Here is a 72,089-nt window from a genome sequence, read left to right as displayed (position 1 = left end):
GCTTTTCACAGAGTGTCTCATTTTCTTCTCTGTACACTTCCACTTGGCATTCTAGGTCATCTAATTTATTTTTTTCTACCATGTTTTCTAATTTTTCATACACTTTATCATTCTCTTCCTGTAGAACTTCCACTGTACATTCTAATTCCTCATTTTTAGAATGTTTTGTTTCCAGTTGTTTGGTTACTGTGTCAATCTCCTCTTGTAAACCGTCTGTTCTACATTTTGACTCCTCCAGCTGTTTACTTAATGAATCACTTTCAGACTGAGCTTCTGTTTTTAAAGTTTCTATTTCATGAAGTAAAGTGTCAATTCTGTGTTGCAAATTTTGTGTTGACAAAGAATTTGACTCTTCTGTCTCAGTAGTTTCCTGCAGTTTTTTGGACAAACTTTTATTTTCTTCTTCAAGAGTCTCAATTTTGTTCATAAGCTCCTGTAACTTTAATGTACCCATTTCTATTTTTTCAGTTAAAGTCTGCTTTTGTTCTTTAAGAACCTCAACTTCTTTTTCTAAGTTTTCTAGGTCTTCAACTTTAACATTGTTATTTGCAGACTTTTCTTTTAAATTATCATTCTCCTCTGAAAGAAACGTTATCTTGCCTTCCAGTTCTTGGCAGTTTACATTATGAAGTTCTAATTTTTCTAACAAGGACATTTTTTCATCTTCCAGAATTTGAATCTTGTTTTCTAAGTCTTCACCTAATTGATTATTTGCTAACTGTGCTACCAGAGATTGGTTTTCCTCTTGCAGGTATTTTATTTTGTCATTGAGTACTTGTTGATCTGAAGAAACACTACCTTCTAACTGTTCAATCTTACTAATCAAACTTTTATTTTCTTCTTCGTAAACTTCTACCTTGCACTCTAGTTCTAAAAACATTATTTCTTTTGCATCTAATCTTTCAAGCATACTTTTATTTTCCTCTTCAAGTACTTCAATTTTACCTTCTTGTTCTTGATTTTTTGAGACGTCATTTTCTTGTAACTTTTCACACAAAGCCTTGTTTTTCTCTTCAATCTGTTTAATTTTACTTTCTTGTTCTTGATTTTTTGAAATGTCATTCACCTCCAACTTCTCACACAAAGCCTTGTTTTCCTCTTTAAGAACTATAATTTCACTTTGAAGTTCTTGAATTTGTGATGCTATGGGATGAGATTCAACCAACCTTTCAGACAGGCATTTATTCTCTTTGGTTAAAGATTCTATTTTTACCCATAATTCCTCATTGTCAGAGGGCTTACTTTCATTCAACCGGTTCTTCAAACCGCTATTCTCATCCTCAAGAGCCTCAATTTTGCATTGTAATTCTTCTGCTTCGAAAGAATTTGTTCCATCCAATTTATTGGTAAAAGAGTCATTTTCCTTTTCCAAAACTGTGATTCTGCTTTTAAGTTCACAACATTTGGCAACCTCTGATTCTAATTTTTCCAATGTGCATTGATTTTCATTTACTAAAAGTTTAACATTAGTTTCTAAATTTTCAATTTCAGATGTGTCGTTTGAATGCAACTTCTCTAACAAAACATTATTTTCATCTTCAAGAATCTTAACTCTACTTTCTAGATTTTCCATGTGAGAAGTGTTACCAGATTCTACTTTTTGACATTTCAACTCTTCTAATTTTTCAGACAAACACATTTTCTCAGCCTCAAGTTCCTGTATTTGTTTAACTAAATCTTTCATTCTTATTTCATCTTCTTCAAGTTTTTCTAATTGTTCTTTATATTTTAGTCTTATGTCATCATGATCGTAGAAAACGTCAGATGAACATGAATTTTCTATATTATCCCCGTTTGACTTCTCTAAACTACAGTCCATGCTAATATCCATTTTTTCCTCTTGACAATAATTTGTTTCTTTTACCTCCGTTTCCAACTCCTGTTGTTCACCATTTGGTTGCTCATTTACCATTTCAGCCTTTTCAGACAGTTGCAACTTAAGTGTTCCGATCTCTGTTTGAAGTTCCTTTATTTGACTGTCGGAATTTCCTTTTGAATCAGCCAAGATGTCTTTGAGTTGCTGCAGCTCTTTTTCAAGTTCTGGAAGTCTGGAAATATCTGTTCCACCGATGATATCCTGTTCTGAACTAACACATGACAGTTCATCAGCTAGGCTTCCCTTGATTCCCCCTCCTATCATAATAGCGTCTATTTTCTCTTGTTCCAATATTTCAAGTTTAGTTTTCAGTTCTTTGTGCTGTTCTTCCAATGTACCGTGAGCATTTGTCAGCTGATCAATCTTGCCGAATAACTCAGAATTCTCCATTTGTAACTCCTCCATTCGTGCTTCAAGATCTTGACAATGTTCCTTGTAAACATCCGTCAATTCTACTTCAACACTTCTGCGATTGCATTCAGAAATAGAACCTGCTCGAATCTTTTCTCCAAATGTAACTAATTCTGTTTGCAGATGTTTTATTTTTTCTTGGTCTAGTCTACTTAACTCATGTGCTTTCATTAATTCTTTTCTTATTTCCATCTTCTCAGAAGCTAAAAGTTCAACATGATTTCTTTCATGTTCTGGTAACTGTGCTGTATATTTTGAAACTCTTTCTTTCAGTTCTTCATTTTCTATTTCAATTTCTCTAAACCTGATCTCCAGATGGGTAAATTCCTCATCTGTATTTTTACTGTCTGTCTCCGAAGAATGATCGCTCGATAGCTTTTCTGTCAACATTGCAATCTTTTCTATTTGAGAAGCAGACAGATTTTTCAACTCCTCATTCTCAATTTGCAAAGCCATTATATGTTCTTTCATACCAGAAATGTCAATATTAATATCTGTTTCACCCATAGATGTCATCTTTTCTTTCAACTCATTATTTTCTCTCTCAAGTTCTTCAAGTTTGTTTTCTACATCCTCATGACCATCTATAAATACATCATTGACCTCATTTTGGGTTCTGCTTTGTTCTTTCATTTCCATTGCACAGCTGACAGTTCTCAGTTTTTCTTTTAATTCAGTATTTTGATTTTCAATTTCCATTAATTGTTTTTCCAAACTATCACAATATCCCTTCAAATCGGTGCTGTGGTCATCTGCCATGACTGAAACACTTGTTCTGGATACATCATGTTTGTCATTCACTTCTGATGAACTTTGAACTCTTTGTTTCAACTCAGTATTTTTATTTTCTATTTCAGCCAATCTATTTTTCAACTCTTCATAAGTTTCCTTTGAAGAATAATTTGTTTCATTTTCTTCCACTTGACTTGCATTTTGAGAATTTTTAAGTTTTAAAGATTCAAGTTCTTCCTTCAAAACTGTATTTTCAGTTTCATACTTCATTAACTTATTTTCCAAATCGTCACAGTGTGCTTTAAGGTCATCACTTAGGTCAACAGCTGTGCTTTGTTTTGATGTATTACTGCCTTGGGTAATGCTTAGATCATTCAGTTTTTCCTTCAAGTCTGTGTTTTCTGTTTCCATCTCTTTTAACCTATTTTCTAAATCATCACAATGTTCTTTAAGAACATCACTCAGTTCATCAGCTGTGCTTCGTCTGGGTTCACCACTTAATTGTTTCATACTAATAAGGTTAAGTTTTTCCTTTAAAACTGTATTTTCAGTTTCAATGTCCTTAAGTCTATTTTCTAAATCAGAATACTGTTCTTTATAAACATCCCCAAGTACATCAGCTGTGATTTGTCTTGACGTATCACAGACCTGTGCCATGCTGAGAACGGTAACTCTATCTTTCAGTTCTGAATTTTCAGTTTCAATCTCTTTTAACCTATTTTCCAAATCAGTGCAATGTTCTTTAAGAACATCACTCAGTTCATCAGCTGTGCTTCTTCTTGGTTCATCACTGAACTGACCACTTGAAAGGTTTACTTTTTCTCTCAGTTCTGTATTTTCAGCTTCAATCTCTTTTAACCTATTTTCCAAATCAGTGCAATGTTCTTTTAGAACAAAACTCAGCTCATCCGCTGTGCTTCGTCTGGTTTCATCACTGGACTGTTTAAGTCTTGAAAGGTTATCTTTTTCTATCAGTTCAGCATTTTCAGTTTCAAGCTCCTTTAACCTATTTTCTAAATCAGTACAATGTTCTTTAAGAACATCAGTCAGTTCATCGGCCGTACTTCGTCTTGGTTCATCGTTCAACTGTTTTATACTTAGAACGTTCAGCTTTTCCTTCAATTCTGAATTATCAGTTTCCATCTCCTTTAACCTATTTTCTAAATCAGTACAATGTTCTTTGAGAACATCACTAAGTTCATCAGCTGTGCTTCTTCTTGGTTCATCACTTAGCTGTTTAATACTTATAACTTTCATTTTTTCCTTCAAATCTAAATTTTCAGTTTCCATCTCCTTTAACCTATTTTCCAAATCAGTACAATGTTCTTTGAGAACATCACTAAGTTCATCAGCTGTGCTTCGTCTGGGTTCACCACTTAATTGTTTAATACTTAAAACGTTCAGTTTTGTTCTCAGTTCAGCATTTTCAGTTTCGAGTTCTTTTAACCTATTTTCTAAATCAGAACAATGTTCTTTGAGAACATCACTCAGTTCATCAGCTGTGCTTCGTCTGGGTTCATCAGTGGACTGTTTCATACTTGAAAGGTTAACTTTTTCTCTCAGTTCTGTATTTTCAGTTTCCATCTCTTTCAGCCTATTTTCTAAATCAGAACAATGTTCTTTGAGAACATCACTAAGCTCACCAGCTGTGCTTTGTCTGGGTTCATCCGTACAACTTTGTTCTTTTAACTTTGTGTATAAATGAAGGATTTCTTTCTCTAACTTTGCTATTTTTTGTTCTTGATCATTTCTCAGAAGTTCAGATTTTGTTAGCTGTGTTGATATTTCAACAAAATTGCTACTTTCTGATGAGTTTACATTATTGTGATCAATTTTCAAATTATCTATTTCTTTCTGTAAACAGTCTTTGTCAGATTTTGTTGAATTTAGTTGTTGTTCGTTTTCTTGAACATTGTGTTTCAGGGATTTAGTTTCTTCTTCTAGGCTTGATATCTTATCCTCTTGACTTTTTAAGCTTTCATCACTGGCTTCAATTTTCTGTAAAAAAAAACCAAAGAAAATAAATAAAATAAGTGTTATGGAAGGACATTTTTACTTAAATTAGAAGTTATTAATGTATATAAAATATCATTTCTATTTACCATCTTAAATGTATTTAGTTTTAATTGTAATGAAAGCATTCAAAAATCTGACTGTCTACATGAGTAATTTGTCATAAAGTACCTTGCATCATTTCATTTAAATGTAGCAATGTGTGAAATCCAGTATACTAAATTTTGTGAGACAATAAAAAAAACTGCCAAATATTTATTCCAAAATGTAAAACCAATGACAATAAAAATCCCCTATTGTTACCTCTTCCAATTCCTGAATTTTCATGATGTACATTTCTAATGATGTCTCATTCTGATGCTGCATCTCTTCATTGATGTTTTTCAAATCAGATAAATCAGCCTCCAATTTCTCTTTTTCAGCTTCCATTTTTTCTTTCTCTGCTGCAAATTTTTCTCTCTCTGCTTCCATTTTCTTCAATTGTTCATTGCCCTCTTGCTGATCTGTTATATTGTTTTGTCTGTCCTCTGTTTGTCTGCTGCGAAGTTCATTTAGTTCATACATGCACTCTTCAACCTTGCGATTCTGAATGGACAATCGATGCTGTAGAAGAACTACTTCATCTACCAAGTCATTCTTTTCCATTTGTATTTTCTTCAGATCAATTCTTAGTTCGTCCACAAGTTTGGCATTATCTGCCTCATGTTTTTCCTATAGAACAGAATTACAAACTTAGATTTATACAAAGAGTTATTTTTAGGTTGTTGTAAACATTAACCTCTGTTAGTTTCTTTATACAACAAAACCAATTCCAAACCATTAAATATGGTTGTGTACTTTATAATAGCCAACAAACAATCTTATATCATATAAACAGACATTTTGGAAATCTTATATTTTTTCATAGCAGTATTTAAAAACGGTTGTCAAGAAACATTTTGAGACAAGTCAAATAGCCGAACTTTGGAAGATATATTTGGTAACATTCAAACTTGACCTGCTTTTCATGTTAAGTGATCATGGTCATATTGCAGAGTTACAGACCAATCTAGAGTGGGTTTTTTTAATGAGTAACCCGGTTGACCTAAGGTCAATTGGCATAAATTAGGCATTAAACAATCGGTTCTATCTGTTGTTACATAGGAAATGTACGGGAAACTCCAAGAAATTGAAAGTTGGCATTAAACTCCAAGGAAACATCATTCAGTAATTAGTTGTGGATAGACAGATGGACAAAGTGGCAACTAATTGCACCCTAAAAATGTTTGCAAGGTTAACAAAAAGCCCATCTTACAAATGTAAAGTACCTTTTCTAGTTCTTCTTTAACAAAGTCAAGTTCATGGATGAGGTAAGAATGGTCTTGTTCTGACTGTTTACATTTATCCTCATACAGATTCAGTAAGTTTTCATAATCATCTTGTCTAAAATACAAAAAAATTCTGTAATGGTATTTGGTGAACATTTCCATTTACATGTGGAACAAAAATATCAGGGGTCACAATGAACTTGTTTGTCTAAATCTTTTTAGTTATAGTGATGAATGAAAGTTTTTCAGCATGATGTTGTCTTTATGTTTATATAATTTTTGTTACACTTTCTACAACTTTTATATACAGGTTTTTTTCAGAGATGGCAATTCTAAGTGAAAAAAGATTAATTTATTACTTTAATCAACATTATCAAATACATTTTAAAAGATAAGAAACTTATCTAATTGGTTTTATCTCTAAAAGTGTATATATTAAGGTTATTTAGCTTGATCTGATAAACTTACAACTGTATGAACTCTTTGGATTGTAAAAATGGTGGGCTGTCACCTGCTTCTGGTGATTTGAAACTAACATGTCGTGATGGTTTCGGTAAGGCATCAAACTTTGGTGGAAATTCCATGAAAAGAGAATCATCTTTTGGTAGAGAGAGGTCAGATAAACTCTGCATCTCAGAAATATCTGAAAAGTAAATTTGTAAAGTGTAAATAAACAACTTTGTGATTCCTGGTTTTAACAATGATTACTTTGCTAACATCGACTGTTTTGAGCTTTAATTAGACTCATGACTTTTCATTGATTGCAATGTTGTAATAGTCTGCACCATTAACCACAAGTCCAATGCCCCAGATTAGTAAAATGACATTCAGACTAGTAAATATATTCAAAACTTCTTTTTGATTTCACCAAAAAAATATTGAAATATCATTTTTCTGACTAGTAGTTGAAAAAGATTTTGGTACAGACTGCTGTAACATAAAGTGAGGTATAAAATATATGAAACAGTCGTCACAAAGCTTGAAACGAGATTTCAAAGTGGTATTTTGTAGTTCATGCAGAAAATTGTGTCAATTATTTCAATTGTGTAAAAGTTCATCCGAAGGTACCAAGACCTTGTTCTTATAACATTACTCTGTACTTTAAAAGATCCTTTGTTATGTTATTGTTCAATTATATGTCATTATGTTATTGTTCTATTATAAATTTGACAAGAGGCTGTCACAACGACAGCAAACCGGATTTATTAACATTTATTTGTGTCCTGGCAATATCACAAGAACCATTACTGATGAATGGTGAAAGTGAAAATCGTCAATATCAAATTTGACCTCCATTTTTTCATCAGTATCAACATATTAAAATTTGAAAAGCTTAGATTGAATGGTTCATGAGTAAATGCAACAACCTGAATGGAAACGCCATTTTTAGATCTTTCAAGAACCATAGCTCCTGAACGGTAAAAGTCAAAATCGTCATTATTGAACTTGACCTCTATTTTGTCATCAGTAACAACATATTAAAATTTCAAAAGCTTTGGTTGAATGGTTCATGCGAAAATGCACGGACACGACGGGAAAAACCATTTTTCAATCTTTCAAGAACCATAACTCCTGAACGGTAAAAGTCAAAATCGTCATTATTGAACTTGACCTCCATTTTGTCATCAGTAACAGCATATTAAAATTTCTGAAGCTTTGGTAGAACAGTTCATGCATAAATGCGCGGACACGACTGGAAACTCAATTTTTCAATCTTTCAAGAACCATAACTCCTGAACGGTAAAAGTCAAATTCGTCATTATTGAACTTGACCTCCATTCTTTCATTAGTAACAACATATAAAAATTTGGGAAGCTTTGGTAGAACAGTTCATGCGTAAATGCACGGACAACTCCATTTTTCAATCTTTCAAGAACCATAACTCCTGAACGGTAAAAGTCAAAATCGCCATTATTGAACTTGACCTTCGTATAGTTGTCAGGAATAACATATTAAAATTTTAAAAGCTTTGGTTGAACGGTTCATGAGTTAATGCACGGACAACATTTGATTGCCGCCCGCCCGCCCGACAGCCCGACCGCCCTACATCCCCAAATCAATAACCGACATTTTTGTCACAAAAATCCGGTTAAAAATACTTTGAAGGACATACAACAAAATTATTTTACTCGCGTAATGGTATAAACAATATGTGGATTCTTAAAAATTCTAAAGAACTTCTGGACAATTTTAAATCTCTGTCTTTTTCTGAAATTAATTCTAACATAGCTTTTGATTTTTAAACCTGTATACCACCATTCCCAATGTGAAATTATAATTATTTTTTAATAAAATTATATGTAAATCTTAACCTTCTGAAAGATACAACAACAAGTGTAGTATGCTGTAATCTTGTCTGAATCAAGTGCTGGATCATGTATGTCTTGTAAAATGTCATAAACTTTTATACAGTGCTTTCTGTATGACAAAATTTCTTTCTTTGTGACGTTTACATTTTCTGACGTCAGACACACGAAGCAATGAATGTGTTTTTTAATTTGATAGATGCTTTTTATGCTTTTATGTAAAAGATTGTTTGTTTTGAGATTGCAGCACAGTGATGACTGCTGTACCCATATTTTGGCTTTTATTTATTATGTCTGTTTTGTTCACGCATCGTTGTAAATATAACGGAATTTGATGTGACTGTCAAACAAGTGAGAGGTTTAGCGCTATAAAACCAGGTTCAATCCACCATTTTCTACATTTGAAAATGCCTGTACCAAGTCAGGGATATGACAGTTGTTGTCCATTCGTTTGATGTGTTTTGTTATTTGATTTTGCCATTTGATTAGGGACTTTACGATTGAATTTTCCTCAGTTCAGTATTTTTGTGATTTTACTTTTTTCATTGACAGATGAACCAGTATACACCCCTTTCTCTGAGCATGGGTGAATTGTAGATTAAGGTCTATAGCATTCTTTAATAGAATGAATCAATTACCTGGAGTATCAGTCTCATCTCTCCTAGATGTGACAAAGGACTTTGGAATAGCTGATCTTTGAAATTCTACATCTATTCTTTGACCATTCAAATCACGTGCAAATTTACCTGCTGAAACAGAATAATGTACAGAATCATACATGTTTAAAGTACATGTGAAAACACAAAAATGGAGAAAAATAGCAAAAAACCAAACACTTGGACTAGTGAAGATGAAAAACATTTTTTTACTTTGATTAAATAGTTTTGGATAACAACAAATACATACTCATTCTGATCTTAGACCTATGTAGATAAGTTAATATACTGATCTTTGACCTATGTAGATTAGTTAATATACTGATCTTTGACCTATGTAGATTAATTAATATACTGATCTTTGACCTATGTAGATTAGTTAATATACTGATCTTTGACCTATGTTGATTAGTTAATATACTGATCTTTGACCTATGTAGATAAGTTAATATACTGATCTTAGACCTATGTAGATAAGTTAATATACTGATCTTTGACCTATGTAGATTAGTTAATATACTGATCTTTGACCTATGTAGATTAATTAATATACTGATCTTTGACCTATGTAGATTAGTTAATATACTGATCTTTGACCTATGTAGATTAGTTAATATACTGATCTTTGACCTATGTTGATTAGTTAATATACTGATCTTTGACCTATGTAGATTAGTTAATATACTGATCTTTGACCTATGTAGATAAGTTAATATACTGATCTTTGACCTATGTAGATTAGTTAATATACTGATCTTTGACTTATGTAGATTAGTTAATATACTGATCTTTGACCTATGTAGATATGTTAATTGCAAATCTTAGGTCTTGTTGTTTATAATGATGGTGAAGAAATAATATCGTTCGTTATGTAGGTAAACTATGAGTAACCAAAGTTTATCAAAAGCAATAAATTACCTCCAGGTAAATCTAGCGCAGATCCTTTTGCTTTTCCAGGACACCAGGTTTCTCGTCTTCTTTTCATTTTCTGAAAAATAACAATATAAATGAGGTTAAAATAAAGCATAAAAAATAATATAATGTTTGTTCAAGGTAGAAATACCCTGATGTAAGAAACTATAAAAAAACAAAAACAGACTATTTTGTGAACATAAAATACATAAATCAACACCATATATGGCCATGATTTTAAAAAAAATTCGTTCTCTGGTTTATTTGGATCATTTTTTGTAAATATCTTCATCTGATGAATAAAAAAGATTTCGGGAAATTATCATATATAAATAAATAACCCACATTGACAGGTCATCCCTTACAACATTTCAGTTATCAATGTGTAAAGCTTGAATTCATCCTGATTCTATCAAATATGTCAGACATCAAATTGCACAACAAGAATGCTAATTAGTCTGAGATGCATGATTTTTTTATCAGTTGTTATTGCCTTTTAACTATCTGTCAGTAACTGCCAGTACTCTTACACAATATACGTATAGTGTCTTGAAATATGAAATTTATTTATATGAGGCTTAGAAACGGGGAAAAATGCGTGGTTCTACCGAGCATTTTCCTGTTTCGTGCCGAATACAAATAAATTTCATATTTCAAGACACTATACATATATTGTTTTTATACTGAAATCGATAAAAAATTAAAAAAAATAAAAAATATTTAACAAATATTGTTAAAAAAAAGTGTTTTGGAATTTCCCTCTTGGGGGTACCATTTTGGGGTATTTCCCTATGAGCGTAGTCCAGGCGGTAAGACATTGAAATTTTAAGAAATAAGAAAGGGAAAATGAACTTAATTAATAACATTTGATACACATGGTATATAAATTAACAATTTGGAGATATAACAAGTTTAAATACATAAAAGTTTGACCATTGTTACTACACGTTGTCATGGTTGTGACGTGACGTTGTTGATGAAATACAGTAGTTCCTGTTAGTAGGTGGGGCTTATAGGTTAGTTGGGGTCATTGACGTATAAAGCTAACGTTTATACATATAGCTTTATCTGTATAGTAAAATAGCTGATTGCAGTATAATATAAGATATTTACTTAAAGCGTCTTTTTGTTGTTGGGATGTACAAGTACCCAGCCACTTTCTCTCTGTGTTTTTGTTATATGTATTTCTACTTGTATCCATCTGATAAGTTAAACATTTTTCAATTGATTTCTGTAGTTTGTTCTAATGTTGTACTGTAACACTACTGTCTCAGGAATAGGAGAGGGTTGAACCCCCTCTAACATGTTTAACCCTGCCACATTCTCAGGAATAGGAGAGGGTTGAACCCCCTCTAACATGTTTAACCCTGCCACATTCTCAGGAATAGGAGAGGGTTGAACCCCCCCTCTAACATGTTTAACCCTGCCACATTCTCAGGAATAGGAGAGGGTTGAACCCCCTCTAACATGTTTAACCCTGCCACATTCTCAGGAATAGGAGAGGGTTGAACCCCCTCTAACATGTTTAACCCTGCCACATTATCAGGAATAGGAGAGGGTTGAACCCCTTCTAACATGTTTAACCCTGCCACATTCTCAGGAATAGGAGAGGGTTGAACCCCCTCTAACATGTTTAACCCTGTCACATTCTATACTGTGGATTCATTATTATTCGTTGCTTTCATGGGTACAGGTGAACAACAAAATTAAATGTTCAACGAATAACAGATTTTCTATGGGCATGTATGCAGACTTCGACAAAACCACAGAATTAAATATCAACAAACATGCAAGTTTTCTGTTATACACGAAAATAAATGAATCCACATTATGTGTCTGTTCTAAGTCAGGAGCCTGTAATTGAGTGTATATATGTACCTTGAAATTTGATTCTTCCTCCTCATCTGATCCTTTGATGATAAACTGTTTTAACTTATTAATAGTTTCCATATATTGATGTTCTGTATTCATTTTATCTTCTAATTTCTTCTCTATCTCTTCTTTCTCCATCAACACATCTACACTCTTCAATTTTGATAGCTGCAAAATATACAACTTCTGTTTAACAAACAATATTTAAAGTGGAATTGTTTCAAGACATAAAGTATCAAATGTAAAATTTGAACAAAACGTGTGATAAAGCAATTTAACTAACAATCAAAACTCAATACTGATAACAAATTCAACAGTGACTTATGTGTATTCAAAGTACAGCTATATCATGTTAATGGATTAGGCAGTACCAGCCAAGAAGTTATTTTAAGAATAAGAAACACTTGTAGTGGTCAGTATGCTACACTTGGTGAATCGACACATTCTTTTTTACATATGGAGTTTAATGAACACAGGAACAGACACTAGAAGAGTTTAACCAGTATAATTTTAGAAGTTTTAAGGATGTAAATACAACAAATTTTAACAAATACTGTGTATGTTTTATAATTGTGTGCAAACAAGCTGTTGGGGTTAAATAAAGGAACTTTTTAAACCATTTCTTATTTCAACATAGGTATCATTTTTATGAATATGAAGACATTCACTCACATCATCTGCATTGAAAATATTTATCACATTGGATAAATTTCATTTTGTAAATATAGAATCATTGACTACTTTCTTCTCATTATAAATATGCATTGAATACATTATACTCGTTGTACATTTTACTTTAAAAAGAAATGTGTTCCCTCTTTATATAAACCAAGAAAATAACAGAACAAAAGTGGACCTGAAGTAAAATAGATTTACCTCATCAATCTGTTGTTGTAGTTTCTTTATTTCTTTCTGACTCCTCTTCAACAAAGCAGCATCAGACAACACTTCATTTGTGTGAGGTTGATTTTTAATTGTCTTGGCACGTGATGCAAACTAGAAAAGTCATCAACAATTACATAATTAAATTTGTGTCATAATTTATACACAAATTGGCAGTTGTTCACAATGCTTCACCTATAAACAGCAAATTATTCTATTGCAATTTTAAGGATATCATAATAATTCTTGATCATCAAATATATATACATCGTAACCTAAAAATATCTTTAGAGTGTCAAGATTCTTTGTGAAGCTACTCAATTTGGAAAAAATGTTTTTATGTGAATCTGACATTTACCTCTATTACAATCGAAGTCATTCAAGAAACAGTCAAATTTATTTTACCATGAGTAAGCCTTTTTCTCATTTAAATGGTAAAATATCCAATAAACATTAATTTTTAAATCCTATTTAGTGTACACATATCTCATACCTAACAAAATATATTCTAAAAAAGCATTTCTTTTTAATATAATCTGTTCTTTCTTACCCTCAAAGTACTGTGCGACTCTTCTATAGAAGCTGGAGTTATTGTAGCTATAATAGCAGTTTTTGAGTTTCCACCGAGTGCATTCTGTAAAATTCTGGTCAACTTGGAATCTCTATACCCTATATGCTGATGACTGAAAAAGACAACAGGGTGTGAATATTTCAATATTTGTCTTCTTTACTTTATATCTTACATGTTTTTTATATTTCTACAAAATTTGTACCCAACATTGTAACTTAAGGTTTAATTTTTGATAATTAAAATCATTACAATGTCCTTTGTCAGATAAATGGTTATTTTTGAGAGAACCCTTTATCAATTGTTTCAAGTAATAATTTTGTAGTTTTCAAATAATGTTCTAAAATATTTCTCCAGTTAAATAGTTTGAAGAAATGACCTCAAACTACAACTCAGATAGAAATGTTTTGCTAATATTATATTGTTAAAAAGGTTTTCTTATAAGCATAGCCGCACTAACAATCCGATAATCTTCTTTTTTAAGGTAAAGTAAAATTGTCTTAAATACATACTTGGTGTGATACAATGCATAAAGTTGGTATGAAAAAAAATAATCCTAAAAAGTCAAATAAGGTTGTATGAATGTATGCTTGGTTTTCATACAGTACATATTGTTTAATCTAAAAGATATCAAATTCCAAGATAATTGTCATACCCAACACCATCACTGAGTTTACTGATGACAGTCCCCAGCATAAATAAGCTTTTGTTAATGGCACATCCTTCTTTGTATCTGTCACCACTATTCTCATGTGCTTTCTCTGATCCTGCCAGGTCCACAAAATTCTGTAATATAACAGTGTGTCCATGTTATAAAATCTGATAAAGACAGTCAAATATTAACTCTAATGAGTTTAGTTTAAACATATTTCATTGTTTAAAATGACAAATGGATCAGACACAAGTTTTACAACTAAGTAACGTCTTCTCCAATGAGTGTTTCCTTTCAAGTCAAGTTCAAGGTACCACACTTTTGTACAATTCAAATTATTTGTTGTCTATAAAAAAAATTACAGTAAAAAATCAAGCGATGGTTCAAAAAATATGTAGCCTTGAGTCCTTGACATTATATTTTTTTTGCAACATCATATTTTCTTAACCAGGTAAAACGGTGAATAAATCTCTCTCAGGTGGACCAAAAGTATACTACATTTGTATTAACAAATAACAATTTTATATGGATATTTATTTATACTTACAAGATGTGAAACCATGACTGCCTCTTCATCTCCTGTTTCTCTGCTTTCTATGATCTGTTTAAAACAATGTCGGTATTATAACATAATTTACAAGTTTTCAAACAACCAAGTGTCAATACTCTTTAATTATATATAAAATATGGGAGTCATCTAATGAAATCAATCAGATAAAAAATCAAAATGCTAGGTGCAAATTTAATGTAATGCAAAAAATCTATGAATGTTTGGAAGAATTCATAAGCAAAATCAGTTCAAGTTTGATTGAATTCTGTAAAACCAGGTTTAAGCAGTTTCAGATTAACAAAATATGACAGAAACTACATGAAGCAAGATGATGTAACACAACAAAAGTGATTGCTATGTGTCCCTTCAGCATTCCAATAATTTTCTTTATTACTACTCAATCCGTATTATCTTATATACGTCTTAATTACAAAACAGGTGTTCAAAATTCACTGTAAAATATTCTTACCATTCTCATAATACAGTGTGACCTTGAACTTCTGTCATTTTGTTTTGTCTCTGCCATGTGCTTTCTCTCTAAAAAATAAATATTTCCTTGTACTAAAAAAATAAATCAACACAGTAAAGCCTGATTATAACCAGGTGTATCCTCACTTGTTATATACTACTGAGATTTTGTTGTATGTTCAAATAACAAAGATATGTACAATGTAATGCTATACATTGCTATTCAACCCTGAAAAAATCCACAATTTACATACCGTTTCCTACATCCATATATGTGATTACATCAGCTTTAGACATAACCAGTTCTTCTGACACTCCTGTTAGCTGTATGTTCCTATCCTGTTAAAAAAAATTGGAATAATTCATTAAGTCCCATAGAACCATGTACTACTGTTGTTTTCTTACATTTTACAGATATAAACTCTTCAAAAGGTTTACAGAAAATGCAAAATTTAAGCCCTATTCAGTCAATTAACAAAATGATGCCAGTAAATATTTAAACACAAAATATGTTGTATCTTCATTCTAAGGCAATTGAAAAAAAAATACAGAAAATTCTAATTTTGAAGATCTGGAAATGTTACAGAGATTAAGCAGAATATTCAGATGGCACGGATCATAGAATTGATGACCAATAACCAAGACAAATAAACAATAGACATTAAGAAAATGTAATATAAATAACTTTTATAAAGTTTATATAAATTAAGATTTCTGAACATACTGATGTAAATTAGATTTTTCTGACATTATAATATGCACTATCTTTATTTCATGAGTAAAAAGAACACAACAGCTATTTGAAATACAGTGAATATGAATTGTTTCTCTATTATCATAGCCCTTACTGTGTCCTCTTGTATTCTAATGGGCTTGTCTTCTGTTGACAAGAGATCTGACACTTTCTCATTGTAAATCTCCATGTACGATATTCTCAACAGAAATTCTTTGTCTGGCGTCTGAAAAAAAAACATCTTATGATTTTAAAATATGAAAATATTAAAAATATAAAGTTAATAGTAGTGAGACAGATTATTTACAGGACAAAAAAAACTAAATTTAAATCTGAACAGACATTAATAGGTCAAAATATAAAACTAAACAAGAGGCTGTCACAACAACAAACCGGATTTATTAACATTTATTTGTGTCCTGGCAATATCACAAGAAACATAACTGATGAACGGTGAAAGTGAAAATCGTCAATATCAAATTTGACCTGCATTTTGTCATCAGTATCAACATATTAAAATTTGAAAGAGCTCAGGTTGAATGGTTCATGAGTAAATGCAACAATGTGAATGGAAACGCCATTTTTTTTATCTTTCATCAAGAACCATAACTCCTGAACAGTAAAAGTCAAAATCGACATTATTAAACTTGACCTCCATTTTGTCATCAGTAACAACATATTAAAATTTGAAAAGCTTTGGTTGAACAGTTCATGAGTAAATGCACGGACATGACTGGAAACGACATTTATCAATCTTTCAAGAACCATAACTCCTGAACAGTAAAAGTCAAAATCGTCATTCTTGAACTTGACCTCCATTTTTTCATCAGTAACAACATATTAAAATTTGGGAAGCTTTGGTTAAACAGTACATGCGTAAATGCACGGACACGATTGGAAACACCATTTTTCAATCTTTCAAGAACCATAACTCCTGAACGGTAAAAGTCAAAATTGTCATTCTTGAACTTGACCTTCATTTTTTTGTCAGTAAAAACATATTAAAATTTTAAAAGCTTTGGATGAACGGTTCATGAGTAAATGCACGGACAACATTTGTTTGCCGTCCACTCGACTGCCCGACTGCCCGCTGTACATCCTCAAATCAATAACCGACATTTTTGTCACAAAAATCCGGTTAATAAAAAACAGATAACTTCCCATAACAGTAGGTTCCATTATTAATTTAAGACATAAACTATCAACACTATGTATTATATCTAGATATCTGAATATAATAACAGTACCTAGCATTTCAACTAGCAATATGGATGATGCAAACATTTCCAACTAATTAAATTCACCAGTGAAGGATTGTTACCAAGAAAAAAGATTTCTTATTCACTGTTGATTGCTTTATTTAAACATTGTGTTGTGAAATATACATTCACTGTATATTGTAAATCTTTTGATAACAAGAATATGTTTCAATAGGATATCCTGCATTTCAAAGGGAGATAAGACAGACAGAAAATATTATATTTAATAGGGGATTATCTCCCATGAAAACTTACTGACATTTTGTAACTTTGTGCATATTTTTTCTGAATGCCCCCTATTTTAATTTATATTTGTGTACGATTCTCTTAAATATAGATGAAATTTTAAAAAGAAATAGTATGAAAACTTAATTTTGGATATTATACACCAATCAAAAGGTATGTATAGAAATTATAAGCAGCATGATCGCAACTATGAAATTTAAATCTAATACGATTGTAGGTAGGCTTTTATTTTTCAAATTGCACTTTTAACACTGATGACTTGGTTCTGGTATTTTACTTCAGTTTGGGAAATTTCTGACCAGATGAACAGTTTGATTGGAAGAAACACATTGCCATTGGTTCCAATTTTGAATGAACTACAATTGGAGGTGAGGAACACTGCCAATCAAATCAAAGATAGAATGACAAACAATGGTTAATCCCATCTTACTTACATTTTTCATCTGTTTAAATATTTCTTCAACAGATAAGGAGATTATTCCAGGTTGCATTGCTGATCCAGACATAGTAAAAGTTTTCCCAGAAGAGCTTTGTCCATATGCAAATATAGTACCTACAGACATAAAATAGAATATTGCTAAATATAACTTTAGTTTAAGGCAATATAAAAGCTACTAATACATGTAATACTATTCAAAATTTATAAAACAATAATTCTCTGTATGCATTATTTTAAAAAGAATGTTGTCATGGTTGTAGATACAATGTATGAAAAACATCAACACTTTTTTGAAGAAGTGAAAATGCTAGTCTGTAAAGGGAGTTATTTAGGTTATTTTCTAAATGTATTTATTGATTGCTAGTTGTTTAAAACAAGCTGCAAACTTAATGTATATATATGCAGTGTTCTCCTCAGGGCCTTTTAGCATCATAGTGATGTGATGCTATCTGAAGTGGTTTTCTTATAGTTTATGTTATGGATGTGATGCTATAATTTTTAGAAACAAGATGGCATTTCAATTTTCCCTGTTTACCATGATGCTAAATGAAATATATGGGGAGAACACTGTATATGATTGTAGCTGCTAAACCATTTATTTTAGTCTTTTATTTAACCTAGATGCAGATTGAACCTTTTTCCCACATGCAAGAGTGAAGAATTTAATGTTAACAGATTAAAAATGATTTTTTATTTAGTACTCAATATATTAATGCTTAATTAGTTATATCAACTTACCATGAAACCCCCTAACAGCCCCTGTAATAACAGGTTTGCATATCTCTTCAAAAATATCCATAGTTGTTTTGTCTTGGTCAAATATTCTATCTGCAAATATGAAAATATTTTCATTTATAAATACACGAGTATATATAAAAAAATTAGCTATGAGACAAAGTAGCTTCCACTTTTTTTTGATAAAAGAACATAAACGAATATGAAAGTAAGATGCATGTGAACTTCATTTTCACAAAAGACTTTTTTTTCAGCAGTAACAAATGTCATCTTTTTAATCTGGGTTCATGGTCATCTTTTTAATCTGGGTTCATGCAAATAACACAATGTTTCTTTAAATTTCACTGCTTTAATAAGATTGCAACCAAACTCTAAGAGATCTTTAAATTTCACTGCTTTAATAAGATTGCCACCAAACTCTAAAAGATCTTTAAATTTAAAATGTAAGGGAGATAATGTTTTAATATAATCTCTACTTTTTAAATGAGCCATGTTCATGATGTTAATGTCACGAATGCACATCTTTCAATTCTGGTCTATTCTAAGAAATATCATAAATTACAGTACAATTCATAAAATAGAGGTTTTAATAACAAACTATAAGTAATAATATTATACATACCAAAGGCATAAGGAGTGCCGACTCTGCCATTTTCCATAGGGGCCATTGTATTATTTTTTATCATCCAGTTACTATGACATCCTAATTTTTGCTCCCTGAAGAGAAAGAAAACAAAATGTAAAACTTTTAATACATATTGGATTTATAATCTTAATGCCATATCAAAAGGCTCTGGTCATTATTTTGTTTGTCTTATGTGTAATACAGTATTGCTTAAAACATTTGTTAAACAGTTATATGTCGTATATCATGAATAAGCTCATCCACCCTAATAAAAAAATCTGTCAAACTGAATCATATACTAATGTCTGTACATAAAAACCCTTATTTCTAAATGTAGGTAATCAAAGAGCAGATTGCTCTGAGGGATACGATTGCCATTGTTTCATTGACACATGTATGCATGTAGCTGGATAATATTATTTTCAAAACTAATTCAAATGACAAACAGACATGTAAAATAGTTACAAAATAGCCAAACCCGGATAAAAGTGTATGAACAATGTAATTAGGTCTATTGTGTTTTATTTTTGTACTATCAATACCAAGTTTACTTTCCACAGCAGTCACTAACTAACTCAGAGTGAGAAATGTCAGAGAAGGTATTTTATTTTATTTAAATAGATTTATATTATTGCAACACTAACTTCACTTTTGGCACGAGTTCAGTTTATTTTTCACTTTACAACGGAAATAAAATGACTTAGGGTTGGCGCTCAAAAATAGGGTAGGTCGGGTAACCGTAAACAGATATATTTTTTTTTTTGGCCTAATGGAAAAATGTAAATTGACTTGAATGGCCCATAAGCCTGAAGCAACAATTTTTTTAATTTATTTTCAATTAGGAAAAAGCATACATTCAACAATCAAAGTTTGTAGTAAATTAATCAGAGCAATCAGCATACTCCTCTAGAAAAGGCTCCTAAATCTGAGTTAAGAGTCCTATAACTCTTGACAAAAATTTGTTATGTTCAAAGAAACAGGATACTTTCAACTTCTAATTTAAATATTCCTTGAATGTTTCGTGAAATTTTACTAGTGCATTTTTCAGCTTTTGCAAGGTGAGAGAATATTCTTTTTAGATTTAGACATAGACACTGATATACATTGTTTTACCAAAACACATCAAGGACCACCAGGGGGAAAAGATTTCAAGAACTCTGACATCCCATACAAAACCAAGATAATCAGCACACATCTAGTTTTTTTGTTATATATATATGTATTTCTATATATATCCATCTAATAAGTTAACCCTTTATCAACTGTCAGATTTTCATAGTGTGTTGTTCTTTTTTTTTAGGGGGTAGAATACAATAATTAAATTACCTTGTTATTATGGGTCGTACCCGAATGGCTACTTTGATATTATCCATATTTCTGAAAACAAAATAAAAGTTAAGTTGTTTTAATCTCAACCGCAGGCACTAGATGTTCTGTCAATAGTAATAAAATATTGGCAATGGGAAGAAAATAGTGTCCATATAATATATAAAAAAAAGAAGGCTCCCAATGTCTCTTTTTTATATGTATGGACACTATTTTCTTCCCATTGCCAATATTTTCTTACTATTGACAGAACGTCTAGTGCCTGTGTCTCAACACATTTTGACAATAGTTTTACACATTAGCATAAATATTTTTGTGTTTTCTAGCAATGTGCAGTTTAACGTGAATATAATAACAAGAGCAACACAACGGGTGCAATATGCGGCACAGGATCTGCCTACCCTTCTGGAACACCGTACATCTGTAATAGATCACCCCCAGTTTTTGGTGGGATTTGTGTTGCTTAGTCTTTAGTTTTCTATGTTGTATACTATTATTTGTCTGATTATCATTTTTCTTTTTTAGCCATGGTGTTGTCAGTTAATTTTCGATCTACATGTATCCTCGTGTGATGTGTTTCCGTACTAAAATTTTTTACTACTTATGGTTTTCACTGTTGAGTTTTTATTGGGTGGATCTTTTCACCACCATGATATTCGTGCTCTCCCGTTACATTGGCTCCCAACTAAAAAACCCACGGTAGTTAGAGAGGAATTCTAGCTAGGGTATGTTTGTGTGAGAGTCATAATGGTATGATGACTCTTGAGGTGGGGGAAGTGTGACGGGATTGCTTCCCTTAGAACATATGGTAGATACTTAGTCAGCCGTAAGCAGTTGAGCTAAGGAAGTACTTCTTTAGCTCAGTCGGTTAGCGCGCTGCCTTGTAACACAGAGGTCCCGGTGGAGACAAGCAATTTTGTAATGAAATTCGTGCTCTCCGGTTACATTGGAATGTTTATAGGTATGTAGATTTTGTGTCATAAGAGGGTTTCTTTTGATGCTTCACAGATAATAAAACTATCCAGAACCATACATAGTCCACAAGTCTACTATTACTATTAGTATTTATTTACACCCAGATAGTGCGACTACATCCATTTCCATATCTTCTGAAAATACACCTTATCCCTATTTGGAAATCTGTCCCGGTTGACGGATTCGTTTACATTTCCCAGAATATTGCAGTAAACTTTCCCAAATCGGGTAAACATTGATAATTTTGAATATTGCTTTTTGGAGTTTTTAAAAACAACAGTGTTTACAGTGTAAAATTTACTGATGTTGGGTTCAAATTTCATGTTTTCCATAAGTTACTCCATCTACTTACACTGATTGAATTTCCTTGTAAGAAAAAGGTCTTAGGCCTAAAATATATTATTATTATTTGATAGATTTCATATTTCCCCCGGCTTTCCTTCGTTCAAACTTTGGCGAAGTTGAATCCACGGAATGTCATTGGTCAAAATTTCATATCCGGTGCGAGAGAAATCAAATCGGAGCAGAAATGTAACCAACCCGTACTTGTAATATCATTGAATGGCTCTTATTTTTTCAATGACGACATAAGAGACCATAAGAGTTTTTTCTTTAGTTGCAACAATAAGGGAGCTACCATTCGATTTTAATGGGGGGGGGGGGGGGAATAGGAAGAAATTTGAAACACAGAGGGCAGGACAGGGTCTTGGCCTGAGGTAAAATAAAAGGCAGGATGAGCAACTTAATTGGCAAAAAAAAAGGCAAGACTGAGATTACAACTACAATAAAATGCAGGACTATTTTTTTTTTCATTCTAGCCCCCTTCATGAATAACAAATGGTAGTTTCCTAAGTTAAAGTAAACCACCATGGTTGTTGGTATAGGGCGCCGAATTGGACTTTTTGTAATCAAAATCCATATCAGTTGTGTACACAAAATTCAATTCTGTAAAAACAAAATCATTTTTGTCTTTCAAAACTATGTGATACATACTTGTTTTATGAAAAATTCAATTTTGTAATGACAAAATTCATTTTTGTCAAATAGGAATGCAAATATAAACTTATTTGCACAAACAATGACTCAGTTTGTTTCCTGATATGGAAATCCAAACAAAATTCAATTTTGTGAAGACAAAATTCAATTTTGTGAAAACAAGATTCACTATTGCGAAGACAAAATTCAATTATGTTAGAAAAAATCAATTTTGTATTTAAACAGAAGTAAAAATAAACATTAAATTGAATTGTGTGACAAAATCTCAGTTTTGTATGCAAATTAGTTCACAGAATCCAAACTAAACTTATTTGCATACAAAATTGACTTCTGTCGCCCAATTTTCAAATCAGGTAACAAAAGTAAAGTCTGTAATCCAAAAATGAACTTTGTCATGACAAAAGTAACTTTTGTCCACTGAAAGACAATTTTGTATGACAACATTTAAATTTGTAATATGCGTAACAAACTTTGTTTAACGAAACCACTTTTGTCCGTAAAAAATTGAATTTCGAAAAACCACAAGAGTCCCGTTCGGCCCCCAGTAGTTGGACTTTATTATTCCTTTGTCCCATGTTGACCTTGGCAACTGCCATACTCCTGACTTGGTAACTGCATTTTCCGAAGAAAATGGGTGGTTTAACCTGGTTTTATAGCTAGCTTAACCCCCACTAACATTATAGCTCTTGGATTATTAAGACCGTCAAACTTTTTGTTAAAATGTAGTCAACTCATCTGTTGTACATATGTAGGACTCAAATCTATGGTGGGTTCCAAATCTATGGCAGATTCCTAATCTATGGAAAATGTGACGTCATGCCATCCCAAATCTATGGCAGATTTTTTATAATCCTAATATATGGCAAGTTTTGTAATTTCCTAATCTATGGCGGATTTATGTTTACGGTTTCCAAATCTATTGCAAATGATGTGCAAATGGAAAATAATGCAGTACCTATACGACCAATGATTTGTCTTAAACAAGTGGACATGTACGACAACGGAAGCATGTCTATAAACAATTGTGAAATACACATTCAATAATGGTCAACCAAATCGTGATGATAAAAATAAAACGTAAATGATAAATTCATATACCTTAATACAGACTTCAAGATTGAAATGATGTGCCCCGTAAAAATAAAAATTTTCTAATCTTTGCATGGTACCTGTTTAACCCATTCATTAAACCAACTATAGTCTAGTAAGTCCCTTAACAAACAAGAAGGTATTTTTATTTATAAAACAGAAATGATCAGTTTCAATTTTCAAGTAATATTTATTTCTTCGTTAATGCATCTTTTTTTATTTAATGACGATTTAAATCAAATTGATGTCCGTTTTTTTATCTTTCACTTTATAAACTTTGCCAGCCGTAGACAGTAAATGTTTTCAATAACTCCTTTCTCTAAAAAAAAATCGATGAAAAAATCGGTGCCGTTGTTCATCGCGGGCTTTGGCCTGTACAGCACATTTCGTCCGCCTTCCGAATACTACTAGTAATAGGTCACATCTTCCTTGAGACTATCCGCAAATTGTTGTCGAGGGAAATGCCTATATCTGGAATGGTGTTCAAATCTATGGGTTCCGCCAACGTTTGCGGGTCGACGATGTAATATGGCGTTATTCAATTGTGACGCAATTCAAAAATCTACCATAGATTTGAGTTGTTTGGCGTTTGTAACGTCACATTTGCCATGTTGAAGTCATAAAACTTTGCTCAGTGCTTGGAGCACAAAAATCATGCTCGAAACACCAAATCCAGTATTTTGATTGGTTGATTCTCGAGTCTGAGTACAAAAATCATGCTCGAAAGTTTTATGACCGCAAGGAATCTGCCATAGATTTGGAACCCGCCATAGATTTGAGTCCTACATATATAATGACAGGTTTCAATGTCCAGTGCTTCTAGATAGCGAGTTATTCACCAAACTCAATGATCACAAAGACGAAAATAGTATTAATTCACTTTTATATATAGAAGTGAAGTCTACAGATTTTCTTATTGAATTTTATATTGATGATTAAATCTTACATGATTTCAGATGAAAAAGTAAAGAGAAGATTGTGATAGCAGTACATGTTCATTTTGATTGTCTTTCGATTTGTGCATGCCACACACTTGATATACAATTTGAAATTCTGTAAGCATATTTAAAACTAAAACATTCGACTCAAAATTTTATGAGAAAAGAAGAATTTGAGAGATGCTCTATTTCTTTATATGCTACACAAAAAAATATTAACTTTGTGCATGCCGCCTTTGTGATAACACAAATGAACGTAACATATCCTGTTAATATTTAAGTAAACATGACCTTGTTGTTGAAAGCCTGAAAGTGTAGAAACATGTTTTTTCTAGACGCTTATCAAATTTTGCCTGAGATTGCATCTTTACTTTGATATAATGGTTATACAAAATAAGAAGAAATTCACTATTGATTATGAGGTCAGTATATATATATGTCCCATATCAAGGTTGAAGTTGATAAACAATAGACTGAAATTTGAGCAGAAAAGAGGTTTCTGGGTGCCTGATTAAATACCAGTACTACATAAGAGACTTCAACCTCAATTGGATAAATAATTACATATGAAAAAAAGGAAGATCTCTATTAATTTTGAAGTCAATACACCCAACGGCACGGTCTTAGTTACTAATTTTAAAAATAGACTGAAATTTTTGCAGGTTATTTGAGATGCGATAACTAATACTTAACGAGGGATAGCAGCTTAACTTGAATGTATGGTCACATACAACGAGAGAGAGGAAGGTCCCTATTTTTTTTTAGATTACATCAAAGGACTGGGCCAAAGATACTAAATATAGTCAACAGCAGTTTACCGATGTTCGAATCAGCTTTTGATTTTGCCATCTGATAAGGGTCTTTCCGTCTTCGGAATCTTTCTTGTTGTTCGGTATTTTTATAAAATATTATATATAAACTTTTACAAGTATGTTTTTGGAAAGAAATGGATGTTATTTGCTAAGACTGTATCTAATAATTGTGACATGTCAAAAGAATGGCATTGCCTAGGTTATTTTAACAAAAAAATGGAAAAAATCAAATATTGAACAAAAGCTTAAAAAGATAATTTCGACAACACTGGTTTGCAGATTTAAATCAATCATCGAAAGGTCTATGTTAAAGAATTATAGAATCAGTCTATGGAAGAAGCGATTCGATAAAAACTTTTCTTATATCAACAAGCGATATTGTCTTTTATCATATACTTAGACTAAATAACATATAAATTTTACCGTATGATAATAGCATTAAATTGACGTAAATTCCATATTTTTCGAATCGGTGCTTAGCGGGCTGATATGAAAAGTTTATCACATGCTTCGATTGTTATCACATGCCTTTCCGTAACGTTATCACATGGCATTCCGGTAATACTCGGGCAATTCCGGAAAATACACCTCAATGCTACGTTTTCAGTGAAAAACATTACAAAGTAGTGTACAAAACAATTATTTCAATAATGTAAAGTATTTTGTTTAAAATAATAAAAAAATTAAAAAACAAAAACAAAAACAAGCAAATTATTTAATAAATGCATTTTTTAAGTTTTTCTGAAACATAATTTAGAAAGTTTCTTTAAAAAGTTGACTTTTCCAAACAATGATCATTAGGTATATTGTTGAATTATTTTTTTGCTGATTCGTCCATATTAAAATGGTTTTCTCTCTCTCTCTCTCTCTCTCTCTCTCTCTCTCTCTCTCTCTCTCTCTCTCTCTCTCTCTTGACTTTTCCAAACAATGATCATTAGGTATATTGTTGAATTATTATTTTGCTGATTCGTCCATATTAAAATGGGGTTTTTGTTCTCTCTCTCTTTTCTCTCTCTCTCTCTCTCTCTCTCTCTCTCTCTCTCTCTCTCTCTCTCTCTCTCTCTCTCTCTCTCTCTCTCTCTCTCTCTCTCTCTCTCTCTCTCTCTCTGATATGATAGAAAGATTCATATTGAATGTATCAAATTAGGGCCGACGGCCGTGAACTTTTTTACTCTTTAAACTTCGGGAACCACGTAAAAGGATCAATATATGAATCTGTTATTTTTCTCTACTGTTGAAGCATATGATAAAAAGATCATAACATGTCATTTTTCATATCGCATGTATTATCAGCCCTCGGTCAATATCAGCCCTCGAGCCGTGCGGCTCTTGTGCTGATATTGAACCTAGGGCTGATAATACATGCGATATGAAAAATGTCATGTAATAATCTGATAATATCAACGAGTTGCATTGTGGGAAATTTCAGACGAATGTTAGCATTTGTACGAAGAAAGGCAGATTTCTCGGTATTAAGTAATGACTCTTTTCTTAAAACAGGGTGACATTTAACATGACATACGTCTGCTGTATAATTTCCATGAATTATTTTATGTAATAAACAAGCAAGGTGTATTTAAACGAGAAAATTGAATAGTTGAATAAATGCAACATAAATGCACGATTTATCATTTGTAGATGTACACTGTCAATAAATATCACGTAGCAAATTCAGTGGAATGCAATTGAGATGAATTCAATTATTTGCTAAGCCAAAATCACCTATAAGTCATAGATACTGCTATATTTTATTATATCAATGCGATGTTTGTCTTATATCATAACGATATTTTTTTAATATCAAAAAATTATAAATGCGATACTTTTCTAATTTAACTGCTATAGTTTTCTAATATAAAATGAATACGATGACACGTCACAAAGCATGTCAAGAAAACCGCAAACATAATTCACAAACTTAGTTCATGACCGGCTTAATGTTTGAGGATCAATATCACTAAATTTCGTATCTGTAACAAAATTAACGCTTACATGAACTTATCATTTCGAAAATGTTGCTTGACCCTATTGATAGTTGAAAGTGTAAACAACCTGTTCAGTCTATTGTTTTCAATCACATGGTTTAACCGACTAATTCTATTTGAAGTGATGATGCAACGGCGGAATTTATATGCGGTTGTAAATAGCCTGTCGACCTATTAGATTCTTGGTGGATCCGGGGGGATCCGGGGGTTGGAAATTCCCTTTTTTGGCCGATCAATGCATTTGAATGGAGACATATGGTTGGACCCCCTTTCTATCCTGGGTTTGGAAGTTCCCCCTTTTGAAAACGGCTGGATCTACCATTGAGGTCACACTGCTATAGCCTATCAACATGGGTAATATCGAAATAGACAAAAAATATCATTACTTAAAAGAAAAAAAACATTCATTCAAATAATCCAATCCAATACAGCTCCAAATAACAATGAATATTCAACTGGTACATTAAAATAAATATTCCAAACAAATTAAATTGTACAAATGCTGATGTCCCGAAACTTTGATGATACCAACTGAGTAGCCTCAAACTATAAATTGAACAACTTCAGATACAACAAAAATCAAAAATCTTGTCAAACAGAAAATGTGTTTATTATTAACATAGAAAAAAATATTGACAAGGAAAACAGTTCGTTTTGGATAGCAAAGACTTTTCCCGTTGGTAAATCGATATCTCTATGAACATAATCAGCTTGCCGCATGGACGCTCTTTTACACCGTGAGGACATTCCGATGTATTGTTGCCGCACAGATTTGACTTTCGTTTTTTACTAGTAACCGATCGTATAAATACGCAAACATTTCTTAGTGCAAAATAACAATACGTATCTTTTCTATAATAATAAATTTAGATCGTTCAGTTCTGTTTATTTGGTAATTTTATTGACGTAATCGTTCTTGTACGATCATATCTGTCGTTACCGTTAAATCTTTAGAAGTGTGCTAGTTCATATTGCACTTAACAAAAGATTCAGCACCCAAATGACGTTTTTGGAGGACTGAAAGCAGTTTTTTTTAATGGATTTTTTTAAGATTTATAGATATAAGAAGATGGTGCATGAGTTCGAATGAGACAACTTTTCATCAAAGTAATAATTTGTTTAAAGTAAACCATTATAGATCAAAGTAGGGCCTCAAACACGGAGCATTGTCTCACAGCGAACACCACGCTATTTAGGAACAAAAAAATACTAGTGTTAAACCATTCAAACAGGAAAACCAACGGTCTAATTTGTATAAAAAAAGGAGATTCAAAAGTACAGGTCAGATTTTGTCAAATCACTCTGAACGAGGACAGTATGATTCATCTTTGTCACAAGTTAGTTTCATTTTTATCAATAAAGAAAGTCTTCCATGCGTGCGTTGCGAGCATATCAGATATATATTATTTTGGTGCGTTCATTATAAAATTTGCTAAATGTTATATAATTATATATGTGAACAATAATTTTGATGCTTACATGTAGCTATTTGATTACGACATTGTTTATTAAACCCCATCGGTACTGGCATTTTCTAATTTTGGAATTGGTGGATTGAACCTGGTTTTATAGCGCTAAACCTCTCACGTGTATGACAGTTTCATAAAATTCGATGCGTGAACAAAACAGACATAATAGGTGAAATTGTCAAAATATGGATACAGCAGTCAACTATTAATACTAATAAGTACTAATATTGATATAAGAAAAACACCGCTATGATATTTTAAAAGTATCGCATTGATATTAGAAATAATAGCATTTGTATATTTATTTATATAAGAAAAACACAGCACTTCAAATTTTACACGGACATAAACGTTTGCTTCTAACTAACTTCTGAATAGATATTTAGACTCAATTGTTGTTTATATTTGAACAATAAGTTTTAAAGTTAGTATTTTCTTAATTTTTCGTTGCCGAAAACAACATTTTCCGCATGGAATGTCTGCATATTTACAATTGATATAAGAAAAGTTTTTATCGATTCGCTTCTTCCATAGACTGAGAATAATTCAAATTTTAAAAGTATTTATCGATTTTGCCTTTTAATTTTGTATATATCTTATGTGAATCTGAAAATGTTGTTGAACTTGAAAAATGTGTAGATTTTAAAATACGATAGATATGTTCAGTGAATTCTGTCCTCCTGGTTAGAAGAACTGTAATAATTTCATGTTATTATTTATTTGCAATCATGAAAAACAAAATACTAGTATATATATATTGCATATGAACTTTTATTTTCTCTGTGGCTATTAGTGTATTAGAATGAAATAAAATCATTTCAATCAATGATATCAAACTAGCATTTGTAAACGAGTGTTGGTATAAAATGTTCATGCACCCTTTTAAAGCACAGTTATAGTTCTAGTGAATACGAAAGGGAGTACATAACACGTACACATGCTTTGGGTCGACATTACAGTCATAGTGTGATGATGTGGGCTTAAAGTTATAACTCATGTAAACAAATAGATAAGAACATTGTTTGTAGTTGATGAAAGTAAACAATACAATAAAATAAACATTTCAATATTTGTCACATTTAGTATATATTAGCTGTTAAGAAGGTAATTAGTGTATGAACAAATGATAAAATTAATATAGCATTTATCTATTTGTAATGTATTAGGAATTTTTAGGAGCAGCATATGATGGATCATTTAGTGTTTTAATGAAAAAAATCTGCATTTTTCCAATTACTTAAACGAGCTGCGATGAGCTAAAACTGTATAATTTTCACAGAAACATTAAAAATGGTAAGTTATAAATGAAAATAATGAAAAGTAATGAGTTATGATGGCGAAAACCGTAAAAATTGTAATTTTGATAATAATTAAAAGTAAAGTAATGTTTTGTTTTAAAGTTAAATAGTCATAATATTCCTATAAGTTCAGCCTCTGGGATTAGCAAAAACTGCAGAAATTAAAAAATAAAATAAAAACGTTTAATTTATAATAATAATACAAATGGTGAATTTCAATAATAATAATAATAATAATAATAATAATAATAATAATAATAATAATAATAATAATAATAATAATAATAATAATAATAATAATAATAATAATATAATATAATAATAATAATAATAATAATAATAATAATAATAATAATAATAATAATAATAATAATAATAATAATAATAATAATAATAATAATAATAATAATAATAATAATAATAATAACAATAATAGCAAAACAAAACCAACTGTTCAAGAAGAGAGACAAAAATGAACCATTTTAGGTGAAACAAATACATTTAAACAAATAATATGTTTTTGTTTTATATATTGAAATGAATTTACTCATTGGAAATTAAGTGACATTCGTTGTACAAAAATCACAAGGCTGTAATTTTTTTTATTTTTTTTTTAAACCGAATTCCGGAAAGTAATGGTTGAAACACTCAAATGCAGCAAATAAGACTGTCGGACAGTTTAACTTTCGATTTTAACCAATGGTTACTAATATTTCTTTCATTTTATCTTTTTATTTGCGTTCCAGACTAACGTTATACTCGACTTTTTTTTAGCTATAGAAAATAAAATGCACGCAAACAGACCAAGAAAACCAACCATACGCAACCAAAAAAACGCAAAAAAAAGCTGAGAGAACACAGCACATTACAAATTTTGATTAATTTCTCATGATGATTTTTTTTTATTTCAGTTACAGAGGATACTTTCCATTGCAATTGCTCTATGTCTATTAAGCTTTACTTCTGATGCTGCCTCGACTAATCAGATCACTGTAGTTCCCGCGGTTCTCGGCAGCTCAGTCACTCTTCAGTGCCATATTCGAGTAGACCAAGGTTTACTATGGGATCATGTGATGATGCATGGAAATCAAGAAATCATAGCTCTGAGAGGAAATATAACACTACCGGTAGCAAACAGTCTGAACAATACGAAATTTTTCATTCAAGTGAACAGCAATAGTCAATCGCTAATCATTCAGTCTTTGACGTTACAAGACGACGGAACGTACAGGTGTTATGATGTGAATACTGTACTGAAAAAGGAATCTTTCAAAGTTAATATATTAGGTAGGTCATATAAAAAGCACTCTTAGATTCATTTGGATATAAAAAGGGGTAAGTGCATGGTATATGTCAATGAGATAATACTGTGGAAATTGCTGTACAACTATTCACAAGAATTGTACTGTTTCGCTCTATAAAGTGTTCAATAATTTTTAAATAATTTTAAGATGACATGGAACGTTTTGAAAACATTTGTGACTGTGATAGCTTTCGAGACTTATATTGAGAGTGTTTTTTTTAATATATTGAACATTGATGATTGCTTTGAAATTTGAAAAAAATGCCTCTTTAATTTGTTATAAAATCTAGTTATTATTTTGACCAATTTATGTTAACTGTATTTTTTAATTTCTTGTGTGTTCTCACCAAAGAATAAATCCTAAAGAGCCAATCTTAATTGTGCTTTCTTCTCTTTTCGTTGTTACACTGATCCACATGAGAAAAAAACCAAATAATTTTAAAACATTACCACATGTAAAAGAACATGTTCCAAAGTCAGGATTCTCAGGATTCTCACCAATGGATTTCTTTGTTTATATCTTAAAGTTTTGTTATCATCAGTTAGGAAAAGATTATTGATAGATAGGATGTAGTTTCTGTTTAATTAATATAAAAAAGAACTCAAGAAATGTATATTTATTTTTCTATCGTTGAATGTCTGTTTCGTTTTAATCGTGCTTTGGTGGCCTTTATTTCCTTCTTCATTTTATCTTGTTGGCTTGTTGGTGGGAAGACTGTGCAGGACTTTAATTATTCGTTTGACTATAACGACTTAACGGTAATCTTTTATGTAGGCTACACAATGTGTGCCAGTACCAATGTCAATTATCTTGACCACGTGCTGTTTATTAATACCAAACTCCAATGAAAATTCAAACAGAAAGTCCCTTAATTAACAAATGGCAAGATCAAAAGCTCAAACAAATCAAACGAATGGAATACAGCTGTCACATTCCTGAATTGGTACAGCTATTTCATTATGTAGAAAATGATGGGTTAAACCTGGTTTTATAGCTAGCTAGCTAAAGTTCTCACTTGTATGACAGACGCGTTAGATTCCATTATATTGACAACAATGTGTAAGCAAAACAAACAGACATAATAGGGGAAAACATGTCTTCTATTGTGTACAGCAGTCAACATTGTATCTTAATGACTATTAATTTTTTTCCGAATATAAAAGAAAATTATGCTTGATTCCTGTCTCGGTGGCATTTAGCCTAGTTCACTTTAACTCGATCATAATTTTAATTTCAGTTAAACCCACCCTAATAAATCTGCATCCCCTCCCTGCTGGTGGTATTGACGAAGGTAGTAACCCAAAATTAACTTGTGAGGCAGATGGCGGAAAACCACCACCAATATTTGAATGGTATATCACAGGTAAATCCGTTGAAACGAAATAGACTTGTTTTAAATCTTTACTGTTTTAGAAGTCGAAAGGCCAAGTTTTACTCTTTTTAAAGGTTAAGATAAAAACATGTACCGCGCTGAATTTCAGTAGCAAATGTTCGACTTAATAAACTATTGGTTTGAAATATTGTTACATGCATTTAACCTTTTTCCGATAATGTACAGAAACCTATTAGTTTCCCATTGCATTATTACGAGATGTGGCATGATTGCCAAAATGAATACGTCTTCAATCCAGCATAAACTCTAGCACAAGAACAATTGCAGGTCAGAAAAAATGATGAAGTTAATAGTTCTGATCACGCTTATTATATTATATATTTTGGTCATATTCTACAAAAAAATGATTTTAATACCGACAGCGAAATAAAGGGTTGTCATCCAAGGTTTACAATACTTCGTGTGTTATAGGTCCATCTCTGAATATCACAAGTCTTGCATCTGCCAACAGTGACACCACCTACAGTAATGGTACAGGATTGAGAACAAGTCAAGTTGTACTAACAGTGGATAGGTCTATGTACAAAGCTACTGTGCTTTGTAAAACAGAGATAACATACTTCTTTGTGGTACAGAATAACGTTTCTTTGAATGTGAACTGTAAGTGCTATTATCCTTTTCTAATCAGTTTGTAGTCAATTAATCAGAATTAAACAAATAAACGTACCATTAACAGAGAAAAAAAGTATTTTAAAAACGTTAATCATATGTAGTGTATATGATTCCTTACAAAAAAACCCAGTTAGAAATCGACTTTAGCATCATATCACTCTACCTCATTCCTTTAAATACAACACACATATACATGTATATATATATTTGTACGAACATAAAAGTTATGATAAACTTTCTTTATGTTTATGTTTTACAAATAAGTATTCCCTGGAGTGCCGATATTCAGAGGCTTCAACGGTATTTTCGATGATGGACAGACACAAACAATTACATGTGAGAGTACAGGAAGTCGTCCAGCAGCCAACATCACGTGGTACATGGATGGCAGAAAACAAAATAACCCTAATACACATACATATCAGAATCCAGATGGAACCTTTTTTGTCACAAGCTCAATATCAAAACGTTTTGACAAATCCATGGATGGTGTCAACCTGACTTGCAAAGCGATGAATGTTGTACTGCAAAGACAACACCGACTTCCAGTTGAAACTACTGTCATTCTGAGAGCAGCATGTAAGTTCTCTAAAAGAAAAATGCCAAAATATACACTTTTTTATTATCAAAAAGCAGAACTATCATAATAACGCACACACAGAACTGTGGTAGTTTTGAGAGTAGCCTGTAAATTGACTGGCAGAATTACACACAAACATAACTATTGTAGTTTTGAGAATAAAGCATGTAAATTGACTAGCAGGATAACGCCGATATACAAACTTCTTGATGTCTAGAATATTGTGGTTGCTTGACTGCTCATTGCTAGTCATATTGACTTATTACTAACATAATTCATATTCTGTAATATGTGCGTTTGATACCTTAATAATTTCCCGTTTTAACTACTACTACTACTTTCAAAATTAGTTATGAAAACAAAGTAACTGTAATATTATAATGCCGTTTTTCTAGATAACTTCTCCTGTTACAGGATGCACCGAATCGTATTCTATTCTTGATATTTAGATGTTAGTTCTCACGTCACCATTTTACCAGCCAAATTTAGAGATATCGTGCTAGTATTGATTAAAGGCAAAGGACCTCCATTGCCTACTACTTGCTCTTATCAACCCTATGATCGATTCACAATCGTCATTCCAATAAATTTATTTGCATTCCGCATTTGGTATTTTCATCTCTCTCATTTTTATTATTAAGTTCCAGAAAAATATTTTGTTTTACAGATATGCCGGTTATACACGCATCTAATGGAACGTTAGATGTATATGAACACAATCAAGCAATGCTTCAGTGTTACATTGATGCAAGGCCGATGTCTTCGGAAAACCAGGTATTTTGGTTGAAGAATGGACATATGGTTGTGAAAGATCAGAGAATTAACACAAATTATTCAATAAAAAATGGACAATTTGATCTGCATATTCGTGAAGTAAAAAGGTGATTAATTAAGTTATAGCTCATTTTAATATAATAAGATAGTAAAGATAGTAATATACTTTGAGGGTTATCAACGCAAAACAAATTTCCTTGTTATATCTATTGTGCATGTGGGGAATTTGGGAGGGGGTGGGGTTGTATGGAGTGCTATTGAATACTTCAATGTTCAATGTGGTGCACAAAATACTGTTGGCAATCCATCGAAAACTGAAAACAAATGTTGTTTGGCATTTGAAAAAGATTTCCAAGTCATTCTAATTTTTAGACATTGTTTTTCATTATAGAGATGATATTGGACAATATCAATGTCAAGCATCCAATCGACTGGGAATAGCAAGGAGTAGTCCTCCATTACATCTAAATGTGTTTTGTAAGTATGACAAGTACAGTAATTAAAATTCTGTATTCAACTATTTTGAGATAACCTTTTTTAACTTTGCTGGAGTAAAAGATGGAATATCTTAACAGATTTCTTAGCTTTATTATGTGAGGAAAAATTAAACCCGTTTCTTTCGACATGGTAGTTATTTGTAAAATAAAATAATATTTTTATTTAAAGTATGGTGATCAAATTCTATTTGAAACAATTAACAAATTTCAAATCATATTAAGGAACGTTAATTCACAACTCTGTTCAGCACTTCAGTTAAATACGTCATACCTGTTACGTTTTAGATCGGCCGGTGTGCATGACATCATCAATTGAAAAATTGGCTGCATCTATTGGTCAAACGGTGACATTGACATGTCGAGTTAGCGCTAATCCAGCGACAAATGTGACTATAACATGGCGGTATAAAACAAGGAATACGATAATCAAAGACCAACAGCCGTCATATACAGACCCGTATGTCGCCAAAACAGCAACTAATTCAATACAGATTAAACTGCAGTAAGTCTACAGGCATCGCTATTGTTCAAACCAAATTTATAAGAGTTGACTTTTTTGTGGATTAAGAGATTACTGGTGGCAAAATTTAATGATACTTTTTATATGGTTCACCATTTTTATGTATTTATTACGATAAAGTTAAATCGAAACATTTGGTTCTTATAATAAAAAAACATTATGTATCGATCAAACATAATTTAAAAGTAAAATACAAAAATACTGACTTCCGAGGATAGTACAAAACGGAAAGTCCGTAATCAAATGGCAAAATCAAATGCTCAAACACATTACATGAAAGAATAACAACTGGCATATATTCATGACTTAGTACAGGGATTTTCTCATGCAGAAAATGGTGGCTTAAACATAGTTTATAGCTAGCTAAACCTCTCACTTGAATGACGGTGGCATAAAACTTCCATTATATTGACAATAATGTGTAAACAAAACTAACAGACATAATAGGCATAAATGTCAAAATGAGGGTGCAATAGTCAACATTGTGTTATAATCTTAATCACTATAAAAACAAACAAATATGTCAACAAAGGAAAAAAAACAGGTTTTTACTCTGCCATGAATACTACAAACTATAACATTATGCTTCTAAGTTCTAGCATCTGAAGTATCTTCATTTTGTAGAGGCAATATTGACTACACCGACATAGAATGTATAGCAAAGAACGACGTTGGTTCCATGATACAGCCGTGTTTGTACATGATAGTTAAACCAGGTTTGCAGTTTGCATTTTTTTGTCTTTTTTACTTTATTCAAATTGGTCAAACTCCATAAAAACATTAAAACATATCTAAGTTCTATCTTTCCTTTATACACGTTTGATTTGTTTTAGGTTTTGTATATTTTAGGTTTTAACTTCACATGTAATTAATACTTTCGATCAGTCAAATTAAAGTGTTTAAACAGTAACATACATACTCGCACTGTAAACATAATAAAATATTTATTTTATGAAAAATGTTATAGAAAAACAAAATTATATTTAAATTTATTGTAGACGCCCTGTTATAGTTGTCTTTTTGACACTGTTTCTACATCTTATTTTCTTTTATCAATATTGTATTTATATTGTGTTATAGTTCTAACTTATTCGTTCAATGTTTTAATTGTTTTGTTTAAATGTCTTTTTGATTGAGTTAAGCCATTCAAATTGATATTTTATAGTGTGTCTTTTTATGTTGTAATGTTAAACTGTCTATCTGTAAAGGTTGGCACCTGTTTAAATGTGTAAACCCACTGCATTTTATGCAACTGTCCTAAGTCAGGAGCTAGTTTGTTGTTTTATGGCTGACGTTTGTAGGTGTGTTTCTTGTTTCTCAATTTTTATAGAAATAAAAACGTTGGTTTTCCTGTTAAATTGTTTTACATTATTTATTTTGGGACTCTTTATAATTGCGATTGGGTGTGATCCACAGTTCTGTGTTTAAGTCAATCTTTGAACAATAATTGTTTACTTTTACAAAGTGTGACTTGGATGAGAGAGTTGTCTCAATGGCACTCATACCACATCTTCTAAGTTATATTAAATGTATAATTACCAGGTCCACCTGATATTCCAAAGAGCTGCAATATAACCTTGGAGGGAAAAGATGAACTGGATATCAAATGTATGCCTGGATTCAGTGGTGGGGGAGATCAGTACTTTATTCTACAGAGAATTCAGGGACTAACTTTCATCAGTGTGAAAAATAACAATCTTGAGCCAACTTTTAACGTCAGCAACTTGGTTCCGGGAAAAAATTACACATACCGTGTCTGTGCCGCCTCTGTTACATATACAGGCACAGTTAGTTGTTCATATTCTTTGTCCATCCAAACACCAAATGGCAACAGTAAGTAAAGCAACAGCATCGTATGTCATACTTATTATAAATAAATTCAAAAGTAGTATACCGCTGTTTAAAAGTCATTATTCGATTGATAAACACATCCGGGTTACAAATAAAACCGAGGGAAACATATAAATGTTATTCATTCACAATTACTGCAAAGGGAGGTGGCTTAAAATAAGTTTGTGACGTCCTAATTTTTTAATAAGGATTTTCATTCATTTTCATTTTATATCAATTTTTGGTTTTCATCAATTTTTGACTCAAACTTTAAATATGACGAGGAAATTCTAATTCTCAAAGCATAATTAAATCTTCTGCTGTTTTCAAGGCCAAAATGCATGTTAAATCCATTCACGATGGCGTCACGAAAACTATGCATTCATCTTTATAGCCTTGTTTGTATTCTCATTGAGTCAAGGGTATACATCTGTTTGTTAAATCAGTAAAATAATAAACTATTTCAGGTGAGATAATGAATGAAACAGTTGCAGCAGCAAGTCCACAAGACAACACTCTGTATATTGTTGGTGGAACTCTTGGATTCCTCTTTCTTCTTTTGCTTACTGCGATCATCGTTTTGTGTATAGTAAAAAGGCGCCAACAGGTTGGTAAAGATTCTGAATCACCAAGAAACGCAGACTACACTGTGGAACCAGTTGAAGCACAACATAATTCAATTGCATGTGTTGAATTACCAACAGCCCAAGGCATCACCTCAGTAGTTGACTGCATGGTTGAGAACAATCTTTACAGTAGCTCGCATGTTATTCCTCCTCAAATTGATAACAAAAGTTCAAACAGTGATGTTGAACCTAAATTTGTTCACTTTAATTATAATATAACACTGCATGGGTATGATCCTAGTAAAACTATTAAACGTGCTAAGAAGCTAAAACGAAAGCAAAGAAAAGAATATGTCGCTTAAGAATATACAACTTCTACGGTATTTTACTTTGTAAAATTCGGTGGTTTTGGTTTACTGGTATAATATGCGTGAACGCACCTATTTTTTCTTTGTTATTGGTCTTTATATATATATATATATATATCTTGGTAAAAGCTGACCGTATATCAATGTAATTTAAATTATAAAAAAACGAGTAATTTGTTTTTATTAGATGAACTTATTTTAGTATTCACTACTAGTAATGAAATTAACTGTTTAATTTGTTATCAAATTCAAATATTCATTAAGAAATTTGTTGCTTGTAGATATCAAGAGCTCATTTGAGTAATAGTGCAGATGTGGTCATCAGATCAAAGAATAAAACTGAAATATTTCAGAAAGACAATGTTAAAAGTGACAATATAGAAATAGAAAAGCAACTTAACAATATCAATATATAGAGAATCTCTGCATGGCATGTTATCATTACATTCGAATGGAACATCTATGCACTTTGTGATTTATATTGCACTCTGAATATGTTTTACCGTGCACGATTCGACTACAATGTGAACTTTTGTTTTTGACATCATCTTATTGTATTTTGAAAATAACATATAATTATTATACTACAGTTACATTTGATTTATCTAAATGAAATTATGTTATAAGCTTTTTCCCTTTTACTTCAACTTGATATATAGTTATAGGCTTATTTGAATGAAGAAATAATGCAATGAACATGTAAGAATTATTTGATTGTAAGAATACTTTATAGAATGTACATTTTAAAGATAAAATATCGACAAATATGAATATTATGTTGTCTCATTGGTACTCATACCACATCTTCTTATATCTATATAATAGGTTTTTTCAATAAAGAATTAATTTATATCGATTGTTAATTCGATAATATATTTTCATATTTATTACTCTAATACCATGTGATTTTAGTCGACTGGTGAGCAGAATGTTCGAGGAAGTCATACTGATGGTAAGCATTTTATTTTTATTTTTCAAAGAGTTGAAAGAGAGTTGTAACTGTGTTTTTACAACAGTTTATGAACTGAACGGTTATGATTTAGTTGTATCATTCAACTTTTGTCTCGCTTTTATTCAATTTCTTGCGCGTTAATATTTCTCAACAATGTATGAGTGTAATTATTCTATATTTATCTTGCTTTCTTCTGACATAAATTGACAAATTTTTGTTGCTTTTATTCAGTTTCCAGACGACCAAGAGATAACAGCCATTTCCATTTAGCGCACGAAACAGACGAGAAGCATGAAAATATTTTGCCGGCAAAACTTGAGGATGAACACTCACATAAACATGAAGAGTCACATCATAGCCATAGTCACAAAGCAGAAAGCTATAACGAGACAGATCACTTTGATGGTCAAGTTACTGCATTACATTCATTAACCTTGAAATCTATGGTTACAACAAATCACGATAAACCGGTCAAAAGTAAAGACCATGGGTATATGAATACCAACTACCACAGGGGTGATGAAATAGATCTTGAAGATATATATGCGGTATCGACAAAACATAAAAGTTATGCAGAGCAGGATCAGTGTAATAATGCGTTCAAACATGAACAAATTACATGCCTAGATGACAGCATCCGGTCTAAAAGCATGCTGACCTTGTCAAGTGCTAGTAGTAGGAATGATATATGTTACAGTGAGAGTGACATAACAAAGGCATTAGACAGATCGGGGAATCATGATTTATCTACGGTTACTAAGTCACTGCGTAGATCGTCCTCTCTTTGTAGACTCGATTCAGAATCGGAAAACAGAAAAGAAGAAAAAGACCAGATATCCAACCGGTTGCTTTACTATGACAAAGATAAACGTCTTAGCGGTACCGATGCCTATGTCTTTCTTTTCCCAATGACTACTGAGCAATCGAAATCAGGAATATTGTCCGATGAGCCGTTCGTCCGTACTCGCCGTTCAACTTACAAGATAGATACGGATGAAAATGGAGAAGATAAAAATTTGAATCGTAGACGTAGCTACAGTAGGGCAATACTTGATGACGAACGAGATTCTAAAAATGTTGGACAAACGGAAGATGAAGTTTTGGCACAATCAGGATTGGAATGGGAAGAAGTAAGCAGCGATATCAGTACAAACGAAGGTTATAATAATCCTATATATGATGAGATCAAAGAATACCAAAATAAATCAGAAAGGTTGACAGAAAATGAAACCGATCATCAAAATAAGTTCTTCAAACCATCATCTGGGGACACTCGAAATACATTTGTCTCAAAGGCGGATTTTAATTTTGAAAAAAACAACATCAACAACAACTACAATCCCAAAGACGAAAATCTCTTAAAGAATAAACAAATAAATGGAATAATTGATGATGACGAAAGTGCCTCTCAGGATGTGGTGGCTTATTTTTGATCATATTGCAGCTCTTTATAATCACAATTGATCTCCTTAAAGGCATAATAGAAATATACAATGACACGATGTTTATATGGTATAAAATATCCACCATTAGTTTCATAAAAGTATATCTCATTTATATTCAACTTTCATCCAGTCAATGATAAATAAAAATCCAAGGTTATATATCGCCTAAAAGAAATTGAGAAGGACTAATGGAGAACCATCTAATTTCCAGTACACACGATAATCTAATTCAGTTATGTGTCTCGATGTACATTTGACAGACTTACTTTGTGACATAAGATTGCGGTGACATAATATATGTTTAACTTTTTTTTTTTATATATTTCACTGTTAACTTGTTTTTACATTGTAAGTCCAGATATTATTTTTAGAATTTAAGCCATCTGCAATCGCAAAATTTAGATTTATATAAAAAAATGTAACTTGGTTTTAGGTTTAGATAATAATAATTGTTTAATTGATTATGTAATAGCAGAAGTCCATTTCTATGTATTCTATAGGAATAGACTCTGGTAGTAAAAATAGCACCTCTAAAAGATGCCATGAATAACGAATCTCCTTCAGTCAATAAAAATTTGTAATATTCCAAAAGAATGAAAATATTTTATAAAAATTGGTATGATTAGATGGAAACACTCTTCATTTAATAGTGTAAAATTAAGTAGGAAGAAATAAAAGTACAAAAACGCACCATGAATAATTTTAGAATATATATGAAAATTTATGGCGACTATTCGACCCGAAGAAGGTATTGAAATGTTATTTGTAATTTTGTGCTGTCAAGAAATTACTAATTCTTATGGGCGACAACAAATGGCTGTTGCACAAAAAGCATTGTGTATAAAATCGTTCATGTTTTTCGAAATGCATGCCTATCAAAATGTTATTATTTTACAAATGATTTAGCATCCACATATACAACAGCACACTCGCTTTTAACGTCCACTTACATAAGTATAAGTATACATTCCAACTATATCGTTTGTATTTCCTATCTTGATTTTTAACAAATAAAATGAATATAAAACATATGCAATGACCAAATCCTCAAAACAGTTTTGTTTTATTCAATGAAATTCACACATGAGCATCGACGATGTAATAGTATTGAAAGACTGATCAACATGTTCATGTCAGGAAAATAGAAAATCAATCGGATGCAAATTGTAAGCGATATAAAAATAATGAGTTGAAATAGATTATTTTTTTTATATTTGAACAATCAAACAGATTCCACTTTCTATCCTTGCTATCCACTATGATAAGGAATTCTCGGAGTATGTGGATCTGGTGGTAATCCACTGTAAGATCTTATCAATGCACTTCCGGAATAATAAATACCAATGCCTAGACATAACAGACCTAGTATTATGATAATTACATCAAACAGTTTTGCATACCAAGACATAGTTTTACCTTTAAGATAGAGATGAAAATAACATGGCCATATTAGAGATAACATTGTTCCAGTAAAACTTCCAATCAGTCCCATTAAAAGAGAGAAATGAGGTATAAATATTGCCATTAACATTGTAGAGAGGACTAGCAACAGACGAAGGATAACGGCCCATACTTTTAAACTCTTTTCGTTGTCTATACACACGGGAAACAATGTCTTTGGTCGTCCTTTGAAGAAAGATTCCGCGAGTAATTCTACACTAGCAAAATATGGTAATGGATACGATAGTAAAGCTTTCAGTATAAAAAATAAATTGACGGTAATTCTGAAAATTCGTGGCAAGTTATTGGTAATAAATTCTTTGGTATTGTTTCCGAACGTTAGAAATCCGATGTAGGCAAATAAAGCTTTGAAAACGGCGGCAGCAAAATGTGTCCAATGCATCATACAGTTGAATTTCTGCCTGTCAATCAAATTTCCTTCTAAGGTGGGTACAAATATTTGTGATGTGTAACTGAAAACAACAACACCGAGAGATATTGGAAAGGTCCAAATATTTATGCTGACTTGAACTTCGGACCATTTCCAATCGTTGATTCTTGAGAAACAATATACCAATATTATTGCATTGATAACTAGATGTGCTACGGTGCACCAAAAACTAAACCAAGACACGCTTTTTAATGTCTGAAGGAATGCACATGGTAACAGAAACGCGGCACTGATCATTATCCAGGATGAAAGGTCGAGTGGGCTTCCAGTTTCACGGAAGCAACCTAAAATAAGGTCTCCGCATAAAAGAATGTAAAGAATGCATGTCATTAATAATTCTATCATCTGCGCAACATTTACTATTCTACCACCGAAACGTGGTCCAAACACTGAGTTAGCAATATCCACATATGAGCAATGCACACGAATTTTCTGTCCATACCGGTCTTCTTCATACAAGCATTCCACTAAAATTTTCCCAGTATGACAACATATATAAGCTACAACTATGATTGCGAGTAATGTCCAGTAGCCACCCTGAAGTACAGCATACGGAAAGCTTACCACAAACATACCCTAAAAATAGATATAGCAATATTTGCATCATCGATTATGGTAAAATAATGTTTAAAAGGTCAAATAACAAAACATACCGAATTCCAAGAAAAATTCACATCGGAAAGTCTCATCAAATAGTAAAATCAAAATCCCAAACACACCGAACGAATGGAAAACATCCGTCATATTCCTTATTTGATACAGGCATTTCCTTATGTAGAAAATGAGGATTAAACCTGCTTTTATAGCTAGATAAACCTCTAACTTGTATGACAGTCGCGTATAATTTTCTATTATACTCTAGATAAATTCTCTAACTCATAAAGGATTTTGATAAAATTCGATATCTTATTTTTATATCAAAGCAGTGATCAGAAATAAACCAAGCATCTTGTTTATTACACTGTTGCTAATGAACGAAAGATATATGAGTTTAACACTTTTAAAAATACACAAGTTGAACATGCAATTTGATTATGTTTTTTTTGTGGTTAGTTGTCTCATTGGAAAACATACCTCATCTCAATTCTACTGAAAGGTATTTGACAGAATAAAATGGTGTTTCGCCTCAAGATTTTTTATTTTAATGTTATTTACCAGGCATACTTGTACATTATATAATAGTCATTCAAATCAACAGGTGTTTATCATTGAAGGCTCTATGATTCCCTCTATAATTCCCTCTAGATGTCTATTGGTTATTAGTGTTGATGGTTTGCTGTCTAATTGATGTAAAACCTTTTATTCATATTTAATATTTCATAGCAATTTATCCTTGTGTATACCCATTAGTAAAGCGTTAAAACCTGTCAGTTCTTTTATGCGCTTCTTTTGCGATAAAAGCACCACATTTTACATTTCCGTCCTTCACCTTGAGACACAATTAGAATTGACGTTATTTGTGAGAACTTAGTCCTAACTTTTAGTGTAGAAATGACAATGACATTGGTGGTACCAAAAGTATGCATCAGATGCGTACTCCGACAATCAATGCTTCTTCAGTGTAGCGCAAAGCCAAATTATTTAAAAATCAAATATCAGTTCAAACGTTTAAAAGCCAATAAAATCAAACAGGACTAAAAGTAAACCCAAAACCGGACAAAGAAATATATAACTATACACGATGGAGATACATTCCTTTATTCAAAACTAATATTGTAAAAGTAGGCGTTACTGATTGAAAGTTTTAAAGATGAAATAAACGTAACTAAGTTTATGTGGCCGACATTAAGACACAAGGGCTGCTACATTAACGAATATGAAAGTTGATGGTTTTTAAAGAGGATATTTTTTTTAATAATAACTTGTATAAAATACAAAATATCGGTATCTTGTCAGAATACCACAGTTGCTATCCATTCGTTTGATGTGTTTTAACTTTATATATTTCCTCGGTACTTCGGTATTTTTGTTGATTGACTTTTTCCTAGACAGACATATGAAAATAACTTTAAAAAATAAAAAGGCACATAATGAACAGACTGAGAATGTCTGGTAGAAATACTCCTGAAAGCTAGTTTCTTTTCTTGAAACACTTAGCTATTTTAGTGTGAAAACATATTGTCCTGGATGACTTTAAAAGCTCTAAATACACTAAAGCATTACCATTTCACTCCTCAATAGTGAGATGTTTGGGATTATAAATTGTGGATATTGTTTGCTATTTTTACACTTTTTATCGTATGTCCATTAGTTTTCGACAATTTCTAACACTATACATCAATAAATAATAATGTCTGGGTAGAATCAAAACAGACTTCTAAATGAGAAATAAGATGTGAATATACAAGAAGAAGGTTAAAAATCATATCAACAACTTCTCAAAAATAATGATATTCTTAACATTTGTACGCTAATGACGAAAACTAGTAATGAAAACTACTCCCAACAGAGTTTTGCGCTTAATGTATAGCACCGCGCCTAGGAGTATATCATATGTGTTCGATGTATAAATACAACCATTGATTCACTTCTAAAGAGTTTAGGTCGTTTTTAATGCACTTCTCTGATAAAGTTAGTACACTGCATTAATATATAAATAAGGATATGATTTCACATTACTATAAGACGCGTCACGGTACTTATCTATTCCAAATTCATGTATTTGGTTTTGATATTATATTTGTTATTCTCATAGGATTTTGTCTAATGCTTAGTCCGTTTCTGTGTGTGTGTGTGTGTGTGTGTGTGTGTGTGTGTGTGTGTGTGTGTGTGTGTGTGTGTGTGTGTGTGTGTGTGTGTGTGTGTGTGTATGTGTGTGTGTGTGTGTGTGTGTGTGTGTTACATTTTCCTGTTGTGTCGTTGTTCTCCTCTTATATTTAATGCGTTTCCCTCAGTTTAAGTTTGTTACCCCGATTATGTTTTTTGTCCATGGATTTAAGAGTTTTGAACAGCGGTATACTACTGTTGCCTTTATTTATATGAGGTATGAATGAAAATGAGACAACTATCCACAATATTCCAAATGACAAAGATATAAACAGCAACATTATACCGTAAGGTTTTCACTAACAAGAAAAACCAATACCGTCAAGTTAACTGTAAATAATCCTGGGATGACACAATGTAAATCAATCAAATATAATAGGTAATACGGGGATATAGAAATAAAGACAAAAGTAAAATTTTCGAAATATTGAAATAATATATTTATCAAATAATTCACTTTGAAATTAAACATATAATATATACTCGATGACACTTACCAACGAGGAAATTCATATCACCCTTTAAATTAAAAAAAAAAACATTTATAAAAGAAAGATACCAGACTAATAACTAAATGTTCAACCAAGTCATGTACCCCGGGGTCATGTATAGCTGAATTAATAGTTTTAATTTGTCTTTTTTGTCATTTTGGATTGACTTCTAGTCATGAACGGTATATAACTGAAGTGACTGTGAAACAATAGCACTCAAAAAGACTAAAAACAAATATCTCGAACACAGTAAAAAGAATTTTAAAAATGCAACAGTAGTATATCAATGTTGAAGAGTTTATACAAACTAAAACCGAGGGAGACTCATTAACTATAAGAAGAAAACAAAGGAAAGACATGAACACTGAAGTGCAACAAAACAAATGTCAAAATACATAGAAACAAACTATTTGATAAAAAAAACTGCCATATTCCTGACTTGGTTCAGGATATTTTAAGAAAAAAGGTGGGTTGAACCTGGTTTTATGGCTAATACACTGTCATACCATTTAAAACCCCGAAAATCAAAACCTGCATAAGAAGAACTATTTAACAGTAAACACATACAACAAATCAGGTCAGGCAAACATGTTCTACGTGTAGTAAAAAATTATAGGTACCTGTATTGCATTTGTAATATTCCAACCAGCTTGCCATTCGGAAATTTTATAACGCTTGCTCTCGTCTTCAAACTTTTCTATGATATTTTCAGAAGGTTCACATGTGTCTTTCTCCGCATCATATTCAGACATTTCATAGTCAATTTGTTCCTGTGTTACGATTGGGTGCTTCTCTTCTTTTGTAGCACCATAAGCTGGTATAAATGACCTGATATATCGAAAACTTCTGGAGAACATTCTGAAACTAATATTTCATATGTATAAAGTATTAATTTATAGTTTATACTTATATAATGCAGCAACAGCGGAAACATAACAGATTAGGTATTTTGTTGGGTTATTTTTATAGTCCAACACTTTACTGGGTAATAGGACATAAAAATTATGTGTTCACGGAATTCGTTCGTACGCCCGTCAGTAAACCAATCGAAGAGAGGCCGTCACCAAAAAACAATCCTTCAAAACTCTTTTATGAGTCTTTACAGAAAACCTCTCAAGTCAGTTTACACACATCTGCTGCTTAAATTAAAGCATAAGCAGTCAAAGTCAACAATAAATACAAGTGTAGAGTTTGATACGATACAGAAATGTGTTTATTTGTTATGGGTTTATTCCTGAATACTTGTGTCGTTGAAATCATACGCAAGAATCCTAAGATAAGAGGACATTAAAATTAGCAGGAAGTTTTCCTTCCGATCTTCAGTGGACCCGCAAGGAGTCCATGTAAATGATCTTCAATGTGTGACATTCCTGCAAGAGGCATCAGCTGTTACATCAGTTCTGACCCGACGTGGCGGTATATCCCGCACAGTTAATCTAACATTCAAGAGGCATCGGATATTACATGTATCAGTTCAGACCTGACGTGGCTGTGTATCTACACATCCCGCACATGTAATCTAACATTCCTGCAAGAGGCATCGGATGTTACATCAGTTCCGACCTGACGTGGCTGTGTATCTATACATCCCACGCACAGCTAATCTAACATTCTTACAAGACGCATCGAATATTACATGTATCAGTTCCGACCTGACGTGGCGGTGTATCTATACATCCCGCTCAGTTAATCTAACATTCCTGCAAGAGACATCGGCTGTTATATCAATTCCGACCTGACGTGGTAATGTATCTATACATCCCACTCATCTAATCTAACATTCCTGAAAGAGGCATCGGATGTTTCATCAGTTCCGACCTGACGTGGATGAGTATCTATACATCCCACACAGCTAATCTAACATTCTTACAAGACGCATCGAATATTACATGTATCGGTTCCGACCTGACGTGGCGGTGTATCTATACATCCCGCTCAGTTAATCTAACATTCCTGCAAGAGACATCGGCTGTTATATCAGTTCCGACCTGACGTGGTAATGTATCTATACATCCCACTCATCTAATCTAACATTCCTGAAATAGGCATCGGATGTTACATCAGTTCCGACCTGACGTGGCTGCGTATCTATACATCCCGCTCAGCTAATCTAACATTCCTGCAAGAGGCATCGGATGTAACATTAGATCCGACCTGACGTTGGTGTGTATCTATACATCCCGCGCAGATAATCGGACATTACTGCAAGAGGGATTGGATTTTACATCAGTTCCGACCTGACGTGGCTTTGAATATATACATCCCGCACAGCTAATCGGACACGGGTGTAACTGCAGGACGGAAGAAGTCTGTGTCATCATATTAATATACTCAAGTCAACTCTTTGAAAAATTTTTAGTTTCAATAAAAGGATAAGATTATTTTTTTCCCTTTTTAAGCATACTCGTGTAAATTGTACTGTACATAAAAAGTGAACCAAGTCAGGAATATGACAGTTGTTATCCATCTGTTTGATGTGTTTGGGCTTTTGATTTTGTCATTTGATTAGTGACTTTCCGTTTATTTTATTTTCAGTTCTCGGAGTTCGATATTTTAGTTATTTCACTTTTTTGTGTATTATAAAATCTGAAAGAACAATGACTATTACTAGTGTAAGTATAATAATTGTTCACTAACAAGTACTCACACTTTTATTGTACTTTTCTTGTAGATGATAATCAGTACTGATACATGATACAATTGCAATGCTATACTTTGGGTAAATTATTTGGTGCTGAATTTTATACTTATATTTGTATTATAAATAACTATTTTTTTCTGTTTAGTATGGATTTCTTCAGTACTGTAATCTAACGTATTTTCAGCACTGTAACAGTGCTTATGTTAGCTGCACTGTAATTAAAAAAAAATCAGAACCGTTAGAGTACTATTTTGATTCAGTTTTTTTTCATAGACTGGTATATTCCCTACCTAATCAGTACTCACCTTGTCAGTATCAATATTCGTAAATGACGCAGTTCGTCTTTTTTATGGATGTTAGTTGGCATTCAACCACTGTTTCCATAATAATGAACATTTTATTTTTAATGTACATTTTGGTTAATTTTATTACTGTTTCTTTAGATAGGATGAGGCTTGTATTTTTATGTTAATGCATTAAATATTTATAATTCCTTTTAAATATTACAAGATAAGCGATCCTGATTGACTATTAGACAGCTATATTCTTTATGAAATCTGCGTTTTTATTTGTCACACCTAAAAGTTCAAAATGATTCTCTAACTTTTAATTTTAATTAATTTACTTAATATATATTTGATGAATATATTATATTAATTTAAAAGTATGTGTTGTCTATACTTATAGGCAGGGTAATTGATCTGGTACATTGATTTTGTGTTTTTTTTTGCAATGCATACGCCATAACATTCATTGATTGAGATAACCTACTAGTTCCAAATGATTATCTAACTTTTAATATTACTTGATCTCTACAATCTATTTTTTTTATGAGTACAGTGTATATATTAATTTTAAAGTCTGTGTTGTTTATACTTGTATGCAGGATCTTTGATCTAGTACAATACCAGGTGACATTGATGTGGTATAGTTGCCAATGAGACAATTCTACACAAGAGATCACATGACAATGAAATTAACAGCTATAGGTCACCATACGGCCTTCAACAATGAGCAAAGCCCATACTGCATAGTCAGCCATAAAAGGCCTTGAAATGACAATCTATAACAATTCAAACGAGAAAACTAACGGCCTAATTTGTGAACTAAAAATAAACGAAAAACAAATATGTAACACATAAACAAACGACAACCTTTCATTTTGGTCTCTTGTGGAGAGTTGTCTCATTGGCAATCATACCACATCTTCTTTCTTTATATTAACTCATCAGATGGATAACAATACAAATACAAGTGGCCGTGGCCGGGTATGTATGCATCCCAACAACAAAAAGACACTAAGAACAGATCTGAGAGTACTCGCAGTTACTGACAGCTAGTTCAAAGCCACTAACAACTAATAAAAAAAAAATATGCATCTAAGACTAAATTAGCAATCAGAACACATCCAACATCCAATGGATTTAGTGAAAAGACGTCATAAACAGTCAGTGTATAAATATGTATACAAAATTTGTCAAGTTAGACATATAGTGGCAGCTCAGGGTGAAACAAACATTTTTTTTTTCTCAGGACCCAAATTATTTTTTCTCCAAAAACTGGAAGCAAACTTTTTTTTCCAAAAAAATCCATAGCCCCTGGTTACTGCCTAAATCTCTCAGAATCTGAAAATTTACAAACTGAGACAAAGGAAAAATATGCCATCCACATCATATTAGCAAAGAAAAGACCCCAACAACGAGGTTCCAAACTAGGGAAAGTCTCGCTGGTGAACATGAGGCGGGGTTAATATTTGAGATCTTAACATCCCCCTTTTAATATAGACGACAGCATCAAGTAGAAACCAGTTAACAATCCGTTTCAATAAAAGTTGCATTATTTTTTTTATTTTGAACATTATGTATAAAGAACCAGTATAAAAGATATCCCATTATGGTTTTTTTTCGCCGTTTTTTAAATGATTTTTGTTTTGGGGCTAACGTGTTATTCTACATGGGGTTATTGCATTTAAAGTTTTCATAAAAAAAAATTAAAAAAAAAAAATTTTGTTTATATTTATATAGTTATTTATCTATTTAGCTTTTCTCTTTATTATCTTAATCTGAAACTGAAACAAGAAGTCAAATTGAAGTAAATTATTTATCAATACTCAAGCTTAAAATGAAGGTGAGAAAATTCTTACAACTTACCTCTAGCAACTTTCTTCAGCCAATAACTATTTTGGTTTGGAATCCAACTTTAATATTTAATTAGCAATATAGAATTAAGACATGACGATTCTGTCAATATTTGTTGGTCGTCTTCAACACAAATCACTTAATTCTTCAATATTCTCAACTTCTATCTTTCAAAAAGGACAAGAAATTTCTGGGACTATCAACGTAACACAGATGACATTTAATTATAGCATCGATTTCCTGGTAAAAAGTGGTATAATATGGAAATTTGTTCCAAGTTAAACGGATTATTAACTGGTTTCCACTTAATGCTGTGGTTACTGTCTTGTAATCTTCTTATATTAAATTTGTTCGTTTAAACAGATGATTTTCAATTTGCTTTAGCCAAGATCTACAAGGATTGGTTTACAACTTCGCAACCTTATTGCGTTTTGAAATTTATTAGGAAGATTAAAGAGAGGTACGAACAAACAAAGGATAATGTATCAGCTGTCTGTGTAAAGACTTCAGAAAAGTGCTTATAATTAAATAAGAGGAACCATTTACGTTCAATTGGATACATTTTTGGTGATTTGAAGTTCTAAAATAGCATTTTTAAATCTAATTTCTAAATAATATCTTCTTAACCAGTTCAAATTACGAAAATGAAAGTAAAATTTGATTTTAAGAAGATAAAGCTCTGCAACTAAAAGTACACTTACATGAGAAGACATCGTATCCTAGATATATAAATCAAATAAGGACGATCTTATCTACACTTTTTATAGTTTTTAAGAAATAATTGAATCTTTATCTTTTCGGCTATGAAAAAAAGGTTCTTCCAGGCTAACGAAATACAACAGACTGAAATGGCTTTATGAAATTATTTTAAGGTGTACATGTCAGTCTGTAAGGTTACATCTGACCGTGTACATGTCAGTCTGTAAGGTTACATCTGACCGTGTACATGTCAGTCTGTAAGGTTACATCTGACCGTGTACATGTCAGTCTGTAAGGTTACATCTGACCGTGTACATGTCAGTCTGTAAGGTTACATCTGGCCGTGTACATGTCAGTCTGTAAGGTTACATCTGACCGTGTACATGTCAGTCTGTAAGGTTACATCTGGCCGTGTACATGTCAGTCTGTAAGGTTACATCTGACCGTGTACATGTCAGTCTGTAAGGTTACATCTGACCGTGTACATGTCAGTCTGTAAGGTTACATCTGACCGTGATCCCATTCTACGGTTCATTTGTCAAATTTAAGATTTCGTGGTTTGTCTGTTTCTTGTATTCTATTAGCAATAGATAAACTATATTTGGTGTATGTAATAACTGTAGGGTGTGTATGTCTGTCTGTGTTGATTAATCTGACCTTGACATCATTTTAATACATCATTGATATTGTTAAGTTTATGTGGTACTTGTTGGACTATCAACAAAAAATCAATCCTGGATAGTAAAGCAGGTGAAACATTTTCAGCATGAACACTCCGGTTGATATCAATAGCCTCAGGATATAAACCTTAACGGATAAGGGGGAAATGCTAGGTTTATGTCTTACAATATTTGAGAAATGGTAACTTTGATAGTGATCACTGATCCGTAAAATGAGGTCGAGGTCAGAATAAATAGCCTGACGGACATTTAAACCTTGTAAGGAACCCACATACCAAATATTAATAATCAACTACTCACATTGAGTGAGAAATACACTTGATCACTTTTTCAAGCAGTCGCTGAAACATAATTTGAGGTTCATGACAATTACGGATATATGACAGACTGCTATAAGCCGGGCATCTGTATATGCTTGGTATGGAACTTCATGATAATCTAGCTATCCTCATTTTAGCGAAAACTTGCCTGGTTGAATAACATTTACCTTATTAAAAAGATAAACAGTTCCATGTAATTCACAGCGAACAAATAATGGTCCAGATTCGTTCCATTCCCATTACAATGAGAAATTGTATAGTTGTCAACAGCTATTACGTTTTCTTGATACTATCATGTCAAATTGCAAACAATTACATATATAACAAGAATGTGTCCTAAATACACGGATGACCCACTCGCACTATCATTTTCCATGTTCAATGGACTGTGAAATTGGGTACAAAATCTAATTTGGCATAAAAGTTAGAAAGAACATATCAAAGGGAACATGTGTACTAAGTTTCAAGTTGCTTGGACTTCAACTTGTCTTCGTCGAAAACTACCTTGACCAAAAACTTTAACCTTCAACTCCCAATTTCATTTTTTATGTTCGATGGACCGTGAAATTGGGGTCAAAAGTCTACTTTGGCTTTAAAATTAGAAAGATCATATCATAAGCAACAAGTGTAGTAAGTTTCAAGTTGATTGGACTTCAGCTTCATCAAAAACTACCTTGACCAAAAACTTTAACCTGAAGCGGGACAGACGGACGAACGGTACAACGGACGGACGGACGCACAGATCAGAAAACATAATGCCCCTCTACTATCGTAGGTGGGGCATAAAAATAAAAAGTATAATAGACAAATGTGCACCACCATCTAGACAAGATAAAGAGAAAGAACAGTCCCTACATGTACTGTAATTTTATGAAAAGTATTGTACAGGGGTATATCACGTATGTTATCTACGATAAACAGTCCAGGGCATAGGCGGATCCAGGGGGGGGGGAGGCCCTTTCGTGGGAAAAATTTGGTTGATTATATAGGGAATCATTGAAGCATGACTGGAGCCCCCCTGGGTTATACAAATTGCGCTAAAATAGGCATTGATAATTACAATTTTCGATGAAATGGGTTTAAAATCTTGCGCTAAAATGGGTTATACTTTTGCGCTAAAATGTATTTTTTTTCCCCGCTAAAATGTCTTCAATGCCCTCAAATGTCCCCCGCCAAATTATTTGTGGCTAAACAGAGGGGGTGAAATTTTCATCCCCAATGCACCTACACCATTGTCGCAGTAAAGTACAATCAATCTTTCCCTTAAAAATTTATACTACAAAAATAACAGGTCTAATTTGTTCAAAACGCAAAAACATAGAATCAAGGAATTCAATTCCATATATGACTTATATAAGACACCGTTTCAGGCCATTTTGTTTTCCACACAATTAATACCAGAAGTCTATTTCTAGTAATGGCTTGCAGTGGCAGATCAAGAACTTATTGTAAAGTGGGGGCTCGCTCCACTGATTCCCTATATAATCAACCAAATATTCCCAAGTAAGGGGGAGGCTGTGGCCCCCGATGGCTAAATTAATACCTCAATAATAATTCAATCATAGAGTACCTGTCGCTTGTAGTATCTTAGATTGTGACATAGCATGAGTCAAAGACAAACGAACCCTGCATGATTAGACAATGATTCTATTTACCAAAATATAGTTGTATTAATTACTCAAAAGAACAAAGAATAAGCGAGACAATATGAGCGCATACGTCTAGCTGCAATCTTTTACAGATCTGCATAAATGTTTCTTTGGTGTGTTATTTATGGAGTATTTTTTTAGTGTGTTGATGAAATGTCAATAATTGTTGCTGCAACCTTGACCTTTGACCTGAAATCAATAGCCGTCTTTCCAATTGACATTATCAAATACAATCTGGTAATGAATGCAAACAGGGTTCAAGATAAAATGGAAAACCAAAAAATTGCCTAATTCAGTTTTATATTTTGCTGTGACTGTAATCTGGACAGTTACTTACAAGTCTTAAAGTGCATTATTCACTCTATATTGGTGATGAACTGATTTATCACTCGAAATGTATTGTCTAGAAATAAAACTTTTTTTTCAAGTGGTCACTGAACCATGAAAATGAGGTCAAGGACATTTAACATGTGACTGATGGAAACTTCGTAACATGAGGCATCTATATACAAAGTATGAAGCATCCAGGTCTTTCACCTTCTAAAATATAAACCTTTTAAGAAGTTAGCTAACGCCGCCACCTGATCACTATCCCTGTCGAGCTTTCTGCAACAAAAGTTGCAGGCTTAACAAAAACTTAACACTAAGAAATGAACCGTGAAAATGAGGTCAAGGTTAAATAAAACTTGCAAGACTAACATGTACATCATAAAATATTTCCATTCACCAAACATAGTTGACCTACCAGTATTGCATATAGTATTAGAAAAAAAGACCAAAACACAAAATTAACTTTGACTACTGAACCAAGAAAATGAGGTCAAGGTCAGATGACACCTACCAGTTGGACATGTTCACCTTACAATCATTCCATTTACCAAATATAGTAAACCTATTGCTTATAGTTTCTGATATATGGACTTGACCACAAAAAAATCAACCTTGTTCAGATCCATGGTTGCAATTGTCTACTAATTGAAGAGAAAACACTTTCATTGATGCAGATGGTTTTAAATGTGTCTGCAACATAAATTGAAAATGGTAAAATAATGAAATGCAAAAAACATTAGGCAACTCATAACCTTGGATCACTTCCCTTCTTCATTGATTCATCAAAGTTTGATGCTTTATTGTATGAAGTTTTATTTAAATATTTTACATCAGGATCCCTGAAAAAAACATTTTATGTCTTGTATTTTGTGATATTTGATTGAAGTGCGACAAAATTGGACAAGGTCTCCACCAATCTGTCAAATTTTTCATTTTCATGAACACTTCAGCTTTTAAAACAAACTATCATATGGTCTGACAACAGATTTTTTATTCATGTCATCTAATTTGAATCAAAATCACCCAATTTTTTTTTTGGAGCAAATAAAATTCACAAAGCAAGATGGGTAATGTGTAGTCTACATTTCAAGGATTTGGAAAGGAGTACAGACTGATAATAATTTATTTTCTAAACAGTTTCAGATAAAAGACTTTTATACCCATTTTCTACACACACAAAAAATCATATATTTATTCAAGAATTCAAGTAATGGTGCAGTTTATTTCTTTTCTTATCAAATTGTTTTCAAATTAATTTATACTGTTTTGTACTTTGAAATTCACTATCAGCTTTTCCTTAGGAATCATAATGCAAAATATGATATTTGGTATATTTTACAATCATATATTTTTTCATGTGTCTGAAGTTCAGCTATGAACACCATCATAAATTGTTCTCTTCACATGTGCTGAACTCAAAGTTTATATAATAGTTAAGTAAAAAGTTTAAGAATCTGTTCAGCTGTCTGTTGCCTTATAATGGTCTTCATCAATGGTTGAGTAAATATGTCCTTCACTACTCAAAAACTCAATGGCATCTCTGTAAAATAAATAAACAAAAAAAATTATTGGATAATTTTTCAGTTTTGATCCATCAATTCAAGGATAACAAGGGTAGCAAAACCGTGAAGTCATTATTAGGTCAGGCATACCCTCCCCTTTTGAAGTAGCATAGTCCAACAGACAGATAGATCGGTTTTCTGTCGAACTAGTCTATTCTTAAAGTAGGTTAGTTTACCTATCATAACAATGACCATGATGACTTCACGGTTCAGCTGACCAGCAAGCTAACCAAAGATTTTACCTTTCACTAAAAACTTTTGAACTGAATTTTAATGTGTGTATTGTTATGCGGTTACTTTTGTACATTGGCTAGCGGTATAGGGGTAGGGCTAAAATCTCATAAACATGTTAAACTCTGCCGTATTTTTGCACCTGTCCCAAGTCAGGAGCCTCTGGCCTTTGTTAGTCTTGTATCATTTTTAATATTAGTTTCTTGTGTACAATTTGGAGTTTAGTATGGCAATCATTATCACTGAACTAGTATATATATTTGTTTAGGGGCCAGCTGAAGGACGCCTCCAGGTGCGGAAATTTCTCGCTGCATTGAAGACCTGTTGGTGACCTTCTGCTGTTGTCTGTTCTATGGTTGGGTGGTTGTCTCTTTGACACATTCCCAATTTCAATTCTCAATTTTACTCAATAATTATTCTCAATTTTACCCAATGAAATTTGCGGTAATTGATCAATTACTTATATTTATCTACTAATATATTTCATCAACTAACTGAAACCAAAAATTAAGAAGAAAATAGATGTCAGACAATTATATATAACACAGGGCACCATAACCCTTAAACAGCAGAAATGTTTTTTCTAAACCTTTTGATTTCATTTGATTTTGTCTCATTGCTACCTCTTTTCAAATTCATAAGAAATCAAATAATATAAATGGTTCATATTCAATATGTCTACTGTATATTGCAACACATTTTTGTTAATGCTATGTTTATATGTCCAGCTTCTACCTGCTTTCATGTTTTAGTGTGTGTTCAGCCAGTAATTTGCTACATATTACTGTCTTCTAATTATAAATACTGAATTATTGTTTTATCATTAATAATACTAAACTTTGATGATGATGAATTTCTGTTTAATGTACAATACAAAACATTTTAACTGGATATGATTTATTATAAAGATGAACCTTGCCTTGAATTCCACCTACACACAGAATGAGATTTTGATTGTTCCAGTACACAACAGACCTAACACAGACACGCTATTCTGATTCCCTGTTCCAGTACACAACAGACCTAACACAGACACGCTATTCTGATTCCCTGTTCCAGTACACAACAGACCTAACACAGACACTATTCTGATTCCCTGTTCCAGTACACAACAGACCTAACACAGACACGCTATTCTGATTCCCTGTTCCAGTACACAACAGACCTAACACAGACACGCTATTCTGATTCCCTGTTCCAGTACACAACAGACCTAACACAGACACGCTATTCTGATTCCCTGTTCCAGTACACAACAGACCTAACACAGACACGCTATTCTGATTCCCTGTTCCAGTACACAACAGACCTAACACAGACACGCTATTCTGATTCCCTGTTCCAGTACACAACAGACCTAACACAGACACGCTATTCTGATTCCCTGTTCCAGTACATAACAGACCTAACACAGACACGCTATTCTGATTCCCTGTTCCTGTACACAACAGACCTAACATAGACACACTACACACTATTCTGATTCCCTGTTCCAGAACACAACAGACCTAACACAGACACGCTATTCTGATTCCCTGTTCCAGTACACAACAGACCTAACACAGACACGCTATTCTGATTCCCTGTTCCAGTACATAACAGACCTAACACAGACACGCTATTCTGATTCCCTGTTCCAGTACACAACAGACCTAACACAGACACCCTATTCTGATTCCCTGTTCCAGTACACAACAGACCTAACACAGACACGCTATTCTGATTCCCTGTTCCAGTACACAACAGACCTAACACAGACACGCTATTCTGATTCCCTGTTCCAGTACACAACAGACCTAACACAGACACGCTATTCTGATTCCCTGTTCCAGTACACAACAGACCTAACACAGACACGCTATTCTGATTCCCTGTTCCAGTACACAACAGACCTAACACAGACACGCTATTCTGATTCCTTGTTCCAGTACACAACAGACCTAACACAGACACGCTATTCTGATTCCCTGTTCCAGTACACAACAGACCTAACACAGACACGCTATTCTGATTCCCTGTTCCAGTACACAACAGACCTAACACAGACACGCTATTCTGATTCCCTGTTCCAGTACACAACAGACCTAACACAGACACGCTATTCTGATTCCCTGTTCCAGTACACAACAGACCTAACACAGACACGCTATTCTGATTCCCTGTTCCAGTACACAACAGACCTAACACAGACACGCTATTCTGATTCCCTGTTCCAGTACACAACAGACCTAACACAGACACGCTATTCTGATTCCCTGTTCCAGTACACAACAGACCTAACACAGACACGCTATTCTGATTCCCTGTTCCAGTACACAACAGACCTAACACAGACACGCTATTCTGATTCCCTGTTCCAGTACACAACAGACCTAACACAGACACGCTATTCTGATTCCCTGTTCCAGTACACAACAGACCTAACACAGACACGCTATTCTGATTCCCTGTTCCAGTACACAACAGACCTAACACAGACACGCTATTCTGATTCCCTGTTCCAGTACACAACAGACCTAACACAGACACGCTATTCTGATTCCCTGTTCCAGTACACAACAGACCTAACACAGACACACTATTCTGATTCCCTGTTCCAGTACACAACAGACCTAACACAGACACACTATTCTGATTCCCTAACACAAACAGATTTTTGATTACTCCAAAGTACAGCATGCTTAGTGAAGAAGTAAACAGTTGGTTTGACCAGACTTTGATCACACCCAAAACCTCACATATTCCAGGGAGCACACTACTACAACAGAGGCAGTTCCTGAACCAAAGTATTATCAGTATGCAGTAAGAAGACTTCCAAAAATCATGAGGTTTTTTGTGTATATTAAACATTGATTAGAAATAAACTAAATATATTTGTACAAACCTTATAGCTTTTTCAGGTACTCCTCTTAACTGTTGACATACATCATTTATATTAGCTCCTTGTTCTGTACTGTTACTCCTTATTAACATATGTACCTTTATAAACAATTATAAGTTTTAGTCACACATTAATATTAGCTCCTTGTTCTGTACTGTTACTCCTTATTAACATATGCACCTTTATAAACAATAAAAGTTTTAGTCACTTAATCTTAACCTGTTGACAAGTTACAGCGTAAAATTTCAGTTACAGACATTTTACTGAGTAACTTGCTAACTTAGGCAGCAAAAAGATATATATTGGTTTCCTGCCCCCTGGTAAAAAAAGTAAAACTCTTTTTTTTTTCAAAAATACTTTACAAACACCAATACATATAAGGTTATTGACTTTTACAGTGATAACCTAAATTGTCCATAAAATGTGTTTTGGTAGGTGGGAAAGTTGAAGATGGACATGATAGGTAGGAAAACTCAATTTTTTTTACCACCAATTTTAACTTCTCATATGCATCATATAATTTATTAAAACCTAACTTGCTACAAACCTGGTTTTGTACAGAACTTAAACCACTGACCACACCCCCACCACCATTGCTTTCTCCAAAATTCTGTTCACTATTTGTCTGCATGCTGTTTCCATAAGTCGTTCCTCCTCCACTTCCACCCTGTAAATAAATAAACAATATGAATGTACAATCATACTTCCTACTACATGTACTACTAAGTCAATATTTATAACCATGTGAACAAGTGGGAAAATGACTTATCTGTAGCAACATATATCAAATTTCAGTTTTAATAGAAATGCCTTTTTTTTTTTTAGAAATGAGTGAACTTGCAGTCAGGGAGAACCAACAAAACAGTAATTTCTAGAAATCTGACTAACACTTAAATTTAAATTAACTAGAGGCTCTAAAGAGCCTGTGCTGCTCACCTTGGTCTATGTGAATATTTAACAAAGGAGGCAGATGGATTCATGACAAAATTGTGTTTTGATGATGCTGATGTGTTTGTACATCTTACTTTACTGAACATTCTATCTGCTTACAATTATCTCTATCTATAATAAACTTGGCCCAGTAGTTACAGTTTCAGTGGAAAAAGTTAGTAAAAATTTACAAATTATATGAAAATTATTAAAAATTGATTATAAAGGGAAAAAAATCACTTCTTAGGGGGTCAATTGACCATTTTGGTCATGTTGACTTATTTTTAGGTCTTACTTTGTTGTACATTATTGCTGTTTACAGTTTATCTCTATCTATAATAATATTCAAGATAATAACCAAAAGGAGCAAAATTTCCTTAAAATTACCAATTCAGGGGAAGCAACCTAACAACAGGTCGTCAGATTCATCTGAAAATTTCAGGGATGATAGATCTTGACCTAATGAATAATTTTACCTCTGTCAGATTTGCTATAAATGCTTTGGTTTTTGAGATATAACCCAAAAACTGCATTTTTCCCCTATGTTCTATTTTCAGCCATGGCGGCCATCTTGGTTGGTTGGCCGGGTCACCGGACACATTTTTAAAACTAGATACCAAAATGATGGTTAGTGCCAAGTTTGGTTTAATTTGGCCCAGTAGTTTCAGAGGAGAAGATTTTTGTAAAAGTTAACAACGACGGATGCAAAGTGATGATCAATAAATGCAGCTTAATATTTTGTATCTTGTTAAAATCTTATTTGTATTGGAGCATTTTATGTATATTTGTAAACAAACTTATTCTTTATGCAGATTCATTATTCCTGTTTTACCCTTTCTGTCCACTATGCTGCTATTTAATTTCACATTTTTTTAATTAACTTGATGCAGTTTTTAAATAAGCATAGATTCAAGATTTACATATTCACGACTATTTATATTTTTCTACTCTCTAAAGCCCTAAAAATAAATTACTCAGTAAAAATAAGTTGGTTTACAGTAATCTTTAAAGTGTACTTGTTATTCTTTTATGCATTTTTTTTACCATAGTTATATAGATATTTTTAGTTTTTTTAGGTAGTATTTGTTAATAATCAGTCTTCCAGTAGTTTTTTTTTCAGCTGTTGTTCAATGAACCATACCATTTCAATTTTAGAATGTTTCCTTGTATCCATTAACTGACATGAAGTGACAACTATAAAATAACAAAATAAAGCAATTGTTTCCCCTACAGTTTCTACAAATTCTATTACCGATAATTTATTCAACATAAGATGACTGTGTACAACTTCTAATGTGTGGTATGTTAGTTCATTCATATCCATAATAGGTGACATTCTGAAAGCAGCTATTGTTCTTTGTCCTCCCATTGACCGTACATGTCCACATACTCGTACATATGTGTTCTCTCTCATAGGTTGTGCCCTCTCTCCGTCTGGAAGGGATTCCTATCACAATAAAAAATCAAATGATAATTGGTAATAATTCTAATAAGAGAACTATTTTCTGCTCTTTTGTCCGTTTCTTGTCTCTTTGACATATTCCCCACATATATTCTCAATTTTATTAAAATCATTTTTCCACAGAAGAACTTAAGTATAGTATAGGCTTCTAAAAATAATACTTATTCTTTTTCTAGCTAAAAATGTAGCAACACTAACAGGAATGTACAAGTTTAAATTGTGAGCTACATGAAAACCTGAATATAAGTTGCATCCCAATCAATCAGTTACTGTACCTCTATATATTGTAAGTTATATATACTTGATAACAGATACTTACATCATTATCAACAAACTGTTTGACACTGATCGGGGGACCAGTCATATCATCAATCTCATAATCTATTCTTGTAGGAGATTCTTTAACTGATGTCACTAATCCAACCATAGTAATCTAAAAATAGAAAGAACAACTTAGTTACTGATGTTGACCACTAATCTAACAATATAGTAATCTAAAAACACAAATATCAATTTAAGTCACTTTTGTATTTATTTTGCGAACATATTTTTACAAGGGCTCAACCTTAAAATCTCCATCAGCAATTTCCTTTCTTTTATTTTCATTCTTTTTTTACAATGGTATCATAAGAAAAGTGATCATAGTTTAAAAGTTTGTTGCGATTGATTTTTAATTTGTACTATGTGTAATATTGCTTTTACTTTTTAGCCAAGTGTTCATTACACTTTACTACAGAAAAGTATTTACCATGGTCTTGACATACTTATCAACAGTTTTCTGGTGTTTTATTAACACTCAAAAAACAAGCATGAGGCTACTAACCTCAGTATCAAACCTAACACATTATACATATGGGTCAATATCTTTAATTGTTTTTACATAGGCGGTAATGGTAACGTTTTTTCCTGTGGCTCAGTCCATATCGTAAACTTGAATATGTACAAAAATGTATGATAGCTAGTTTCAAAGCTGTGAAATTTTCACATATGTGGTTAAATTTTCCGGGTACAAAGTGAGATTACTTTTCCGTAAATTAGCAAACCCCGAACATCCTTTTGTGATGCGGCTCCTTCTGGTAAAATATCCCCTTTTTAACACAATAAGTTATTTGAAAATTTAATACTTTGAACACATTCAATAGCTCCATAGTTTTAACACATTTATTCTATGTTCCTCTACTTTCCTAATTACCACAAATAATTAAGTTCAGTCATTTGTTAAAAATAGAAACATGTCCAATATCACTACACAGAGATTTTTTCTTTACAGTGATCAGGAAAGTCGTGCGCCCTGCGCCTATAGCGCATATTGACAAGAAATGGTGCATACAGTGACAAATGTAAGCGCTCACGTGGCGCACGATATTTTTCACTTCGTTTCGAAACGCTTAGAAATCGTCAAATGGATTTCCGATCGTGTTCCGTGATGCAATGTGTGTGTACACAACAGTTACTGTGTAATGTTCCTCCAATTATAGGAGCACCTATATATTTTTGGGACGTCTCGGGTGTTTCCCTACGATAATAGAACCATGCGGTTTAACGTCTCGGGTGTTTTCCTATTGTAATAATAGAACCATGTGATCTAACTGATAACCCGAAAAACGTATTTAACCATCATTCATGATATATTTTTTTCATAAAAAACTTTAAATTTGTGAAATTTGGCTAGTACAGACGAGATTTAACTCTAATAATAATCTCATTAAATTTAGCTTTCTATTATTTCGATTGAAGAACCCCAAAGACTTTTTAGGAATATAGTCTTAACTGTCCTTGTCATTTTTTGGTCTTTGGCTCGTTTTGACATTTTTGTAAACATGACTTCAGCGATTTGTTGTTTTGTTCTATTAATTAATGGTAATCTATAATGTTATTCTTGTCACACCTTGAAGTTATAATAATACAAGAAGTGCAGAGGAAATGCTTGAAATGTCCTCTGATACGGAACGTCTGGAATAAGTATGGTATCGACCAAGACCCAAATTTAATGTACAAACAAAAAAAAACATGAACATGAACACGGCAACAGTACCAGTTTAAACATTGTAAATAAATTTAACGGTTAACTTAAATATTGTTCGGGTTGGAAGAAGTTATTGTATATTCATTGAAATTGAAATTACAAAATCACAGAACAATACCCATGATTTTATTTAAAATCATAAAGGTAAGTACAAACATCTCTTTGCCAAAATATACTGATACATTTTGTTTTTACAGAAGTCAATTCAAATGACCCACTCATTTGACAACATGGCCCATTATTTTTTAAAATGGCCCATTAAATTTATTTTTGAGGGGCCCTGGGCCCATAGGAAAAAAAACCTTCCAGATCACTGCTTTACACGTGACTTTGTTCCTCATTTCGAGGCACATTAGGGATGTTGTCCCATATACATGGATTATCATTGTCAGAACAATATATAAATCTCCATTTTAAGGACCTAAAAAGTTACAGTACATTAAAGATTAGTTTAGCCTACCTGTGAAATCTCTATTTCTCCTGAGAAGAATTTGTCTTCAGCTTGACTGGCATTGAATACTTCAGCAACAGTCACTGGTAACAGATTCTGTGCTCTGTATCCAGACTATAAAATTATAAGTGATTCTTTTAACTTGACACTTCTTTACACATGTTCATTATAGAAATAATTGCATAAGGCATAGGCTTTTTAATTTGTTCAGATTATAATTCTAAAGTGGTTATAAAAATCAAATCTTATCGAACAGAAATGTGCAGATGTTTTACTACATGCATGTATTTCAGCTTTATAATATATTTGCATTCATAACTGTCTATCTTGTTTAGAGGAGACTGCATCTATGACTGTGACTTACACTGCAAGTTTGAAACTAATGATTCGAAAAGTTTTAAACTAAAATCTTACAGAATGATTATATGAAAGTTTTGTATAGATTTTTTCTTCCTAAATTAATTTTTGAAGTAAATATGTAAAACTGGTAATATGCACTTTGTCTCAAGACCTCATAATTCCTTGTTGTGACTTTTCTGATACAGTTGAGTAGAGAATAACTTAAAATGTTAATTCATTTCTACCTTCTTATCTTGACCTGCTTTCGGCGTGCCAAATCCTGGGGACATGTATCCCCCTCCCCCTCCTTGTGACTGTTCACCATACCCCTGGAAACCTACAAAAAGTACCAAACATGTATAGTCAATCAGGACATATATCCTTCCCTCCTTGTGACTTTTAACCATACCCCTGGAAACATACAAAATATAACCAACCATGTTAGTCAATCAGGCATTTCGCTCAAAAACTGGTTTAAGTGAACATCAATCGTGCATATAGTGGTGTCGTCACTACTGTTCAAATGTTAAGCAAGTGGTTGGAAAACTATAGCTATAGCTATATTGCCCACATTATTCAGCAAATTGAATTCTCATAAAATTTTGTCTTTCAGCACAGCTGTCATAATGGAATTGTGATCAAGTACCTACCGATCAAATATTATTTTTAGTATATCCTGCACAATGACGATCACTAAGACACTTGATGAACGTTTATAGTATCTGGTAAATGAAATCACAAAGGCACGCATAACTGACAAGTTTTTTCTGGTGACGGACAAACTCGAAAGTGGTCTATTGGCCAGTTATTACAATGAACTATTATTAAAATCTACAGGCCCAGAGCTCAACAAACCTAAGAGTTTCCAGATATAACACGACATGACCAAGTAATAAAACATGATTCATTTTTTGTTCTGTAGCCGTAGGTAATTGTTATTGTAACTATTAACATCGGTTGACTTTTAACAGTGCAAAATGACATCATTGTCAACCGAAGTCTTTAAAGCAAAGCTATATATCCATTGCCTTTGTAGTAATGACTAGGCATATACATTGATTTGTATAGTATAGTGCAACACAAATCATCAGATCATTGACAAAGGGAATGGGATATATTTGACAACGTACATTTGACGGCTGTAAAAAGAGAACCTGATAATTTAGAACACTGCTGATCTTGAACTACATAATATACACTTATGTATCGCTTTGATGTCAAGCTGATTTGATCATAATAGTGCCTTACCTCCTTGATTATTCCACATTTTTAAGAGAAGAAATAGAATAGCTGAGATGGCGGGAAATCAAAACACAAAGTGTAATCGGATTATGTTTCAGGGGAGGATGCGTTAAATTTCCGCGTATTATACTTTCACCAGTGAAATAATTAATATTTATACCGTGATTCCCTCTTTTCAGGACTCGAATCGAGCATGCCGATGAGAGCGGACGTGAAAATTTGTGCAGAGACAATCCATCAACATCATTGAAATTGTTTTGTCAAATTGATTTCATGGATAAATATTATTATCCTTACATCGTATATTTTATGATTTGGATTATATTTTTTTGTTGAGAAAGGTTTCTGCAGATATTTTCAGGTTTGTTTGAGACATGTAGTCAGATGGGATCCATTAGTAATTTCCATGTGGGAAACTTCAGACCAATCTATTTGATGTCTGAGGGTTTTAGCTGTTCCCCTAATGGATCGGTAGTTTCTTTCCGAGATCCTTTATCATAGGATTTTCGGCTTTCCTCTACCAGGAATACAGCTGGGCATTTAGCGGTATCGGTTTGGATTCCAAGTATGTCCTCTCCGGTTTCCCGTTCGTTGTCTAGGCATTTGTGCGGCATCCGGGGTGACCTTATCCCTTATTATTGTTACATTGGAGACTAATTGCCGGAATGCAAAGTTGGGTGAGGAACCGATTAATTACAAATGTAACAATAATTACTGAGGCTACGGTTACATTACGTTATTGTTACATGAAAAACAGCAATGTACGCTAGTTTGATTAAACTTAAATCTTCTGTAGTTGTATTGCTTCATTCTTTCATATGTACTAAACAATACTTGTAATTTAATACTGATAAATAATAAAATATTATTATTCAACAAATGTTTTACTAGGTATTAATGGTTTTGATGTTCTTAAAAATACTACTCAAGATTAGGAGTGCAGTGGCGGATCCAGAACTTTTCCTAAGGGGGGGCCCGCTGACTGACCTAAGAGGGGGCCCGCTCCAGTCATGCTTCAATGATTCCCTATATAATCAACCAACTTTTTCCCACGAAAGGGGGGACCCGGGCCCCCAGGCCCCCCCTGGATCCGCCTATGGAGTGTGACTGTCAAAGGCGTAAAATATTGTTCAATGGTTTCACTTTTTTAAAGTATTTAACTGCACACCTACTCTTATTACTGTCATTATACTTTGGACCAATTTTGTTTATGGTGAAAAAAATAAAACTTGGGATGCGTTTTAAACGAAACTGAAACAATATCAAGACATACATTTCATACAGCTTTATAACTTGACGCAAATTGATAATCAAAAGCAAAGTTTGCTAACTGTAACTTAAATACTAACTTAAATTCTGTATGTACACGTATCCGTGAAGGACGTTATATCGTTCATCAAAAATGCGTCGGACTTTAAAACAACTTACTGGATTTGTAGAAATTGTTATTGTAAATAAAAAATTACAGTAAATAAATTGTATGTTATAAATGTATGTAATAAATGTCCTCAACTTTTTTTTTAGTACATATTACTAGTCTCATCGTACATTGCTTTTTTTTCATGTAACAATAACGCAATGTAACCGTAGCCTCAATAATTATTGTTACATTCGTAATTAAACAGGTCCTTACCCAACCATGCATTCCGGCATTTAGTCTCCAATGTAACAATAATATTTTTATTATTGTTACATTTCCATGTAACCGTAGCCAGTGCCTTTTTTATATTATGCATTTTTTATATTTTTGAGGATGAGCGAGTCAGGTGAGTGGGTGTGTTCGTATGCTTTATTACATTGTACTTATTGTTTTGGGGAAGGTTAACTTTCTGGTTGTAAGACCCGTCACGGCCAGGCTGGGAGACTGGATAGGCAAATGCTCACATTAAATCTGTACCGATACAGTGTGTTAAATGTCTTCCTTTTTACACCATAACCCATGGTGGTGCTCCTACTAAAGGAGGGAGATACGGAACATACATACATAATAATATTGTAATATGAACATTAATCTGTTAATCCTGCTGTTCACCTGCTGAGCAGGTTGTACTGCAACTCCCTCCTATGTCAGGACAACCACCAATCTTAGAATCTTGGTAAAATCAATCACCCGCTTAAAATTCTCTGAATCAAACTATAAAAGTGACAATAATTAGCTCCTTTGGGGGATGTGATCCTCAGTATCGCCATTATCAGACTATAATATTCAGGATACACATTAAACCAGCACAGTCATATTTCATATTTTTTCAAAGTTGTTTTTTTTTGGTCGTGAATCATTTTGGTCGTGAATCAAACTAAAATCATGTCAGTTTGGTGAGTGTATTGCTATAAAAATAAAAAAAGGCACTGGCTACGGTTACATGGAAATTAAACAATAATAAAATATTATTGTTACATTGGAGACTAATTGGCATGCCGGTATGCAAAGTTGGGTAAGGAACCGATTAATTACGAATGTAACAATAATTATTGAGGCTACGGTTACATTGTCTTATTGTTACATGAAAAACAGCAATGTACGCTAGATTTATTAAACTTAAATCTGCTATATAGTTTTGTTGCTTAATTCATTCATGTCTACTAAATAATACTTGTTATGATAATAAATAATAAATATTATTATTCAACAAATGGTGTTAAAATAGTTTTAGGTATTAATGGATTTGATGTACTTCAAATTAGTAGTGCCAAAGGCGAAAAATATAGTTCAATGGTTTGTTGTTGAAAACTCGGGCTGAGAAAATCATTATACTTTGAACAAAAGATGAAGAGATTCCTATTACCAATTTTGTTTGGGTGAAAAATTTAAAACTTGCATGGAATGCGTTTGAAACAAAACTTAAACAATATCAAGACACAAATTTCATACAGCTACACAAACGCACTTACCAAAAATTGATACATCAAAAGCAAAGTTTGCTAACTGTGAACTAACACTGTGAACTTCTGTATAAATGTATAAAATTGAGAATGGAAATGGGGAATGTGTCAAAGCGACAACAACCCGAACATAGAGCAGACACCAGCCGAAGGTCACCAATGGGTCTTCAATGTAGTGAGAAACTCCCGCACCCGTCGGAGGCGTCCTTCAGCTGGCCCTTAAACAAATATGTATACTAGTTCAGTGATAATGGACGTCATACTAAACTCCGAATTATACACAAGAAACTAACATTAAAAAAATCATACAAGACTTAACAAAGACCATGCAAAGGCTCATGACTTGAGAAAGGCGCAAAATTGCGGCGGGGTTAAACATGTTTATGAGATCTCAACCCTCCCCTATACCTCTAGCAAATGTAGAAAAACAAACGCACAACACTACGCATAGTAAAACTCAGTTTAAGAGATGTCCGAGTCCGATTTCAGAATCCATGCCGGAGGACGTACTATAAAAAAATCAAAAAATTGTATGTTATACTTGTATGTATTGTAAATATAAGATAATGTCTTCAACTTTTATTATTTAGTACATATTACTAGTCCCATCGAACATTGCTGTTTTTCATTTAACAATAATGCAATGTAACCGTAGCCTCAATAATTATTGTTACATTCGTAATTAATCGGTTCCTTATCCAACCATACATTCCGGCATTTAGTCCCCAATGTAACAATAATATTTTTATTATTGTTACATTTCCATGTATCCGTAGCCAGTGCCTAAAAAAAATCCTATTGATTCAAAATATAGTGACATTTGGCATATTTTTACTAGGGGTCACACAATAAAAGTGTTAAATGTGTCTGACTGACTTGTATATGATAAATTCAGAGACATAAACCTTATTTCTCAAGTCTGAGACTACTATAACACATGAGACTTAGGTAATTTACAATCAATAGATTTTAATAACAACTGTATGAAACTTTTCTCCCTAGTTTTGACCACAGGAAACAATGAGTTGGAAAAGTTTCTAGTTGAGGTTACTTGACATGCATCTTTAACTTTCTTTAGTACAAATACAAATATTTATTAGCACAAACTCATCAACAATAAATGGTTAAGGCTCATGGTATATTAATTACATAATTGATCATACTTATATAATAAATAAGAATTTATAGTGCATTTAATAGCTTTACTTTTCAAGGAGTCAAGTGGGACAATCAGAACTTTTCATGTGGGACAATCAGAACTCTAAAATTTTAAAAAGTGGGACAATCGGGAATAAACCTCAGGATTAGCATTTTCAAAATCAGGAACAACAATATGTATAGGTATGACTTCATTCTGTACACGACGTTTCAAGTTAAATTACAATACAATATATTTGTATGTTTTTCTACAGGCACGTGTCAGATATTCCATTTTTGAAAAAAAACAAGAAGAAAAGCTGTTTTTTTATACTCAGGGTTTCTCGATACCTGATTCTTTGTAGCTGGTAATCATTACCTCAACCCAACTGTTAATTGGTGTTGTTGTTGTTTTTTTTTTTTGGGGGGGGGGGGGGGGGGGGGAGTCAAACTAATGAAAATGTTCTTAGGGGGGTTATTATGTGTTCTGAATATTTTAGGGGGGTCTCTACCAACCGACCCCCTCAGCTGATAAAAAATGACCATTCCCTTTTGCTCGGAGTATTGCTATAAAAATATATTTCATTGTTTTTAAGTAAAGTAAGAAACATTTTTTGTCCTGAATAAATCTTTTGTATTTTGTTGCTTTATATATTTTTTTCGTTGTTTCTTTTTTTTTTGTTTAATTGCCAATTACGTAAGTCTAACAAAGCATTTATTTCCATAAGTAAAGAAGAATGAAGACGCCAGAAAATATTGGTATATATCTATCAAAACGAATTTTTAATAATTATACTTAGTCTGGATTTGAAAAAAATTGTGCGCGAACGTGTAGGGTGTGAACGGACTTAGGATGCGAACGTGTATTGGGCGCGAACGAACCTGATACACTATAAACATTGCTTCGATAAAATGTAAATACACTATGTACACAACTCCGCAATCTTAAGTATTGTTCTTCCTTTTAAACTTGGTGTTTTAAGATGTTGAAGTACTGTTCCATTAATATTGCTGGCCGTTGATAGTCTTAGTATTACTCTGTCATGGACCTCTTGACAATGTTTCTGTTCTTTCCTTTCTGTTATCATTTAAAAATCTGTATTTTGAGCAGTGGACATTTAATTGGTACAAATCTTCATCGCTGGTCGTTAATTCCTGGATAATATTCTGATCCCCTAAGACTACTTTTCTATTAATATTTCATGTATAAGGTTTACACTGAGAAAGTTACTTCTTATACACTGCGTAGAGCATTTTACTAAGTTCTTCATTTTTTCTCTGCACATAGCTGACAAAGATGAATTTGGAGGTATATGTCTCTGTTGCTAAATTTTCATTTCAGTGGCAGACGTTATGGCATACGGATTTATACCACATTTTCACCAGGTATTGTGTACTTGTCATTTTTTGACATTTTCATTATTGAGTCGGGCCAGAGATTTGGATTGCGTACATTGTTTTTTTTTAATACAACGACGTTGTACTAGCCATAAGTTTGCCATTTAAAAGCCAATTACATTCTGAAGAATTATTAAAAGTAAGCACCACTGACTTTTGTTCGCTGATTTCATATCGGTTCCTATTTTCAAACTTGATAGTTCATCTAAGATGGTTTCAGTTGTAACTAGTGTGACATCATCATCTATCGTTGGTATACCATAGTATATTGGTCAATGGTGACTCCAATTTGGTTTTCTTCAAATGTTGTTAATAACGAGTTGACGAAGAGCTTATATGCTGATGGGGACCATATGCCCCCTGTTGTTCTATAATTTGATGTGAGAGTTCTCTTTTCCATTTTACTTTTGGTGTCAATTCTGTGTACCAATTAAAAAATACTAGTCAATTTCTCGTAAGAGGCCCAGATGCCATAATATATGGAAGGTTTTTTTCTCGCTGAATTCCATCAAAGCAATATATCTATACTGGAGTTATTTTTCGTTGCCGCAATAGTTAGTTCGGTAATGATCAGTGCCGCAACACACGGAATTTCGTTCGTTTGTAAATTCTTTTTTTAATATTACTTTGACGTACTTACATTTTTTATCGGTAATTCGAATACTTTCCCTTTGATCTTACTGCCATATATTTTCGAGTATCAACGTACTGGCTGTATCACTGAAAATATTAGGCAATACGTCGTGTGACGTCATAATTACCGATAAACAGAATAATAGGTAGTTTCGTTTTTGATACAACTATATCATGTGGAATATCTTAACTCGCCCTAACGGGTTTCGTCTTGATATTCCACATGATATAGTCCGTATCAAAAACGAAACTACCTATTATTCTATATGTCTTCATTTCTAGATACATGAAAATATATCTTCTCCACAACTTTGTCCACTGACCTTGTAATGAATCCT

General features: G+C 32.6%; 4 protein-coding genes across 5 annotated transcripts in view; 1 reads left to right on the top strand and 3 right to left on the bottom strand.

Moving 5' to 3' along the window:
• The window catches only part of LOC139523420 (centromere-associated protein E-like), a 33,999-nt gene extending 11,956 nt beyond the window's left edge, over positions 1-22,043 (bottom strand). The window contains exons 1-19 of one of the 2 annotated variants that reach the window (XM_071317461.1): positions 21,896-22,043; positions 20,569-20,619; positions 19,240-19,334; positions 18,621-18,710; positions 17,878-17,996; positions 16,054-16,164; positions 15,460-15,544; positions 15,207-15,274; positions 14,735-14,788; positions 14,191-14,321; positions 13,518-13,650; positions 12,962-13,081; positions 12,092-12,253; positions 10,220-10,289; positions 9,284-9,391; positions 6,808-6,982; positions 6,340-6,454; positions 5,336-5,743; positions 1-5,017 (exon numbers count right to left, since the gene is read on the bottom strand). The exon at positions 1-5,017 is cut by the window's left edge and continues 26 nt beyond it. In XM_071317461.1, coding sequence (XP_071173562.1) covers positions 1-5,017; positions 5,336-5,743; positions 6,340-6,454; positions 6,808-6,982; positions 9,284-9,391; positions 10,220-10,289; positions 12,092-12,253; positions 12,962-13,081; positions 13,518-13,650; positions 14,191-14,321; positions 14,735-14,788; positions 15,207-15,274; positions 15,460-15,544; positions 16,054-16,164; positions 17,878-17,996; positions 18,621-18,710; positions 19,240-19,334; positions 20,569-20,615 — 7,108 coding nt within the window. In that variant the 5' untranslated portion in view covers positions 20,616-20,619; positions 21,896-22,043. Of the gene's footprint in view, positions 5,018-5,335; positions 5,744-6,339; positions 6,455-6,807; positions 6,983-9,283; positions 9,395-10,219; positions 10,290-12,091; positions 12,254-12,961; positions 13,082-13,517; positions 13,651-14,190; positions 14,322-14,734; positions 14,789-15,206; positions 15,275-15,459; positions 15,545-16,053; positions 16,165-17,877; positions 17,997-18,620; positions 18,711-19,239; positions 19,335-20,568; positions 20,620-21,895 lie in introns of both variants that reach the window. The other variant, XM_071317453.1, reaches the window with a different exon arrangement.
• A 7,926-nt stretch (positions 22,044-29,969) lies between these two features.
• On the top strand, positions 29,970-42,024 carry LOC139523404 (uncharacterized). The gene is made up of 13 exons (XM_071317430.1): positions 29,970-30,125; positions 31,042-31,417; positions 32,672-32,797; positions 33,239-33,427; positions 33,704-34,018; positions 34,687-34,900; positions 35,185-35,270; positions 35,576-35,792; positions 36,435-36,526; positions 37,353-37,643; positions 38,108-38,247; positions 39,487-39,526; positions 39,758-42,024. Exons 1-13 carry the CDS (start codon positions 30,123-30,125, stop codon positions 40,957-40,959), a joined length of 3,291 nt encoding a protein of 1,096 aa, XP_071173531.1. The 5' UTR covers positions 29,970-30,122; the 3' UTR covers positions 40,960-42,024.
• Positions 42,025-42,085: 61 nt separating this feature from the next.
• On the bottom strand, positions 42,086-46,946 carry LOC139523410 (vesicular inhibitory amino acid transporter-like). Its single transcript, XM_071317440.1, has 2 exons — positions 46,740-46,946; positions 42,086-43,438 (listed from the first exon to the last, which is right to left on the bottom strand). The coding sequence occupies exons 1-2, from the start codon at positions 46,869-46,871 to the stop codon at positions 42,221-42,223; spliced, it is 1,350 nt and encodes a 449-aa protein (XP_071173541.1). The 5' UTR covers positions 46,872-46,946; the 3' UTR covers positions 42,086-42,220.
• Positions 46,947-55,685: 8,739 nt separating this feature from the next.
• Positions 55,686-65,824, bottom strand: LOC139523209 (replication protein A 32 kDa subunit-A-like). The gene is made up of 8 exons (XM_071317037.1): positions 65,707-65,824; positions 64,704-64,795; positions 64,129-64,233; positions 61,962-62,075; positions 61,433-61,627; positions 59,798-59,917; positions 59,254-59,348; positions 55,686-56,116 (listed from the first exon to the last, which is right to left on the bottom strand). The coding sequence occupies exons 1-8, from the start codon at positions 65,723-65,725 to the stop codon at positions 56,035-56,037; spliced, it is 822 nt and encodes a 273-aa protein (XP_071173138.1). The 5' UTR covers positions 65,726-65,824; the 3' UTR covers positions 55,686-56,034.
• Between the last annotated feature and the right edge of the window lie 6,265 nt (positions 65,825-72,089).

Source organism: Mytilus edulis, chromosome 1, assembly GCF_963676685.1.
Source record: "Mytilus edulis chromosome 1, xbMytEdul2.2, whole genome shotgun sequence".
Classification (NCBI taxonomy): Eukaryota; Metazoa; Mollusca; class Bivalvia; order Mytilida; family Mytilidae; genus Mytilus; species Mytilus edulis.
This window is presented reverse-complemented; position numbering and strand designations above follow the sequence as displayed.

What these genes read in the sequence shown, in the direction of transcription:
- LOC139523404 (XM_071317430.1), top strand. An exon ending in GTACATGATAGTTAAACCAG is followed by an intron (nt 36,527 to 37,352) that starts GTTTGCAGTTTG and finishes TATAATTACCAG; the next exon opens with GTCCACCTGATATTCCAAAG. An exon ending in CCAAACACCAAATGGCAACA is followed by an intron (nt 37,644 to 38,107) that starts GTAAGTAAAGCA and finishes AAACTATTTCAG; the next exon opens with GTGAGATAATGAATGAAACA.
- LOC139523410 (XM_071317440.1), bottom strand. Translation starts at nt 46,871, where the DNA reads ATGTCTGAATATGATGCGGAGAAAGACACATGTGAACCTTCTGAAAAT. An exon ending in ATATTACAAATGCAATACAG is followed by an intron (nt 43,439 to 46,739) that starts GTACCTATAATT and finishes ATCTATTTTTAG; the next exon opens with GGTATGTTTGTGGTAAGCTT.
- LOC139523209 (XM_071317037.1), bottom strand. An exon ending in AAGCAGGTCAAGATAAGAAG is followed by an intron (nt 64,234 to 64,703) that starts GTAGAAATGAAT and finishes ATAATTTTATAG; the next exon opens with TCTGGATACAGAGCACAGAA. An exon ending in AACAGTTTGTTGATAATGAT is followed by an intron (nt 61,628 to 61,961) that starts GTAAGTATCTGT and finishes TTATTGTGATAG; the next exon opens with GAATCCCTTCCAGACGGAGA.